The sequence below is a fragment of the Staurois parvus genome, unplaced genomic scaffold (genome assembly GCF_062004578.1).
Source record: "Staurois parvus isolate SC_StPar_1 unplaced genomic scaffold, SC_StPar_1.0 ptg000997l, whole genome shotgun sequence".
Classification (NCBI taxonomy): Eukaryota; Metazoa; Chordata; class Amphibia; order Anura; family Ranidae; genus Staurois; species Staurois parvus.
Window position 1 is genome coordinate 3,004,419 of NW_028318793.1, and position 72,089 is coordinate 3,076,507.

A 72,089-nucleotide genomic window follows, 5' to 3' on the forward strand; every position below is an offset into this window, starting at 1 on the left:
GATTACTTAGGGATGTGGTGCCCTGGTCACCCCCATACCATGAAATCAAACTTTATTTTCCTTCATTTTTATTGAATTTTTAGAATTAGAAAAGGTAACAACTTTGTCTCAGTTGACAAACCAAGATACGTATCATTTTCTCAGACTTTATCATTATAACATATTGGCATTTCAACAAATTGTGATTAGCAGTGTTATGCTCTCATAACAAGGTTAATATGGAAACAACCTTAGATTATCAACAAGAGAAAAAGGAACGTCCACAGGATATGGGACGACAGTAAGATTAGAAAATATACAAAGAATCTATAGCTAGAAATAGAAAGAAAACACAGAATGCAAAGTAGAAAGAAAATGCACCAACCATTATTATGGAATATGTATATTGTACCAAGATAACCAGGCTTCCCACTTCTACCTTTGTTTTAGATAAGAATTTCTATCAGGCGCTAGGAGGACGAAATCAAGATTTACAGGTGAATATATGTATGGTAACTTTACATTGGCCAAGCGTGAACTAATGTAAGTATGTGAGGTGGACCGCGTGGCACTCCACTTGAGTGCGTCCGTCAGAAAGACTAGGTGACACTAGCTTAGGTGCAAAACTGGAACTACTTTATTGAACAGAAATACAGGTTTTTATACACTTCAGAAATAGGGGCAGCCCCCACATGAACATTAAAACAAATATTACACATTGGGATAAACAACCCACACTGATGAGGTAAGAGCTTAATCACATTATCCTAAACTGTGGAAACAGTAAACAGTACAGCCAACAGCTGACAGTAAGCTATACAAGAGCTAAAAACTAATATGTAACAGTGATCTAATTGACAGTAAGCTAATCAACAGTCAAGCACCCAGACAAGCCAGGGAACCCACTGCAGGCCGCCGGCACCTCCAACCCTGAATACACCAAGTATATTACACATGCTGTCTTTCAGGTGTTTGCTTTCACTTGTATAATCTGTCCATCATAAGGCAAAACTCATACTAATACCTAAACTCCAGTTTTTACAGAGGTTGTACAATCAGTTTGTAAAATATATAATACAATTTCTTTACACATGGGGTTCTAGAATGGTCGTGAAGTGCAGAAGACTAAAGCTGGCCATACACTTGTAGACTTTCATTTGAAATTTTCATTTTTGGAATGTTATTTTGATTTACATAGTTAGCCTGGCTGAAAAAAGACAAAAGTCCATCTAGTTCAACCCACAGTTGATCCAGAGGAAGGCAAAAAAAACCCCAGCAAAGCAGGATTGAATTTGCTCCTGCAGGGGAAAAAATTCCTTCCTGATCCCCCAGAGTTAATCGGATATTCCCTGGGTCAAATGTATCCATAAATGTTAGTATCCAGTTATATTCTGTGTATCCAATAAAGAATCCAGGTCTATTTTAAAGCAATTCACTGAGCTGGCCAGAACCAACTCTTGAGGGAGTCTATTACACATTTTCACAGCTCTCACTGTGAAGAACCCTTTACTTATTTGGAGATTAAAACTCTTTTCCTCCAAACATAAAGAGTGCCCCCTTGTCCTCTGTGATGACTCTAAAAAGAGTTCACTATATGAACGACTGATGTATTTATACATGGAGATCATATCCCCCCTTAATCTCCTCTTCTCAAGAGAGAATAAATTCAGTTCCTCTAAACTTTCCTCATAGCTGAGCTCCTCCATGCCTCTGATCAGTTTGAAAAAAGAGAGAGAGGCCTCCTGCGCTGCCAAGAAAAGGGAAACCTCCTGGTGGCCCTTCTCTGCACTTTCTCCAATTCCCCAATATTCTTTTTGTGAATTGGTGCCCAAAACTGAACTGCATATTCCAGATGAGGTCTTACTAATGATTTGTACCGGGGGAAATGATATCTCTCTCTCTGGAGTCTATACTTCTTTTAATACAAGAGAGGATTTTGCTCGCTTTAGAAACCTCAGCTTGGCATTGCATGCCATTATTAGGCTTGTGATCTACCAGATCTCCCAGATCCTTCTCCACCATTGATTCCCCCATTTGTACCCCCTCTAGTATGTATGATGCATGCATATTCTTAGCCCCCAAGTGCAGAACCTTACATTTATCAACATTAAACCTCATTTGCCACATAATTGCCCAATTACACAGAGCATTGAGGTCGGCTTGTAAATTGGAGACATCCTGTAAGGACGTTATTCCACGGCACACCTTGGTGTCATCTGCAAAGACTGAAATGGGATTTATAATCCCAGACCCTATAATGTTTATAAATATATTAAAAAGTTAGGGCTGAACCTGGGGTACACCAATATCAACCCTAGACCAGGGGTGGGCAACTGTGGCCCTCCAACTGTTGTAGAACTACAAGTCCCATGAGGCATTGCAAAACTGACAGTTACAAGCATGACTCCCAAAGGCAGAGGCATGATGGGACTTGTAGTTCACCAACAGCTGGAGGGCCATAGTTGCCCACCCCTGCCCTAGACCATTCAGAGTATGAATCATTAACCACTACTCTTTGATTACGATCTTTTAGCCAGTTTTCTATCCACTTACATTGTAATTTTTCCAAGCCTGTAGACTTTAGCCATGTGTGGGGAACTGTGTCAAACCCCAATGATTAGTGCGGTCAAATCAACGTCTAATTTTGACAGCAGGGATGAGAATACTTGAAGGAGCAGAATGGAAGACAGTTTATGACATTCGTCAAGTCTCTGATGGCATTATTGAAATACTAATGAGATTTTTTTGTATGAAAGTGTGGGTAGGTGCAGGTGATGTGGCAGCCAGAAACCATATGGAGTCCAAGTGCAGTAACAGGAATATATTTTAACGGAAGTCCTGTAACACGCAACAGGCCCAGCATGAAGGCAACCTGACAAGAAACACTCAAAGGTTATGGCAGCTGTGCAACAGTAGTCTGACAACACAGTGGTGTCAACAGGTTCTGTCTTGGGGGGACAGAATGTGGCCTAGCTGGTCTGTACCCACATGAGGAGTCTTCCAGGAAGGATGGCATGTCCCTGCACTTTCCCTACTCCTCTGGAACCTATCCCTGATGCTAACCACTGTCCCTGACAGATGGTTATACTGTTCCTACACTGACATTTGCAAAAATAGACTCTGCCTAACCCAAGATGGCCACCAAAAGTGACCTGGGATGCCAGCATCCAATTGGATGGCTATCTCCCTATGACCGAGGAAACCATAGAGGAACCAGATTCCTCTCAACTTTCTCCTCAACCTGCACTGGAGCCCCACCTGCAGTGGAGAAGACTGCATCTGCCTACAAACGTTTTTTCAAAAATCTACTAGTGTGTGGTCAACCAAGGATTGTTCAGTAACAGGATAAATGAGGACTATTGGCTGGGCTGAAATGATCACTTCCACCCCTCCCTTTATTTTAAACCAGCTTTACACGTATACATTGCTCAATCCTGACCTTCAAATACACAGCACCCTAAGAAACGGACATATCAATAAAATCCCCTGCTTACCAATCATGTATGACCTAACATAGAGCAAAATTGTGTTTTACATAGGCAGATGATAAATACCAAACACTATGGATAATGTCCTTTAATTTAGCAGGATAAAACTCAAGAACAATAAAAAAGACTTTTTCTACATAAAAATATATGATGCCATTAGCTTGCCTGCATCCCAACTACTCTGTGTAGATTTTGCTATTGTTTAAATCAAACTTCCATTATTTGCCTTGCTTCTTTTTTGGTATCATAAAGCATTAAAATTCGTGAGGTTAATCAAACTGGCTGTACATCAAGTCATAAAACCGCCAGTGGCTTAATAGCTGGTATCACAAAGCCAGTCACAATGTATCTCTAACAGTCACCAGGATCCCTGCAGCATTTTTTGAGAAGAATCGTGTTTCTTGATAGGACTCACAAAGGTCATGAAATTTTTCATTTACAATTGCAGCAAACTTTACAGGGAGCTGCTAGTTCAGCTGCGTTGACGCCTGTGGAGAAAGCCCCCGAAGGAATATAAATTGTATTATTTTTTGTAAAAAAGTTCATAAAATAGATTGGCGATAAAATGTCATCATTAGAGTGACTTTATCAATTAATATTAACCGCTTCCCTACCGTACTACAGCAGAATTACTGCTAAAGGGCAGCTGGGCTGCGCAAAATCACGTATATATATGTGACTTTATATTTCTGGGAAGGGGGCGCACGCGTGCCGCCCTACCCACGCCGCCATTGGAGGCTACAGATGTCCCAGCCAGAGATTTCCCGCAAGCACCTGGCAATGGCCGAGGTGAGAGACCTGTGTGTAAACAATACAGGTCTATCTCCTGCCAGCATGGACATGCTGCTGTGTATTTCTCTGTACAGAGAAATACACAGCAGCATGTTTCCCTAGTAAAACACACACAGTAAAACAGCACACAGTTAGCCCTTTGATCGCCCCAGATGTTAACCCCTTCCTGCGCAGTGTCATTAGCACAGTGTCAGTGCTTTTTATTAGCACTGATCACTGTATTAGTGTCACTGGGGTGTCAGTGGCAGTTAGTCAGTTCCCCCCCAGTGTCAGAATGCCCACCGCAGTCCCTCAGTCTCACTATAAGTCGCTGATCGCCCCCATTACTAGTATAAAAAATGTTTTTCAAATTACAGTATATACCGCCATTTGTAGATGCTTTAAGTTTCACGTAAACCAAATAATTTACACATATTGGGATTTGTTTTAGACATGTAGCAGAATACATTTTGATTTTTAAAATGTTTTTACTGAACATGTTTAATAGCGAAAAGTCAAAAATATTGGGTTTTTCTTCAAAATTGTCAGTCTTTTTTTTGTTTATAGCGCAAAAAATAAAAGACACACAGGTGATCAAATACCACTAAAATAAAGCTCTATTTGTGGGAAAAAAATGGACATAAATTTAATTTTTGTATAGCATTGCATGACCATGCAATTGCAAAAGTAACGCTGAGCCATGTCACAAAAAATGGCCTGGTCAGGAAGGGGGGTAAATCCTCTGGATTAATTAAAGTAATTAAAAAAATTAAAGTAATTAAAGGGTCCATTTATAACACATTTGTTGTGCAAATGTCAGAAGCATTTATGCAAGTTGAAGGAAATGTCTTGCATTTTATCTAGGAGATTAAAGTGGTTCTAAAGACTGTAAGTGTGTCTAGCTTAATGCAGAGAATGCAAATACCTTCTGCATGCACCTGCCCCCCTTATACTTACCTGAACCCAATCTCAAGTCTGCAATATGCAGTGGCTCTCTCCCTCCTCATTGGTTCAGAGACAGCAGTTGGAGCCATTGGCAGCTGCTGAGTACCTGAACAGTGCTTGCATTTGATTGGATGCAAGCACTGTTTGGCCTAAAATTAAAAATCAACTTTTGTTGAGCTGGGGGGAGGAAGAGGGTCAGTCAAGGGTGCCAAGAATGCCATCCACAGTTCAATTATGGAGCAGTATATGACCAGCTTTACATTATCTCAGCACCGAGTTCCCACCCCAGCATCTTAAATGCACTATAGTCAGTGCACCAATTAAAAACATTTGGAAGCATGTAAGTAAAAGAGTTCTTGATATTTATAAATCCCATTGTGTTCAAAAGTCTTTTGTTTTACTTCTGCTTTAAATGCTAAATTATTAAAGAATATGTTAGCTGGACTAAATAGTTACAACAAACCTAAATTGTAATTTAAAAAACAGGAAAAATGTCTCTGGACTTTCAGCACCAGAGATAGATCATATTTTAAAAGTATACAGCTGAACTCCAAGATAAGCAAATATTGTCTTAACAAAATAGTCAGTATTCTTCCTTGCATCTTGGTGTTCTTTGTGTATTTCTTCTATATGTGTGCAGTAATCCACAGTGAAACTTTTCCTCTGTGCAGGATCTTCCTGTAATAAAGACCGGTCACTGCTGCTCCCTCTCCATGTGAAGGGTGACTGGTCATGTCTCCACCCCCTCCTATAATTTCCTGCAGGCAGCCTGTAATGGGTGGAGCTGTTGGGTCCCTCCCACAGCTCTGCTTTCTGTACAGGCTACGTACAGCACAGTGGTGATGTCACTGCTACATTTACTATGTAATATTTTGGTTTGCAAAGGCATTTGGTGCATAAAAGCGCATTCATATCTGTCATGGCTATTGAGGAATATATTTAAATTACATTTTTGTGATCAAAGTTCAGTGAGAACTGACAATAAAATATAATGAAATGGAATCAAATAGAGCTATTTTTTCATTTTAGCTTCTTGTTAATATGTCCTTTTTCATTCATTTATTTTCAAAGTAATGTATACACATAACAGCATTGCCTAATAATTAGTGTAAAGGATGTTAAAGTAGAAAATGAACAAATAGAAAATATTTTTTTCAAAACAGTTGGTTTTCCAACCAGGGATGGAGAAAGAAATGGGAATGGGGGGGGGGGGGGGGCTCAGCAGGACAGGCTTAAATGCTTTCTATTTTGCATTCATGTAAGCCTGCAGTCATGTGTTTTTGTATTGTGCACAGTATTATACAATGTAAAGAAGAAACCAATTAAAACTTAAAGTGTTACTAAACCCACAACAGTAAAATCAGTCTGTATATGTAGCAAAGCATGCTTGTTATGCTCACTGTGGAACCTAAGGGATTATTCCTCTGCATTGTGTAAAAAGGCTGTTTGATCCTGTCTTCTCTGCCCCTCCTCTTGTTCAAATATCCAAGCTGATAAGACAGACTGAACCTGTAGCCACATGCACATGCTCACCTTGCTGTGTATTGCTAGAGAGTTTTTTTTGTTTCTTGGGAGAGTGCATATGATCAGCACAGGGCCAATCAGCACTGTCAAGACAGAAGTCAGGGGTTCTGCATCCTTCTGGAGCAGAAAAACTCCTCCTACAAGTTTTAACCAGTGCTCAGCTGAAGTCACAAGACTGCTATATACCGTTGATGAGATGAGATATTTAGCAGTTTATATTTACTAAAATAATTGCACTTTCATGTTCTGTGTACTGTGGGAGACCAGATATAGTGAATACAGGGTCCTGGGTTTAGTAACACTTTAAGGGCTAAGGTGGGGGAATAGGTAAAGCCAGGGGCGGACTGAAAACTCATGGGGCCACCGGGCAATAGGGGATCATGAGGCCCCTGTGTCCTTGCCCAAACTCAAAAAAGCCTATGAAAAAGGTACCAGGGACATCTCATGGGGCCCCTTACTGACCCCCAGGCCCTTGGGCAGTGCCCGAGTTTCCAAATGGTCAGTCCGCCCCTGGGTAAAGCCTAACTCTTTGCTCCTCCCTCCCCAACAGTATATTTTATGTTCCTCTTTGTTGCTCAATTTACACCACAATCTATTCCACTGTTCTCTCCTGATGGACACTTTTCCATTAAAATTTCCCTCGCTTACCAAAATTCCAATTTTTTTTTTTTTTCAAATATTTTTATAAAATTTTCAGAAAAATACATATTCCAACAAAACAATCAGGGCACAAGGCCCTAACAGAAAAAAACAATAAAGTACAAGCTCGGAGCAACAGAAGAGGTCAGCCTTAGAGATATCGGCTGGAGGTAGTCATAAGACGACTAACAACAGCTAAATATGACCAAGCCCGAAAAAAAATGTTCAATGTCACACTTATGTCAGTAACCCCATCCAGTTCAATAAGCCAGTAGCAATGGAAATGCGGATGACAAGAAAAACTCATAACTCTTGAGACTGCTATTGCCTAGGTGACCATGTCAAATAGGCAACAGTACATAAGTACTGCTGTCTGCTGCATATCCTGAGTGCAAAAAAAAACAAACTAAGAAGCACTCAAGGAGGGTAAGTCCGGGCTAAAGAAGAGAAATGGTGGGTCAGGTCCAGGCACAAAATTAGAAGAGGGAAGCTTGAGTTTGTCCAGTGAGTTAGTAAGAATGGCTTTTGCCCACCATTCAGTGAATTGAAAAGAAGACATCAGTTGAGCTGTTTCCGATGCAGAGAAGGAATACTCTATAAAGGATCTCCATCGTGTAAAGAAGCGTTTAAAATTCCAATTTAAGCTGACTACTTTTGTGCTCCTGGCAGCCAACCAGACCATTACTAGACCTTGAAGAAACAATTTGTATATTTCATAGAAGTCAGGCAGCTCATACAGTACATTTGCTCTACATCCACAAGAAACTCATGGGTATACTTCCTGATACTCATAAAAAAATTCCTTAAAGGTGTGGAACCCATGGCTTCAATATGCCAATGTGGCGGTCTGGCTTGAAAGTCTAACCACTCTCTCTTTTCCACTTATTTTTTACCACCTTCTTTCCCATTTTCCTCAACTGCATCTCTGCTTTTTCTTTTTCACCTACTGGTCCATTCCTGATCCCCAAGTTTTAGACCAGTCATACCTGTCCATGCTATAGGTATATACTAGGGATATACCAATACCATTTTTTTTATCGGCGAGTATGAGTACCCATATTTTCGGTCTCGCCAATGGGACGGTGATGACCAATTGGATGATGTCTAGTCTGAACTATCATTGCGGCAAGGACAGGAAAGAAAGCGACAAGGATTTCAAATCCCAACTGCTTTCTCTGCTCTCTTGCCACTGACACTCATCATGGAATGCCTGCAGGGAGGTTTCCCACATCACTCCTGTGTGAACTTGGGCTATGACAAGCCTGGGTTCACACAGGAGCAGTGGGGAAACTTCATGCGATTTGGACAGGAATCTCATTCCTTGGGAAATAGGTTTAGAAAGTGTAAACAAGGAATGATTTTTGTATTTTTTTCTTATGTGATAATGATGGAAATATGTATTTAATTGAAAAATCAATAAATATTTAAATTTAAAAAAATAAAAATAAGGCCACCTTATTTTGTTGGTTTTGGTAGAGAATGGTCCATTCCCATGTCGGGTTTTATTGATGTTTGTGTCCGACTGGAGCAATTAACTCTATGGGTCTCTAAGTGACCACTGTCATGGGAACTGAAAATCCCAAATTGTCACCAAAACAGGAAAAAATATGTAAATCTTCCAATGGGGACATTTGTTCCAGTTACAATTGTCTATGACGGGATTTCTGTCACATTGTAGAGATTTCCTCTCATGTTGTGTTATCAGGACAGGAAATGGGAGAAAATCTCCCTAATCGGACACAAATGCCGAAAAAACTGACAGGGGTTTTATCCATTCCCTAATCAGCAGGTTTGCTGGTGCTGACTTTCTAAGCAAATCAAATGAAATGCCTTCCATTTGCTTATGTCTGTTTATAGGCTATTACACTCTTTGATGAGGGCTTGGAGGATGGAGAAGTGCTGTGAGTATAAGGTACACCCAAGATCTTCAGATTATGTTTTTATTGGGTACATCTGGGTATAAAAAATTTTAGCAAATGAAAAAGTTCTTATATTGTTTCTATCTCTTGCTGACTTGACTATACTAAGCAGCTGTGTGATCTGCAAGGAGCTGTCACATGATTGCAGACCACCGGTACAGTCAGCTACAGCCAGAGAATTGCCCACCCTGCAGTCACATGTTACATATGGCTAGGGTTGCTGGTGACATGATTGACCTAATATGGCCACATGGCCATATTTCAACAATTTCATTGACCAAATATGGCCATGTGGCCATATTAGGCCGATGATGTCACCAGTAGCCCCAGCCTTTGTTATGTGCATCTGCGGGGCAGGAAGTTCCTTCATTTCAACACACATTACACAGGCATGGTCCACTGTTGTTCCCACTAGGAAACCCACCTTAAAGCAGAGTTCCACCCAAAAGTGGAAGCTCCACTTATCTGCTTCCTCCCCTCTCCACTGCCACATTTGGCACCTTTTTGGGGGGAGTGGGTACCTGGTTATACAGGCTAAGATTGCTGTGGCGAACTGAGCCAGTTGTTCAGCTCCCCCCTGCAGCCCTCTGGGACACTTCACAGGTCCCAGAGGATTGCGGGCCATTCACAAAGTGCAGCGCTTTGAAGCCACCGCAGGCAGTGAAGCCACCGCAGGTCAAGATAGTGGCATCAGCACCCAGCTGCCAATTGAAGAATCGGCTCGGGGTGAGGACATTGCTGGATTCCTGGACAGGTAAGTGCCCAAATATTAAAAGTCAGCAGCTACAGTATTTGTAGTATTTTAATTTTTTTTTTTGGTGGGGGTGGGGTCCGGAACTCTGCTTTAAGCCAGTATTAAACCCAAAAGCAAATACTGATTATATTGCAGCTTACCAATTCTTAGATATGATGGCTGCATTTGTTTTCTTTGTTTATTCTTTCTTTCTTATATTGTTATCTGGTGATCCAGCTAGTAAGTCTGTTCATGTAAGACCTTTACCCTAAAAGGATTATTAAGTGAGAGTTGAGCTTGAATTTGTTAGTGTAGTTAAATCTGCTAGTCCAATTAACACTCGCCAACTCCTAGACTGACAATACTGCTGTCTAAAGATGCTCCCTGTGCTCCTTCATTCAGAATGGGGGAACTCTAATACAGGAGGTGTGTTAGTGACCAGATCACCAGGTGAACACAGAGGGGGAAAAGCTTAAAAAAAGAAAACTAATGCAAACACCACATCTAATGAACGGTAAGCTGCAATATGTGACATTGCTGGTTTTGGGTTTAATACCGCTTTAAGAAATGCCATGCAGCCATCACTGGAGTGTATATAGACAGGAAGTGTCTGAAAAAAAGCTGCAGGAGAAAAAAAAAGGTGAAACGCGTTTTTTCATATAAAAACAAAAAATGGCAATTGTTTATTAAATGTAGTGTTTTTGTAGACTGAATGTCATTCATTTAGGGTTTACATCCTTTTTTATAGTTTGCATCTCAGCACCTTCAGCCTACATAGTAATAAAAAGAATTACATCGTCAGCGTTCAAGGGAATATAAAAAACATACTTCACAGTGTAAACACATCATTACTTAGATTTTATGTTCTGAATAGCTCTATATAAAACTTCCAATTAAGAAAGCATCGTCAGGACAAAACCACAGACAAAACAATGATAACCAGTTAACAAGCTATGAGCACACTGGTGGAAATATCCTTTGTAAACAAGTAGAGAGCTGCAGTAATGTACGTCAATTATTTAGTGGAACACTCACTTGGAAGTAAGCTGTGATTAAATCTCCAGCACAAACCCTTTCATTTAAATATATTCCACAATAGCCATAAAGGTCAGAATTGTTTGCACCAAATACATTATATTGCCAAAAGTATTGGTCCAGCCCTCCAAATCATTGGATTCAGGTGTTCCAATCAACTCCATGGCCACAGGTGTATAAAATGATCACCTAGGCATGCAGACTGCTTCTACAGACATTTGTGAAAGAATGGGTCGTTCTCAGGAGCTCAGTGAATTCAAGTGTGATACCGTGATAGATTGCCACCTGTGCAATAAGTCCATCCGTGACATTTCCTGGCTACTAAATATTCCACGGTCAACTGTTAGTGGTATTATAACAAAGTGGAAGCAACTGGGAATAACAGCAACTCAGCCACCAAGTGGTAGGCCACGTAAAATGATAGAGCGCAGAAGTTGCAAACTGTCTACAGAGTCATTAGCTAAAGACCTCTAAACTTCATGTGGCCTTCAGATCAGCACAACAACAGTGTGTAGAGAGCTTCATGAAATGGGTTTCCATGGCTGAGCAGTTGCATCCAAGCCTTACATCACCAAGTGCAATGCAAAGCGTCAGATGCAGTGGCGTAAAGCACGCCGCCACTGGACTCTAGAGCAGTGGAGATGTGTTCTCTGGAGTGGTGAACAACACTTCTCTGGCAATATGATGGACATGTCTGGCTTTGGGGGTTGCCAGGAGAACAGTACTTGCCTGACTGCATTGTGCCAAGTGTAAAATAGAGAGGGGATTATGGTGTGCGGTTATTTTTCAGGGGGTGGGCTTGGCCCCTTAGTTCCAGTGAAGGGAACTCTTAAGGCATCAGCATACCAAGACATTGTGGACAATTTCATGCTCCAACTTTGTGGGAAGAGTTTGGGGATGGCCCCTTCCTGTTCCAACATGACTGCGCACCAGTGCACGAAGCAAGGTCCATAAAGACATGGAGGAACGAGTTTGGGGTGGAGGAACTTGACTGGCCTGCAAAGGGTCCTGACCTCAACCCTATAGAACACCTTTGGGATGAATTAGAACGGAGACTGCGAGCCAGGCCTTCTCGTCCGACATCAGTGCCTGACCTCACAAATGTGCTTCTGGAAGAATGGTCAAACCTTCCCATAGACACCCTCCTACACCTTGTGGACGGCCTTCCCAGAAGAGTTGAAGCTGTTATAGCTGCAAAGGGCGGGGCCAACTCTATACTGAACCCTACAGACTAAGACTGGGATGGTATTAAAGTTCATGTGCGTGTAAAGGCAGGCCGACCAATATTTTTAGCAATATAGTATATCTTTGCAAACAGGAATACCACCTTGTAAAATTAGCGGTGACATCATCATTGTGCTGTACATAGTCCTGTATAGAAAGCAGAACTGTGGGAGGGTTCCAGCAGCCCCACACACTACAGACTGACTGTGGAAAACTACAGGAGGAGGCGGAGACAAGACCAGTCACCCTGCGCAAGGACAGAGAGCAGCAGTGACCGATCTATATTATAGAAAAGTTTCACATTGGATTACTGCACAGATCTAGAAGAAATACACAAAACACACCAAGATTCAAGATAAAAAAATATATATGACTTTTATATTTAGACAATATTTGTTTGTCTTGGATTTCAGCTTTCTGTAGCATTTTATATACAAGAAGGATATTGGCTGGAGTGCACATTCTAAACTAAGGTGATGCAGATCCATTTGTGCCAGTGAGTGTCTTGCACTGTGCATGCTATTTAAAAAAAAAGGTCAGCTCAACCCAAAACAAGTATTTCAAATTTAAGTGGGCAAGGTTAGTTTGAATCACTTTTTCACTACTTGTCTTGGAGATTAAAAATGGAGGGGAATCCTCACAGTGTTTTCTGCCCCTCTCCACCACACTGTTCCCCAATGAGGTATTTCCCTGTAGATGTCAAACTTCTTAATTGTTCATTTTAAGCCCCAGCTCTAGGCTAAAATTTCTCTCTCCCAAATGTGAAGAAAAAAAATATCCTTATTCTCCAAAAATAGTTCATATACATCCACTACCGAATGGTCCTGTATTCTATTTTCCATTAAATAACTACGTATAAAATGTTAAACATCTGCACAATCAAAATGAAAATTGCCGTATTTTCTCTAATATGTATAGTTCCTATATTGTCAGCACCACCTAGTGGCCATAACGATTTTTTTCCAGAAATCGGGGTAAAAAATATTGGGGCAGCTAGATGGCACTGATGATTAACAAACTATATATATATTAGAGGAAGCGCCCCAATTTTTTTGCTCTGTGCAGATGTTTGTCCTGGATTGAAGATAAACATTGCAGCAAAAGCTTGTTACATTATTTTTTCTTTTATTGGGCTATTCATTTTTATCATGTTATTTTTGGCTTGAGTTCTGCTTTATTTATACTTTGCTGCATTTTATATTCGGTAAACCTTACATATGCCTTATTTACATATTACAAAGGTGACAAAACCATATAATAAGTCTGTCTGTCTGTCCGTCCGTCCGTCCGTGTCTCTCTCTCTCTCTCTATCTATCTATCCATCTATCCATCCATCAATCTCTCCATCCATCCATCTATCTATCTATTATCTATCTATCTATCTATCTATCTATCTATCTATCTATCTATCTATCTATCTATCCATCCATCTAGGACCGGGGTTTGCCCCTTTAGGTTGTGGGAAGTATGGGACTTGATTTCTAAATAAAATGGAAACAGGATTCTCTGCATTATTTACCTAAAATCAATATGAAGAACTTGGCTTCCTCTATCAGGATCTAGGTTAAAAAGTCCCTCTCCCAAAAGTGAAGAACAAAAAAATGATAATCTTATTCTCCAAAAATAATTCATACACATCCATTACCTAATGGTCCTGTATTCTATTCTCCATGAAATAACTCTACGTAATGTTAAACATCTGCAAAATCAAGACGAATATTTCCATATTTTCTCTAATGTGTATAGTTCCTATATTGTCAGCACTGCCTAGTGGCCATAATGGGTTTTTTTTTCCAGAAATCAGGGTAAAAAAATATTGGGGTAGCTAGATGGCGCTGATGATATATGAACTACACATATTAGAGGAAGCAATTTTTTGTCCTGACTGTGCTGATGTTTGTCCTGGATTGAAGGTAAACATTGCAGCAAAAGCTTGTTATATTATTTTTTATTTTATTGGGCTATTCATTTTTTATTATGCCTTATTTACATATTAAATAGGTAACAAAACCACATAATAAAAACGCCCATCCCTCTCTCTCTCTCTCTCTCTCTCTCTCTCTCTCTCTCTCTCTCTCTCTCTCTCTCTCTCTCGTTTGCCGCCTTGGGGTATGGGAACCAAATAATGGGGTATTGATCTCTGAATAAAATTGAAACAGAATTCTCTGAATTATTTACCTAAAATCAATATGAAGAACTTTGCTTCCATTATCAGCTGAGATGAGAGTAACTGTACCTCTGTTCCATATTTTGATTGCCCTAGCTGTAACTAGTTAGCCCTCTTGTGATTGCAATAAAGTTAAATGAAAAAAAACCTGTAAAAAGTTTTTTTTATGTACTAAAATACATAAAAATTTGTTTAAAAAATGTAAAAGTACCCACCACCCGCATACACACAAATGCAAACACACACATAAGTCCAGCACACATATGTAAACAGTGACTGCACCACACATATGAGATATCGCTGCAAGAGTCAGAGTAAGAGTAATAATTCTAGGGCCATCATTCATGATTAACCCTAAACTGATTATATATAAATGCTTTTTAAGAGTCAACCAATGAAAAAGTTTATGTTTCATACTTTGACACCATTTCTCAGGGGTACACAGTTTTGAGTCTTGGCATGTTTGGTATCTATTTACTCGATGCAACATCATCTTTTATATTTTAACTGAAAATTGGGTATTATATTGTGCTTATGTGTCCTAAAAAATCATTTTAATGTATATTTTCAAATGGTTGCACAGATATCATGTGATATATAAAATTGCAACAGCCACCATTTTATTCTCCAGGGCCTCTGCTTTCAGAAAATGTATACTGTTTGGGAGTTCTAAGTAATTTTTTAGCAAAAAGTGCTGATTTTAACATGTGCCTAGACAGTAAGTGGTCAAATATGATACATTTTGTATGACTAGTAGTAACCTATGATTAGTTGTGACATATTGGGCAATCTATTGGGGATCTGTAATAGTAAAAAAGGTTAAGAAAGCCTGATCTTGGAATGAGCACTGTTTTGAACCCCTCTTCATATATTATTATAATTATGGAGGCGCTTAGAATATGAGATTGTGAGAAATGCTGGCAGAGGAGGTAGTGTAAGTAATGAATGGGGAAAGTAGGGAGGAATTTGGGTGGTAGCTAGTCTCGGAGATTGCACTTGAATATCACCCAGCAGTGTCAATAGTTGCCTCCTCAGGCATAATGGCCTCTTTTATCATAGGTTTTAGGTAGAACATCCTGAATACAGTATACATTCCATGTATTCAAAAGGAATTAAACAATAACTGTAAAAAATACACAGACTGCTATTGCTCAACATTATTTTGAATTCACTTGAAAAAGCATTCCACACGGCTTTGGCAGGCAAGCGTGCTAGCAGAATACAAATCTTAATAAAATATATTTTAATGTTTTTCATTCTTTTTCTTTACATCTCAGTGCTGGCAATCTGTCCTTATGCATGGCATTTCTCTGGGCGGGTTTTCTGGAGGGGACAACAGTGAGGATATTTGTGCAATGTGTGTTTTGAAACAGCCATTTGTAGTCTCTAGTGGAAGTCCATGTGGCAGGGTGACAACAATGAAGCACAATTGGGAGAGAGGGATAGAGTGTTGTACCCTTATAAAAGGAAGTGCTCAATCAAGGACATTCATGAGATATTATTACAGTAGAAGTTGCAGATTTAACAGGATTGAAAATATTTAAAAAAAAATAAAATAATGTGTCAACGTGTATATGATATTTTGGGGTCTACATCTACCTAATTGCTTAGGACTAATAGATTAACTATATAATACTATTCCTCCCACTGGTACGAATGACATTGCCCTTTCCTTCCAATGATACCAATGATGGAGCATTATTCCTCCCACTGATACTAATGATGGAGCACTATTCCTCCTACTGATACTAATGATGAGGCACAATTCCTCCCAATGATACCAATAATGGAGCACTATTCCTCCCATTGATATCAATGATAGGGCACTATTCCTCCCACTGATACCAATGATGGGGCATTATTCCTCCCACTGATACCAATGATGGGGCATTATTCCTCCCACTGATACCAATGATGGGGCATTATTCCTCCCACTGATACCAATGATAGGGCACTATTCCTCCCACTGATACCAATGATGCGACACTATTCCTCCCATTGACATTAATGATGCGCCACTATTCCTCCCACTGACACTAGTGATGGGGCACTATTCCTCCCAGTGATACCAATGATGAAGCACTATTCCTCCCACTTATACCAATGATGGGGCACTATTCCTCCCACTTATACCAATGATGGGGCACTATTCCTCCCACTTATACCAATGATGGGGCACTATTCCTCACACCGATAGCAATGATGGGACGCTATTCCTCCAATTTACATTAATGATGGGGCACTATTAATACCACTGGTACCAATGATGGGGCACTATTCCTCCCACTGATAGCAATGATGGGACACTAGTCCTCCCATTGACATTAATGATGGGGCACTGTTCCTCCCACTGATATAAATGATGGGGCACTATTAATCCCACTGGCATCAATCATGAAGCACTATTCCTCCCAGTGATATTAATGATGGCACACTATTCCTACCACTAATAGCAATGATGAGGCACTATTCATACCACTAATACCAATGATGGGGCATTTTTCCTCCCATTGAAACTGGTGATGGGGCACTATTCCTCCTACTGGTACCAATGGTGGGGCACTATTCCTCTCACTAATACAAATAATGGGGCACAATTCCTCCCACTGATACCAGTGAGGGACACTATTCATCACACCGATACCAATGGCACTATTACTACCTCTAATAGCAATGATGGGGCACTATTCCTACCACTAAAAGCAATGATGGGGCACTATTCCTACCACTAAAAGCAATGATGGGGAGCTATTCCTACCACTAAAAGCAATGATGGGGAGCTATTCCTACCACTGATACCAATAATGAGGCACTATTCCTACCACTAATAGCAATGATGGAGCACTATTTCTCCCAGTGATACCAATAATGGGACACTCTTCCTACTACTAATAGCAACAATGGGGCATTATTCGTCCCACTGATACCGATGATGGGGCACTATTTATTCCACTAATACTAATGATGGGGCACTATTCCTCCCACCGATACCAATGATGGAGCACTATTCCTACCACTAATAGCAATGATGGAGCACTATTCCTACCACTAATAGCAATGATGGGGCACTATTTCTCCCAGTGATACCAATAATGGGACACTCTTCATACCACTAATAGCAACGATGGGGCATTATTCGTCCCACTGATACCGATGATGGGGCACTATTCCTCCCACTGATATCAATGATGGGGCACTATTTGTCCCTCTGGTGTCAATGAGATGGGGCACTAATATCATGAATGAGGCACTATTCCTCCCACTGGTACCGATTAGGGGGCACTGTTCCTCCCACTGGTACCAATGATGGGGCACTATTCCTCCCATTAATACCAATGATGGGATACTATTCCATCCACTGATACCAATGACTGGGAACTACTCCTCCTCCTACTGACCACATGTCCTATGTAATTTTTTTACTCACATTGACCACCAAGCCTGAGACATTACATACTCCCAGTGATGATGGGACATTTTCTACTCCCACTGGTTATAATACAGTCCCCATAAAGTCTGAAGGACAGTAAACTAGCCCTTTATATAGAAGTATGGAGACCCCTGTTCTAGCCTATTGCAATGACTACCAGTGAGTGCTTACATTTTTCAGTAAAGATTAAAATTGCACATGTATGCTATCCCTTTGCATGTTACTGACAAGAGCCCTGGTTATTGAGGGGTTAAACCATGGATTTACTTCTGGAGAAGTGCAGAGCGTGAAGCGGAATGACCTGTATTACTGGAGAAGGCTGTGCAGTGAATCATACTGCACAAGATGCATGACATCACATACAACATGAATTCAGCATGCTTATCTATGGCCCATTCAAGATAAATGAAATTATGTGTGGGCATTGTGCATGGCAATGAGTGGCGTGAGGACACCGTGTCTGAATAAACATGTCAGGTGAATTGAGAGGCAGTCATTCCATACACAAGTTATTCTGCATTTCTTACCCTTGGACCATCAGTTAGAGTTGACAGATCTGGAGGTTTAATAATAAAAATGAATACATTTGTATAAAATCTTTATACAGGTCCGAATGCCCCAGAATTTACCAAGTGATGCTAAAAAAAGAATAGAAATGAATGCAGTTCTGTAATCATAAATAAGTCATTATTTTTTAACATGTAGCACCCTCCTAGGATAGGTTGCTAGAGAATGGTCAGGTACATTTAGTACTTTAGCTCCTCTGTCATTATTATAGAGGTGTGTGATTATTTGTGGCTGTTCCGGGTCTCCCCGCCTTCTAGTAGACTCTAAAATGTAGTGGGTTGGAAAAGGAAGACACTGGGACTGAATATTTATGTGGTCTCAGCCTATTTTTGTGAGTGGGGGGGATGCTATTGCTGCTGGGGAGGCCTACTGTTTCTAGTGGGGTATCTGTTGTTGCTGGGGGGGTCAGCAGTTGCTGGGAGGGATCTATTGTTGAAGGAGGGGTCTATTGATGCTGGCTGCAGTGAGATCTGTTACTGGGGGGGTCCTTTATTGGTTGGGGAATCCACTGTTGCTGGGGGGTCTATTGATGTGGGTGGATCTATTGTTGCGATGGGGGGTGTCTATTTGACTGCTTTCCTTGTTATCATTAACAAATTACAAACAAATTACTTATATTCTCTGAAAGAGGTGGTACTGAGAGGTGGGTAGGGGATGGAACCCAGGAACGGTGTTCAGAGGTGGGTAGGGAGAGGAGAGACTATTCTCTGAGAAAAAAGCTCTTATCGGGACCTTTCCTTTGCTTGAAGTCCCAGAGTTGCTTGTTCTCCTATTGTCTATCAAGAAGAGAGTTGTCCAGAAGGGTGTAGACAAGGCAAAGAGTGCCCTGTGGTTTATCTGTGCACTGAATTTGGAGTATCCCAAAACCCTGTACCCCATCCAAGTTCAACAAACTTTAACTTCTAAAAAAGACATTTCCTGCATGGTCCTTGAGTTGTGTGCCTGGTTGCTTGTACACCCTCTTGAGATGAGAACCTGGGACAAATCAGCGGGACCTGTCATGGGTCTGTGCTACAAATCTGAGCAGTATGTGTCTGAATTTGCCCTGTGTGGGAGGAAGAAGCAGTATAATTAGCCAGTCCGTTATTTTGCTGACAAGGAGCATGCTGACAGGAAGAGAGAACAAAGTGACAGAGAAATTAGATAATCACTGTACTGCTTCTCCTTTCTCTAGCCAGATACAAGCTGGTGTAGTTCAAGGATGATCTGGGCTCAGAAGAAGTGGGTTGAATCATGCTGGCCATCAGACTGAGGACACCTAGAGGCAGGAAAAGCACTGTAGGTGAAATCCCTGTGTTGAAAATTAATATTGCAACAAAAGCTGGTTTTGGTATTATACATAGATGCAGATTTAAAAGATTGAACATTACTGGCTGATACCAAGTCAAATTTAAATACTTTCATTGCTTGCATTTAAAAAATACATTTAAAGTGTTACTAAACCTAGGACCCTTCATTCACTATATCCGGTCTCCCCGGACCCTGCATTCACTATATCTGGTCTCCCAGGACCCTTCATTCACTATATCCGGTCTCCCCGGACCCTGCATTCACTATATCTGGTCTCCCTGGACCCTGCATTCACTATATCTGGTCTCCCAGGACCCCGCATTCACTATATCTGGTCTCCCAGGACCCTGCATTCACTATATCTGGTCTCCCCAGACCCCGCATTCACTATATCTGGTCTCCCCAGACCCTACATTCACTATCTGGTCTCCCCGGACCCCACAATCATTATATCTGGTCTCCCCGGACCCCGCATTCACTATATCTGGTCTCCCCGGGCCCCGCATTCACTATAGCTGATCTCCCCGGACCCTGCATTCACTATATCTGGTCTCCCCGGACCCTGCAGTCTGTATATCTGGTCTCCCCGGACCCTGCATTCACTATATCTGGTCTCCCAGGACCCTGCATTCACTATATCTGGTCTCCCCGGACCCTGCATTCACTATATCTGGTCTCCCCGGACCCTGCATTCACTATATCTGGTCTCCCCAGACCCTGCATTCACTATAACTGGTCTCCCAGGACCCTGCATTCACTATATCTAGTCTCCCCGGACCCCGCATTCACTATATCTGGTCTCCCAGGACCCTGCATTCACTATATCTAATCTCCCCAGACCCTGCATTCACTATATCTAATCTCCCCAGACCCTGCATTCACTATAACTGGTCTCCCAGGACCCTGCATTCACTATATCTAGTCTCCCTGGACCCTGCATTCACTATATCTAGTCTCCAAGGACCCCACATTCACTATATCTGGTCTCCCCAGACCCCGCATTCACTATATCTGGTCTCCCCAGACCCTGCATTCACTATATCTGGTCTCCCACAGTACACACAACATGGAAATGCAATTATTTTAGTAAATATAAACTGCTTAATACTTTTTCTCATCAGCAGTTAGAGCAGTCTTGTGACTTCAGCAGTAGTAATTTTAGGCTCATTATTCATGGTTAGGTTTAAACTGGTGACCTATAGGGACTTTTAAAGCTTCACTATGGAAAAATTAAGATATCAAAGTATGTTGAAATTTCACAGGCGCATTTCATTTTAATGTGGTTGAAAAGGCACAAGGTTTTTTAACTTCATGCATTCTATGCATAAAGGTAAAAAACCTTTTTTTGTGCCCCAACCCTCCTAACACTCACCTAAGCCCCCTCTTGATCCAGTGATGTGATGTGCCCGGATTCCCTCTCATTGGCTGAGACAGAAGCGGGAGCCATCGGCTCCCACTACTGTCAATCACTGCCAGTGAGCCAATGAGAAGAGGGAGAAGGTGGGGTCACACAGAGCCGCAGGTGCCCCCATAGCAAGCTGCTTGCTGTGGGGGCCCTGTCAGGAGGGAGGGGCCAAGCGCACCAGCGGGGGACCCGAGAAGGATCTAGGCTACTGTGTGCAAAACCACTACACACAGCAGGTAAGTATAGACATGTTTGTTATTTTCCTCTTGTACCAAATTGTATTGTAACTATAATGTCTACCTTCCTTGTGTAAAGCGCTGCGCAAACTGTTGGCGCTATATAAATCCTGTATTATAATAATAATTTTAAAAAAGCCCTTTAGAATCACTTGACATGCTGGGTATCCTTTTACTCACTCCAACCTTGTCTTAGGTAGTATATGGCAGTACAGTGGCAAAATGGTTAGCCCTTCCACCTGGCAGTACTAGGGTCATTGGTTTGAATCCCACACAACCAGGGGCGGACTGACAACTCATAGGGCCCCTGGGCAATAGGGGATCATGGGGCCCCTGTGTCCTTGCCCAAACTAAAAAAAGCCTATGAAAAAGGTACCAGGGGCATCTCATAGGGCCCCCTATTGACCCTGGGCCCTCGGACAGTGCCTGAGTTTCCAAATGGTCAGTCCGCCCCTGCACACAACACACCACCTCCCTGGAGTTTGCATGTTCTGCCTGTGTGGGTTTCCTCAGGGTACTCTGGTTTCCTCCCACACTCCAAAGACAAGCTGGTAGGTTATTTGGATCCTATCTAAATTGGCCCTAGTATGTGTATGTATGAATGTGAGTTAGAAACCTTAGATTGTACACCCCTTGAGGGTTAGGGACTGATGTGAATGTACAATATATACATGTAAAGTGCTGTGTAAATTGACAGCGCTATATAAGTACCTGTAATAAATAAGTTATGTTTGTGTGGCCTTAACTTTTAGTATGTTTTTAACTGACATTTTGAGCTTGATAAAACATTGCGCTAATATTATGTGATGAAAAAAATTTGATTTACTGCTATTTTATTCTCCAAGGTCTCTGCTTTCAGAAAATAAATAATGTTTTAAGAGTTTTTAGAAAAAAAAAAAAAAAAGCAAAAACGGCTCTGACAGTGAAAGCTTTAAAAGCATAGAAACATTAAATAAATTGTTCCCAAATCATAATAGTTTCAGATGACACGTCCTTCATTCCCCTATATACAGCAGCAAGGCTAAAATCCGAGTCTGGCCGTAAGTGGATCAGGCTTTTATCAGACCTCGTGTCCGGTGATTAGGCAGAAGATAACCTAGTATTTTATTTAGTAAATACTTCTGTTACAGTCTAATTCCTTACAAAGCCTCCATTGCGTTCTAACGCCATTACCAATGTGCTTCAGATCAAATTACTTACCACGTGTAATTATTCCATAAACCATCTACCAATCTGCATTTTTCCATCACGTCCCAATCTTTTTTTTTCAGGAGACGCTCAACTCTGAGAATTAAATTAAACAACAGCTAAAGCACACATTACATTTCAGACTGTGAAAGTCATTAGCTTCGCAAAATGTCATTACCTCGGGATGCTGAAATTGGAAACTTTAAGTACCTGGACAGGGCTGCGAGGGAGCCAGGGAGTGACGCAACAGCAAAATGAACCTCAGCTTAAATTATAGAAGAGCGCCACTTCCTGGGTGAACGCCTGCAAACTGCAGTTTGGTAAAATTACCATTTTGAGTAAATAATTCTCCAGAATTTTTTTTTTTTTTTGAGAAACCTAGAGCAGACCTAAACTTGCCTGTGTCATTAAAGTGGTGTCCAACCTAAACATGAAAATGTAGCAATTTATCAGTTAACAAATTTTTAAATGTGGGGGCTGCATTACTTTTTGAGTTTTCTTCACCTAGTGATCCTTCTAGTAACACACTTTCAGTCCTATGGTGTCTCTACTTTATGGAAGAGTAATGGAGACAACTTTTGAACAGCGTAGTATTAAATGTGCTGGAATAGCGATCTCCAAACTTTCTAAACAAAGGACCAGTTTATTGTTCTAAGTGGCCCCATAGCAAAAGGCTTGCTTTGGGGCCACTTAGCAGGGGGAGGAGCCAGTAGCACTGGCAGGGGACTCAAGAACAGGATGAGCATGGCTTCTCTGGGAAAAACCATTGCACAGAGCATGCAAGTATAACATGTTTGTTATTTTAAAAAAAGTTAGGTTTAGTCCCCTTGTTGCCCTTGCAATTGCCAGTCTTTAAATATAGTGGCTGCATTAATTTTCCTTTTTTTTCACCTGGTGATCCTTCCAGTAACACACTTCCAGTCGCATGGTGTCTCTACTTTATGGAAAAGCAATGGAGACACCTTTGGACAGTGTAGTTTAACCCCTTGAAGCCGACGTCACACAAATATGCGGCCTCATGGAACTGGGCTTTTTTCCATGGGGTCGCATATTTGCATACTTGTCTTTGTGCTGGGAGCGCTCCGCTCGGCACGCTCCCAGCACAAAGACCGTGGTGTCACTGAGAGTCCCTGGTCCCGTTCTAACGATCGGGACCCGGGACTCCTGATTCCAGGTCACGTGATCGCTGCGAAGGCCTCTAATTGGCTATCACAGTGATCAGTCACTGTACAGCCTGGCCCCCTTGCTTTTTCCTCTCTCTGTGAATGGAGAAGAGAGATAAATTGTATCTCTCTAACTCCTGGCATAGAGAGAAAAAAAAATGTTTGTTAAAAAAAAAAAATAAGATAAATAAATAAATATTAAAAAATAAAAGAAAAAATAAAGAAAAATACCTAGATCAAGGTTTGATGTAGTTCAGTGCCAGGATTAGTGTTTGGGTCAAGGTCAGGGTCAAAGGCCAGGGTCAAAGGTCAGGATTTTAAAAAAATGGTATAAGTGTCAGTTAGTGTCAATGTCAGTGTCAGTGTGTTTTAGGTATAAAAAAAAAAAGACAAAAACAAAATGCGCACTATTGTTTCTGGACTGTACTACGGGTACAAAGAACAAATAACATGCACATATATAGTATCGCTGCAATCGTCAAGAGCTGGAGATTTTATTTTGGGTTGTTCTTTGGTGGTAGGTTATGGTAGTAACAAGAAACACACAACTAAATAAAAAAAATATTTTTTTTTACTATTTTGGGCCAGTTTTTCTTTGATAATAAAAAAAAAAATCAGGAGATTTCCATTACCATTTACCACCAAATGAAAGCCCAATTTCTCCTGAAAAAAATCAAGGTATAATCCTCCTGGATGTACAAAGTGGTTGTGATGATATGTACGGTTTTACTAACACATGTCAACATTGCAGAATTTTGCTTAGGCATTTAGATTTGTTTTACTCTTAGGCGTGAAGGGGTTAAAATGCGCTAGCACAGGGGTCTCCAAATTTTCTAAACAAAATGTCCAGTTTATTGTCCTTCAGACAATGGTCGCACAGAGCTGGCTCAAGAGCGAGCATGCACAAGTGCCCCCATAGCATGTGGCTTTCTATGGGGCATTCAGCAGGGGAAGGAGCCAGTAGCACTGGCAGGATACCCAAGCACAGGAGGATTGGGGCTCCTCTGGGAAACCTATTGCACAGAGCATGTAAGTATAACATGTTTGTTATTTTTTTTAAATGTTTAAAATCACTTTAGTCCCCTTGTCGTCCTTGCAGCCAATCACATTCTTCCCCTTCTTTGTCCATCACCTGCAGGGAACAGATTGGCCAGGCCAGTCTGATGATGCCTGTCCTGTATGGCTCCCCCCACCTTAAAGGAGCTGCCAACTAGGGCTAAATAAATACAGTTGCAGTTAAAAGTTTGCATCTCTGGCAGAAACTGTGAAATTTTGTCATTCATATTGAAAATATGACTGATCATGCCAAAAAACTGTTTAAGGATAGTAATCTTATGATGCCATTTATTATCACATAGTTGTTTGGCTCCTTTTTAAATGATAATGGTAACAGAAATCACCCAAATGACCCTGACTAAAAGTTTACATACCCTGGAATGTTTGGCCTTGGTACAGACACACAGGTTAAAATGGCAATTAAACGTTAATTTCCCCTATCTGTGGCTTTTTAAATTGCAATGAGTGCCTGTGTATATACAGTCAGGTCCATAAATATTGGGACATCGACACAATTCTAACATTTTTGGCTCTATACACCACCACAATGGATTTGAAATGAAACGAACAAGATGATATTTAACTGCAGACTGTCAGCTTTAATTTGAGGGTATTTACATCCAAATTAGGTGAACGGTGTAGAAATTACAACAGTTTGAAAATTCCCCCCCCCCCATTTGTTAAGAGACCAAAAGTAATGGGACAATTGGCTTCTCAGCTGTTCCATGGCCAGGTGTGTGTTATTCCCTCATTATCCCAATTACAATGAGCAGATAAAAGGTGCAGAGTTCATTTCAAGTGTGCTATTTGCATTTGGAATCTGTTGCTGTCAACTCTCAAGATGAGATCCAAAGAGCTGTCACTATCAGTGAAGCAAGCCATCATTAGGCTGAAAAAACAAAACAAACCCATCAGAGAGATAGCAAAAATATTAAGCGTGGCTAAAACAACTGTTTGGAACATTCTTAAAAAGAAGGAACGCACCGGTGAGCTCAGCAACACCAAAAGACCCGGAGGACCACGGAAAGCAACTGTGGTGGATGACCGAAGAATTCTTTCCCTGGTGAAGAAAACACCCTTCACAACAGTTGGCCAGATCAAGAACACTCTCCAGGAGGTAGGTGTATGTGTGTCAAAGTCAACAATCAAGAGAAGACTTCACCAGAGTGTAAACCATTGGTGAGCCTCAAAAACAGGAAGGCCAGATTAGAGCTTGCAAAACGACATCTAAAAAAGCCTTCACAGTTCTGGAACAACATCCTATGGACAGATGAGACCAAGATCAACTTGTACCAGAGTGATGGGAAGAGAAGAGTATGGAGAAGGAAAGGAACTGCTCATGATCCTAAGCATACCACCTCATCAGTGAAGCATGGTGGTGGTAGTGTCATGGCGTGGGCATGTATGGCTGCCAATGGAACTGGTTCTCTTGTATTTATTGATGATGTGACTGCTGACAAAAGCAGCAGGATGAATTCTGAAGTGTTTCGGGCAATATTATCTGATCATATTCAGCAGAATGCTTCAGAACTCATTGGACGCCGCTTCACAGTGCAGATGGACAATGACCCAAAGCATACTGCAAAAGCAACCAAAGAGTGTTTTAAGGGAAAGAAGTGGAATGTTATGCAATGGCCAAGTGAAAGAAAGAAAGAAAGAAAGAAAGAAAGAAAGAAAGAAAGAAAGAAAGAAAAAGGGAAAGATAGAAAGAGAACTGCAGCAACCACATCTAAAAACTGGTAAACTGCAATATAATGAATGTTCGCTTTTGGCATTTAATAAATACATACCTACTTAGATATGTACATAAATGGCTGGTAAGGCTGTGTAAATCTCAGGACTGGATAAACATAAAGTAGCTGCTGTAGCTGACAAAGGGTTTATATTTCTATGTATTTCATCTCTGTATTCAGCTATTTGCCTGCCCTTCACCTTTAAGTGTGTATGCTAGAGGTAGCTGCATTGTCATTCCACCACCACTTTCCTATGTTTATGGACCCACATGTTTGCTTTCAGAAGGATGATGGCTGACTGGTTCATTGAAATGACTTAAAAGGGAAGAGTGTCTGTAGTAACGTCTGGCTTGCTTTGTTCCCTGTTCAGCTGAAGTGATGTGAGGGGTTAACAATGTACAAGTTGCACTGTAAACTATGTTGCCATGACGGTTCCACATTGCAGTGGATTCAGTTCAGAATGTCACATTGGTAGAGAGAACGCTTGTTCTTGTAGATCTCACCGTTCCAGTACTGCAGAACAAACCCCTCAGGTGCCGGTGACCTTGAACTTCATTTCACTCCGCTGCCTGCATCCAGTGGAGGTAATAGCTAGTTTGCTGAAGGGGACTAGAATTATTATGAGATGGCAGTGCTCCGCCACTAGACAACCTGTCTCCGTACTTGTCCAGGCTTGATACAAGATTAGCACTCACTGATCAAATCTGGAAACGAAAACAGCGTTGTTTTTTTCCCCGTTTTTTTTTTCTGTGAGGCACTGGCTGGCAAGATTGTAGACAGTGTATATGTGTCATTTGGATTCTCACATGCACATGTTTTATGAGTTTATGACTCATGTAGAGAAGACAAACTTATTTTGTTTTCTCGCTATCTTTATAAGCTTTGCAGGGGGTCCTGGAGCCCAGGGGCTTTGTAGAGCTTAGGGTGGAATAAAGCCTCCGTTCCAAGGTCCACATCTTACCTGCTAGCTAGACCCAATTGTTAGTTTCAGCTATCCATAGGCCTTTATATATCTGGAATGACTGATGCTCTGGGGTTTTCTCTCACTCACTATGCTCTAGGAGCCTGCTGCTGGGTGAAAAGGTTGATTGCGGACACAACACTAAAAAGGTACTAAAAAGAACTACCTGTCTGAGTTGTGGAACCCATTAGGGGGGCACCTTGTTAGTCAGGAACTGACATTAATTTAGTTAGAGGCTCGAATGAGCAGATGTTTCACTTGTGGTATGCTATGGACTAGTTTGTTTGCTGATGTCTTCATACTTGTCCAGGCTTGATACAGGATTAGCACTCACTGATCAAATCTGTGAGGCACTGTCTGGCAGGATTGTGGATGATGTATACGTGTCACCTACTTTTCTCACATATTTATCAGTTTATTGTGATCTATAGAAAAGATTTTTTTAGCTTTCTCAAAATCCTAAAAAAGGTTCTGTTGTGGGTCCTGGAGCCCAGAGACTTTGTAGAGCTTAGGGTGGAATAAAGCCTCCATTCCAAGGTCCACATCTTACCTGGTAGCTAGACCTCATTGTTAGTCTCAGCTATATACAGGGCTTTATATATCTGAGTTGACTGATGCTCAGGGCTTTGTCTTTCTTGCTCTCTTTGCTGTAGGAACCTGCTGCTGGGTGAAAAGGCTGACTGGGGACAGAACACTAAAAAGGCACAAGAACTGCCTGTCTGGGTTGTGGAACCCATTAGGGAGGCACCCTACTAGTCAGGAACTGACATGAAGTTAGTTAGTGGCTCGAATGAGATGTTTCACTTGTGGTATGCTATGGACTAGTTTGTTTGCTTCTGTCTTCATACTTGTCCAGGCTTGTTTCAGTTTTAGCACTCACAAATCAAATCTGGAAACAAAAACAGCGTTGCTTTTTTCTGAGGCACTGGCTGGCAGGATTGTGGATGGTTGATACATATCACCTAGTTTTCTCACATATTTATCAGTTTATTGTTGTCAGGGATCCTACAGCGGTAGCCTCTAGCACTCCACAGACCGGATTCCCCCAAGGCGCGGAATCTAAGTCCCTACCTGCTTGTTCACCAGGGCCCCTGATGGTGGGGATGGACTTGGAGCAGGCCGAGACCAGGTCGCGGCCCTTGAGTTCACCCAGCTGTGGTAGAAGCACCGTTGGAGGCGTATAGCAGGTGAGAGTCTGATGTGAGGAGGTCACAAGAGCAGCGTCAGGCAGGCTGGGTTGGTAACAGTGGTGGCAGCGTGGTACAAAATCAGCAGGCAGAGGAATAAACAGGTCACAAGCCGGGTTCGTTAACAGGAGATCAGAACGTGCAGGGTTAAGCAGGAGAATGGTCAGACAAGCCAGGGATCAGAGCAGGAGAAGACAGCAGTATCAGGAACAGGCTGGGTCGGCAACAAGGTATTCAGGAACACTGGATCAAACAGGAACACAGGTAACAGGTAAGACCATACGGCACTTGAGCATTGCAAGAGCTGGGTTTAAATAGGCCGCCCAACTCCTGACAGGCGCTCCTGGGTCCTAGTGCCTGCCCGGCGCCGTCATTGGTGACAGGCGCGCCTGGGTCCTAGTGCCTGCCTGCCTGTATGTCTTGTCAGGATTCTACGCATGTGCAGATTCGATCGCCGAGGCGATCTTCCCATTCCCTGACAATTGTGATCTATAGAAAATAATTTTTGAGCTGGGCTTGGGCACCCTTACATGCTGAAAATCACACATGACCCCTTTATGCAATGCAAAACATAGCAGCTCACTGCCATGCATAGTCTTAGTGCATTGGGGTGCCATTTAAAATGAATGGAACCACAACTCAGTAACACTTTTTCCAAGCATTGAGGTAATGCTCACATTAAGACAACGCCGTGAATAATGTGTGAATCCGGTCTCAATGTCATCAACATCCAGTGTCATTGTCATCAATGTCTGGCCTCAATGTCATCCAGCTAGGGTTTACACCTCCTTCAATACTGCACTCTTTTCTACACCATTCTTTCTCATTTTTGTATTCTCAACCCTTGAAAAGTGATTTCAGCTGGCGTTGGTGGAGTTAAAGCCTGGTCTCCTTTCTCTGTTTACATACATTACTAGTAGACTCTCCAGGTCACTGGAGACCCCTTGGCAAAAGCAGGCACCATATGATGTTACAGTATTTCACTGTGCATTGAGCACAGCAGAGATGCCGCCGCCATTAATACGCTCTTCCCCAGGCCCCGTATGATGGATCACACTGCTTCCAAATCTCTCTTACCAAGATCAGCACAACGTGAAGCTTATTACTGGGCTGCTTGGCTGGCTGGAGGTGGCGGATACCTGGGACGAAGCTCAGGTCTAGGATACCAGTGACACCAGACATTAATCAGAGAAGTAAGGAAAGTAGCAAACGAGAGGGAGAGATAATTGGGACACTCATTTGTGGTCGATTGAGGCTAGGGGCTTCAAGTAAGAAGATAAAATATCAGAAGTAAACTTATCAACTCAGCGGAAAGGATAATGTTTTTTGGTCAAGTTTATTTTTCTTTTTTATGTTTTATTTGTATAAAATTTTGTCATGAGTGGCACAGCCTCTGTAAGTGCCGATTCTCACTTTGCCGTTCTAGTACATTGCAATATCACAAGTTGCGCCACATGATAATGTGCGCTGCAAAAGGACAGATCTTCATATAAATGAGCTGCCAGTCTACTAGAACATATGGACATGCAGCACAGCACAAGGAACAGCAGTGCGCTACCATGCATTCTGGTGCTCTGCAACACATGTGCTTGCAATGTGCATTGCTTTGGCACATTGGGTGCATTCAAAGAGAATGCTAATGCATGAAATGTGCAATCAAATGCTTTGTGGTAACAAGAGCAGCAGTGCAATGTGCCAGAACAGAGAAATGTAAATGGGCCCTTAACTTCATTGGTAATAAAGATTTTGTATAAATAAACAATTTTAAAGTTATTTTTCTAAAGCTGTAAAATTATTGCTCAAATGTGTGAATGAATTACAGCAACTCTTCAAGCATCTCTGCCCTATATTGAGATATACTGTATACATTTATTGTGCAGCATTCAACCCCGAAAGGGCCCGCCGAATGGTCCCAAGGTCCTTTCCCCAATTAGCACACTAGCAGCCAGGCGCACACTCTCAGTCACTCTGCTGGCTCAATGATCAGTCTAGGCTTATCCTTTTTTTGATGCTTTATTCAGAAACTTTACCTTGGATGGGTGCAGGGTAACTGTTGGATAGTCCAGCAATGTTAAGTAATAACTTGAGGACACCTGTCTTCCTCTCAAGGTTTCCTAGCATGGTCCTTGCAAATGTTGGACTGAACTACACAGGAACACTAGCAGCACACGTTCACTGGGATCTCACACACCGGTCTGTACTCACAAATGTCCTTTGATATTTAGATGCCTCTTTCCAACATCAGCCAGATATGACTCCTGTGAAGTCTTCAGACCAGATCCCAAAGAGAGAAATCCCTTGATCAGTTCCAGTAGAATTCCCCCCCTCCCCCCAGATAGCACAGCTGGGACTTCGATGAGCAAAATGAAGAAGCACAGCTGGACTGCCCAGAAGGGCAGCAGTCCTTCAGGCTGGGACCTCCTCCTCCTCCTGGACAAGAAGCCCTCTACTCCAGGCCTCAAATTATTTATGCTCCCTCCCAGCCATCAACTGTTCATCCTCCCCCAGGGATTAGCTTGGACCACATGTATATTCAGACTGTATCACTGATTCTCCCAGCCCACTACTTTCCAGAACCATTCAGAATGTAGGGCAGGGTGAAGCAGTCAGAATAGAACAATCATAAGCAGTTCTACTGATCACAGAGGAACTAATTTGCTAAATTCACCTAACCTAGCACCTATCTAGAAGGGTGCTACAGATATATATATATATATATATATATATATACACACATATATATATATATACACAGTATTTATACACTCTTCAGCCACTTTGCTAGGTACACTTTTCTAGTACCCCCTTTTACCTTCAGAACTGCCTTAATTCTTCATGGCATAGATTCAACAAGGTGTTGGAAACATTCCTCAGAGCTTTTGCTCCATATTGACATGAGTTACTGTTGCCTTTCTATCATTTCAAACCAGTCTGCCCATTCTGACATCAATAAGGCATTTTTGTCCACAGAACTGCCGCTCACTGGATATTCCTCTTTTTCGGACCATTCTCTGTAAACCCTAGAGATGGTTGTACATTAAAATCCTAGTAGATCGACTTAAATATTTAGATCAGCCCGTCTGGCACTAACAACCATGCCGTTTAAAAGATACTTAAATCCCCTTTCTTCCCCATTCTGATGCTCAGTGTGAACTTCAGCAAGCCGTCCTCACCACGTCTAGATGCCTAAATGCATTGAGTTGCTGCCATGTGATTGGCTGATTAGCAATTTGTGTTACCAAGCAATTGAACAGGTGTACCTAATAAAGTGGCTGGTTAGTGTATATTGTGACATTGTGAGGCCCTGCCACACAAGAGTTTTGGGCCAGAGGAAATCTCTAAACCAGTGTCCAGGTCTAGCAGAAGACCAGTTCAGGTGAGTGCAGGTGCACACAGCCCATATAATGAAGGACTTGGGCTAGTTTAGTGCTCCCGACAGAAAACAGGTGTGTGCTCCACTCAAGAGACAACATTCCAAACTGGAGGAGAGACTGAAACAGCCGGTGGGGCAAGGTGAGTCCGGGGAACTGAGAGGTCTCGGAGAAGAGAGAAAGCCTGGGTTGTGAGAAGAACCCCTATGGAGAGATGAGGGAGTGGGCCTGTGCAGCAGGGTGCTGCAACAAAAAACTGAACTGTCTGAGCTGGTCTGGGGACGAAGCAAAAGCCAAGGTTAAGGCCTATGCAGCGGTGCTGCTAACAAGAGAGCAAGTTGGCATGACATTTTACCAATACCTGTTTTTGATGGTGAGAATCACCTGTGTGGGCAGCCTTGTGTGGGGCACCCTGTAATGTCTTTAGACCAGAAAATAATAGCTAATCTCCTCAACATTAGAAAGACGTGAAAACTCTGGTAGGGGTTTGAAACCTTCCCCAGTCTGTTAAAAACTAGAAAAATAACGTTTTTGTCTAGAGATACACAGAAATTGTAGAAAACACAATTGGTTGCAATGTCATTTCTCATTATATTAAAGATAATAATAGAATCCAGGCTTCATGAACATGATTACAATAAATATACTCAATGTGATTTCCAAAACCATTGCAAAAAAAGAAAATAAACTATATAAAAGAGAAAAGAGAAAATCGTGTATTAGTTCAATTTATGAAATTTGATTAAATATTGATCTGAGCTCACAATAAGGCAAAGATGTGCTTTAATGTTCGAGAACCCCAGATCTAAACATTGCTGAATAAAAAAAACATAAATGTGAAGAATAATAAAGAACAGCGTGATACAAATAGAAACGAGTAATTTTTTGTTTGACGAGTAATATAGCTTTAAAGCCCCAATCCACCTGCCCAAAGCGCATCGACGCAAGCCCTGAGATTGATAAGATTGTCCACTAAGAGAGGGCAGGAGTATGGTCTTCCTCTGAGTCATTCAGCAGTCTAAGTAATCTGACCTTTCCTATTCAAATCCAGAATCTATTGTGAAATTGCGTATGGCATAGTGTTAAACTAAGATCACACCAAATAGGGCACTGCACACAAAATGTCCAGAAGAGGCACAGTAAGAGCGATAATTGGCAATGAATAGATCTTGCAGCTTCAAATAGTCCATGGGTCAGGGATAAACTAGGAGAACAAAAACAAAGAAAAAGGGAAAAGCAGACACTAGTGCAGTCAGTCACTTTATTAATAATAAGTAGAGATGAGCAAATTATTCAAAAATTCGATTCGGCTGATTCGCCGAATTTGAGGAAAAAATTTGATTCGATGCGAATTTATTCGCTACGAATTCAACTTATAAAAAGGCTTTCTAGGCTTCAGAGAGCCTTTAAATTAGTGCAGAACACTGTACCTTTAATTTAAATGCCCTTGGAGATGAGGAAGGAGAAGGAGAAGGAGAAGGATGAGAAGAAGGAGAAGGAGAAGGATGAGAAGAAGGAGAAGGATGAGAAGAAGGAGAAGGATGAGAAGAAAGAGAAGGAGAAGGATGAGAAGAAGGAGAAGGATGAGAAGAAAGAGAAGGAGAAGGATGAGAAGAAGGAGAAGGATGAGAAGAAGGAGAAGGAGAAGGATGAGAAGAAGGAGAAGGAGAAGGATGAGAAGAAGGAGAAGGATGAGAAGAAGGAGAAAGATGAGAAGAAGGAGAAGGATGAGAAGAAGGAGAAGGATGAGAAGAAGGAGAAGGATGAGAAGAAGGATGAGAAGAAGGAGAAGGATGAGAAGAAGGAGAAGGATGAGAAGAAGAAGGATGAGAAGAAGAAGAAGGATGAGAAGAAGGAGAAGGATGAGAAGAAGAAGAAGGATGAGAAGAAGAAGAAGGATGAGAAGAAGAAGAAGGATGAGAAGAAGAAAAAGGATGAGAAGAAGAAGGATGAGAAGAAGAAGAAGGATGAGAAGAAGGAGAAGGATGAGAAGAAGAAGAAGGATGAGAAGAAGAAGAAGGATGAGAAGAAGGAGAAGGATGAGAAGAAGAAGAAGGATGAGAAGAAGGAGAAGGATGAGAAGAAGAAGAAGGATGAGAAGAAGAAGAAGGATGAGAAGAAGGAGAAGGATGAGAAGAAGAAGAAGGATGAGAAGAAGGAGAATTCCAAGCCGGCAAAAAGTGTATCTGCAGAGCTCCGCTATTTCTTAGCGGAGCTCTGCAGATACACTTAGCGGAGCTCTGCAGATACACTTAGCGGAGCTCTGCAGATACACTTTTTGCCGGCTTGGAATTCTTCTTATTTTCATCCTACTTCTTCTTCTTCATCCTCATCCTCAGAAGAAGAAGAAGAGGATGAGGATGAAGAAGAAGAAGAAGAAGAAGTAGGATGAAAATAAGAAGAATTCCAAGCCAGCAAAAAGTGTATCTGCAGAGCTCCTCTATTCTGCAGATACACTTAGAGGAGCTCTGCAGATACACTTTTTGCCGGCTTGGAATTCTTCTTATTTTTATCCTACTTCTTCTTCTTCTTCTTCATCCTCATCCTCAGAAGAAGAAGAAGAGGATGAGGATGAGGATGAAGAAGAAGAAGAAGAAGAAGAAGAAGAAGTAGGATGAAAATAAGAAGAATTCCAAGCCGGCAAAAAGTGTATCTGCAGAGCTCCGCTAAGTGTATCTGCAGAGCTCCGCTAAGTGTATCTGCAGAGCTCAGCGGTTGAAACATTGTATCTATTTGTTTCCATTTATGGAAACAAATAGATACAATGTTTCAACCGCTGTATGGAGTGAATGTCAGAGAACTGTCAGAAATAGGCTATTTCGCACAGTTCTCTGACATTCAATACTCCATACAGCGGTTGAGGAGTGAATGTCAGAGAACTGTCAGAAATAGCCTATTTCTGACAGTTCTCTGACATTCACTCCATACAGCGGTTGAAACATTGTATCTATTTGTTTCCATAAATGGAAACAAATAGATACAATGTTTCAACCGCTGAGCTCTGCAGATACACTTAGCGGAGCTCTGCAGATACACTTAGCGGAGCTCTGCAGATACACTTTTTGCCGGCTTGGAATTCTTCTTATTTTCATCCTACTTCTTCTTCTTCTTCTTCATCCTCATCCTCAGAAGAAGAAGAAGAGGATGAGGATGAAGAGGAAGAAGAAGAAGTAGGATGAAAATAAGAAGAATTCCAAGCCGGCAAAAAGTGTATCTGCAGAGCTCCTCTATTTCTGACAGTTCTATGTCAGAGAACTGTCAGAAATAGAGGAGCTCTGCAGATACACTTTTTGCCGGCTTGGAATTCTTCTTATTTTCATCCTACTTCTTCTTCTTCTTCATCCTCATCCTCTTCTTCTTCTTCCGAGGATGAGGATGAGGATGAAGAAGAATAAGAAGAAGAAGAAGAAGAAGAAGTAGGATGAAAATAAGAAGAATTCCAAACCGGCAAAATGTGTATCTGCAGAGCTCCTCTAAGTGTATCTGCAGAATAGAGGAGCTCTGCAGATACACTTTTTGCCGGCTTGGAATTCTTCTTATTTTCATCCTACTTCTTCTTCTTCTTCTTCTTCATCCTCATCCTCAGAAGAAGAAGAAGTAGGATGAAAAGAAGAATGAAAAGAAGAAGAATGAAAAGAAGAAGAAGAAGAATGAAAAGAAGAATGAGAAGAATGAAAAGATTCTTCTTCTTTTCATTCTTCTTTTCATTCTTCTTCTTCTTTTCATTCTTCTTCTTTTCATTCTTCTTTTCATTCTTCTTTTCATTCTTCTCATTCTTCTTTTCATTCTTCTCATTCTTCTTCTCATTCTTCTTTTCATTCTTCTTCTCATTCTTCTTTTCATTCTTCTTCTTCTTTTCATTCTTCTTTTCATTCTTCTCATTCTTCTTTTCATTCTTCTTCTCATTCTTCTTTTCATTCATTCTTCTTCTTCTTTTCATTCTTCTTCTTCTTCTTTTCATTCTTCTTTTCATTCTTCTCATTCTTCTTTTCATTCTTCTCATTCTTCTTCTCATTCTTCTTTTCATTCTTCTTCTTCTTTTCATTCTTCTCATTCTTCTTTTCATTCTTCTTTTCATTCTTTCTCTCATTCTTCTTCTTCTTTTCATTCTTCTTTTCATTCTTCTTCTCATTCTTCTTTTCATGAAGAAGAAAAGAAGAATGAGAAGAATGAAAAGAAGAATGAAAAGAAGAAGAAGAAGAATGAAAAGAAGAATGAGAAGAAGAATGAAAAGAAGAATGAAAAGAAGAATGAGAAGAATGAAAAGAAGAATGAAAAGAAGAAGAAGAAGAATGAAAAGAAGAAGAAGAATGAAAAGAAGAAGAAGAAGAAGAATGAAAAGAAGAATGAAAAGAAGAAGAAGAATGAAAAGAAGAAGAAGAAGAATGAAAAGAAGAATGAAAAGAAGAAGAATGAAAAGAAGAAGAAGAAGAATGAAAAGAAGAATGAAAAGAAGAATGAGAAGAATGAAAAGATTCTTCTTCTTCTTTTCATTCTTCTTTTCATTCTTCTTCTTCTTTTCATTCTTCTTCTTCTTCTTTTCATTCTTCTTTTCATTCTTCTCATTCTTCTTTTCATTCTTCTTTTCATTCTTCTTCTTCTTTTCATTCTTCTTTTCATTCTTCTCATTCTTCTTTTCATTCTTCTTTTCATTCTTCTTCTCATTCTTCTTTTCATTCTTCTTCTTCTTTTCATTCTTCTTCTCATTCTTCTTTTCATGAAGAAGAAAAGAAGAATGAAAAGAATGAAAAGAAGAAGAATGAAAAGAAGAATGAGAAGAAGAATGAAAAGAAGAATGAAAAGAAGAATGAAAAGAAGAATGAGAAGAATGAAAAGAAGAATGAGAAGAATGAAAAGAAGAATGAAAAGAAGAAGAAGAAGAATGAAAAGAAGAAGAAGAATGAAAAGAAGAATGAAAAGAAGAAGAAGAAGAATGAAAAGAAGAAGAAGAATGAAAAGAAGAAGAAGAAGAATGAAAAGAAGAGTGAGAAGAATGAAAAGAAGAAGAAGAAGAAGAATGAAAAGAAGAATGAAAAGAAGAAGAAGAATGAAAAGAAGAAGAAGAAGAATGAAAAGAAGAATGAAAAGAAGAAGAAGAATGTAAAGAAGAAGAAGAAGAATGAAAAGAAGAATGAAAAGAAGAATGAGAAGAATGAAAAGATTCTTCTTCTTCTTCTTTTCATTCTTCTTCTCATTCTTCTTCTTCTTTTCATTCTTCTTTTCATTCTTCTCATTCTTCTTTTCATTCTTCTCATTCTTCTTTTCATTCTTCTTTTCATTCTTCTTCTCATTCTTCTTTTCATTCTTCTTTTCATTCTTCTCATTCTTCTTTTCATTCTTCTTTTCATGAAGAAGAAAAGAAGAATGAGAAGAATGAAAAGGAGAATGAAAAGAAGAAGAAGAATGAAAAGAAGAATGAGAAGAAGAATGAAAAGAAGAATGAGAAGAATGAAAAGAAGAATGAAAAGAAGAAGTATTCCAGTACAGCAAAAAGTGTATCTGCAGAGAGCTCCGCTATTTCTGACAGTTCTCTGACAGTTCCAGCGGTTGACAGCGGTTGAAACATTGTATCTATTTATTTCCGAATAAAAACATCTGTATCCTAAATGGAAACAAATAGATACAATGTTTCAACCGCTGTACATGTGAAGGAACTGTCAGAGAACTGTCAGAAATAGCGGAGCTCTCTGCAGGGACACTTTTGCCGGCTGATCGGGAAAAATCCGATTCGCGCACCCGAATTATGCAAATATTCGGATTCGACGCGAATTGAATTTTTCCTGAAATTCGAAACGAATTCCACTTCGCCTGGTTCGATTCGCTCATCTCTAATAATAAGGAAAGAATAAAATATCATCAAACTCACATTTAATGGTGATCAAACAGGCATATTAGCAAAAGACAAAATCCAATAGGATGGGGTCACCCTCTAGGCATGGATCCACCAAGGCTGCCAGACATTTGATGAGAGAATAAAAACCATAGCACAAGAGAAGCGAGCAGATCGCAAAGCCAGAGCTGCAAATGCTGCAACAGTGGTGCCCCCATATGTCTGCCCGAAATGTGGCAAAACATTTCATGCCTTACCAGCCACCTATGGACACACCGTAGACAGCCCATTACCTGTTAGATGTCAAGGTCCTCTTCGAACACAATGGACGAACATCATGACCTCGGCTGCAGCTAAGCAGAAGATCTGCAGTATGCTGAGCACAAGTCAGTACAACTTGGCTGTGAGGAAGAATCAGCCGTACTCGCGGCTATATGAAGACACAAGTGGCTATCTGGAGAAGAAAAAGAGCTGCAGACTGCTACAGAGGTTAGCCTAATGTCATCCTGTTTCTTTAACAACATGTTGCAGGAGCCTGTCCCCCTTTTCCAAGTCATGGGCAATCCATGGAGGGACCCATATGTATCAAATTGGCAAATAAACCCTTAAGGGTATGTATTGTGGCTACAACACTATTAAATGGCTAATACTTTTCAAAGAGATCAATATAATAAATAATGTAACTGGACTTTAACGTAGATTAAACAATAAATTAATCAACATTTTAAAAGGTTGTCTCATTTAAAATGAATAAATGAAAAACTCCATACATTATTGTCAAACCGCTTAAAAATAAAAAAATATTAAATAGTAATAGTAATATATATATAAAATCAATTAACAATAACAGTATTTTTAACACATACAGTAGACAGATGTCAGCATATTATACAAATGTAAATGTTGTGTGCTGGTAGTAAGTGATAAAATTAATTATTGGTAAAGGTTGGATCTAATAACACATATGTCTCCAGGCCCACGCTATGGTCCATGTAAGCATCACTAAGCATCACTAAAATAACCAATGCTGTATCAGACATGTAAGGGACCATAGGAAAAGAATGCAACCTAGAATAATAGAAAAACCACCAACTTAAACTGGGATGAACCTAAATGCCGCTGTTCTCTTCTAGCTACTCACGGAGGACTCCTGGAGACAAGTTGTTCAGCATGAAAATCCAAAAGGTTTCCCTCTGGCAAAGCTTAGAAAACCTTATAATTTCAGGTATATTCTTTGGGGTAGCCTCAATTCCAAATAATGATAGGCCTTGGGTGTCCTTATTGTGGTGAACAGAGAAGTGGTAGGGAATACTGTGTTTCACACTACCCTGTTCTATGAATCTCAGGTGTTCACTGAATCTACTGAACATTGTGAGGATAGTACAACCCACATAAAAATGACCACAAGGGAACCTAAGGCCATACACTACAAACTGTGTGCTGCAATTGATGAACTCTTTGGACTGAAATGGGGGTTCACCTAATGTAGTAAAGTTTTTTTTTTGCTCATAATGTATACATTTGCACACATTGCATACATACTGTAGTATGATATGTACCCTGAATGCTGAGGAAAGTTGGCAGGTCTCCAAGGCCTGAAATTACTGATAATGTTAATTGATTTTAATAATATATATATTTGTCAATCTTGTGATTTTCTAGACATAAGAGTCCCTCTATGCAATGCCTATGACTTGAAAAAGGGGGACACACCCTTGAAACGCATTGTTATGGGAACAGGAAGACTCTAGGCCTTCTGCTACGGTGGTCAGCAGCTCTCAATTCTCCCGATAACTTCTTGTGTCTTCATATAGCCACAAATGCAGTTGGTTCTCCCTCACAGCCAGGTTGTACTGACTGGTGCTCATCACACTGCAGATCTTCTGCTTAGCTTCAGCCAAGGCCATACAGTGCACTCTGCATTCCAACAGGAAAGAGAAGCAACTGACAGATGCAGGAGTGCCAGTTTCTTTACATGCTGAGACTGCTAAGATGCATGTGGGAGGGTGTTCCATACCTTGAGGGTGACCCCATCCCATTGGACTTTGTCCTGTGCTGATAAGCCTGTTTGATTACCACTATATGTGAGTTTGATAATTTTTAATTTTTTAATTTATTATTAATAATGAGATTAACTGTGATGGGGTCTGTGCTTCCCTTTTTCTTTGTTTTATTGTGAAAGAGCCAAGACCACCTTCACTTCACTGGTAGGCCTTTCTAACTGACACAACACAAACTTTTGTTTTTTTCAACAAAAGTGGAATTGATCACCATTTCTGTCATTTGAAAAGGTTTGGGGTAACAATACAAATGCTATAATAAAGTGTAACAAAATTTATCTTTAAAGCTCCACTCCAGGAAAGCAAGTTGCATTTACCCTTCAACACAAGCCCAAAGCCCTTTGACGCAAGCCCAAGACTGATGGCATTGGCACCTCAGAGAGAGGGAAGGGTGTCCCTCCTCTGAGCCTTTCAGCTGTCTGAGTAATCTGATCTGTCCCACTATTCAAATCTATTTCCCAGAACTTATGTTGAAGGAGCCTGAAGACAACTGGTGCTCTGTGGGTATCAAGACCACCTTCACTTTTTTTCAGGTTTTTTCAACTGACTTGACAAGAACATTTGTTTTTCCAACATATGCATAATAGATCACCTCTTCTGTCATTTGAAGTGGCTAGGTATAACAATAAAGAAATGCTATAATATGTTAAAAACTGTAAAGGATAATTTCACCTTTGGAAATGTTACATGTTTCACCCATGCCCGCTGCCCTCTCTCCCTGTGACAGCAGTATGGGGAGAAGTTCTCTGTACTAACTTTTTGAAAACAGCATGGCTGTGTCATTCATTCACAGAGTTCTGTGAATGAATGAACTACAAGTACCAACATCCTTTGCAGATGTCACCTTGTAGTTCTTAATGAACTACCATGGCGTTGAGCATTGTATTAGTTCATCGATTCTTCAAGTCAATGTAAAACTGTCAGTTTGTACAATATAAGAACAGACAGCTTACACGCTCAGTCTGCCGAAGTCCTGCATGGCACCAACAATTTGATTCATAAGGGTAGGATGGAAAATTTTTCTAACAAACAAATTTCGAACAGTGTATGTGGTTTTTGTTTGGTTACATAGTTACATAGTCTGGCTGAAAAAAGACAAAAATCCATCCAGTTCAACCATTACAAAAAAAAACAGTTATAATCCTATACCAACAGTTGATCCAGAGGAAGACAAAAAAAACAAAAAAACAGCAAAGCATGAACCACTTTGCTCTTGCAGGGAAAAAAATTCCTTCCTGATCCCCCGAGGGGCAATTGGATATTCCCTGGATCAACTTTACCTATAAATATTAGTATCCAGTTATATTCTGTGTATCTAGGAAATAATTCAGACCTTTTTTTAAAGCAATCCACTGACCTGGCCAGAACCAACTCTTGAGGGAGTATATTCCACAATTTCACAGCTCTCACTGTGAAGAAACCTTTCCGTGTTTGGAGATTACATTTCTTTTTCTCCAGAGTAAAGAGTGCCCCCTTGTCCTCTGTGATGACCTCAGGGTGAATAGCTCTACACCGAGTTCACTATATGAAGCACTGATGTATTTATACATGTTGATCATATCCCCCCTTAATCTCCTCTTCTCAAGAGAGAATACATTCAGTTCCTCTAATCTATCTTCATAACTGATCTCCTCCATGCCTCTTATCAGTTTGGTTGCCCTTCTCTGTACTTTCCCCAGTTCCCCAATGTTCTTTTTGTGAATTGGTGCCCAAAACTGAACTGCATATTCCAGATGAGGTCTTACTAATGATTTGTACCGGGGTAATATGATATCTCTCTCTGGAGTCTATACCTCTTTTAATGCAAGAGAGGATTTTGCTCGCTTTAGAAACCACAGCTTGGCATTGCATGCCATTATTAAGCTTGTGATCTACCAGAACTCCCAGATCCTTCTGCAGCATTGCACCAGTTAAGTGCATTCATTTCAAAATCACATGTTAAATGCAAACAAATTCTTTTGAACAACATTGAAAAGTTCTGAGACTTTTTGAAGGCCTTTTTGTAAGAATTTTTGTTCAAAATTCTATCCACCTATGGCCAGCTGTAGACTGACAGGACTGTCACCTAAGAAGAGAAGTGTGGCCCTCCTCTGAGTCATTCAGCAGTCTGATCTGTCTTGCTTTTCAAATCTATTTCCCAGAATGTGTGTTGTCAGAACCTGCTGCTCTTTTCTTGGAGCTTTCAACCTGCCAGATAAATGTGTAAAACATAAATAATGTATGCAAAATAGTTACCCGCCTATGCAGAAATAGAAATAGAAATATTTTTTAACACTGAACATAATAAAGTCATAAGGAAGCTAGAAACAAGATGCAATTCCTTTCAGAAAACTAGTATGTGTTGCTATGTTACCATATGAAGAAAAGCGATCATCATTACATGGAAAGACGGTTATCCTGCCATTTTCCACCCTCTTCATCTTGAATCCACAGGCTACTAACTGCCCACGCTTATTACGTTCTACCAGCCAGAAAGGCTGAGCGGCTTCTTTTGTTCTTATGACAGCAGCCCGGCTCTGTGCTTGCGCGTATTGTAACTTATCATTTTCCAACAACAGAGCAAACAAGAAGGAACAGAAGAAGGCAGGACAAGCTGCAAGTGAACTTTGTGGCATGTCGGATGCAGCAATACCGCCTCGGGAGCAAAGAATTTAGATATACATAGAGAACACCTTCACATCCTCACCATAAATAACAAAAAAACAAGGGGCCTCTGAGATGTGCAGAGAAAGATTCATTTTGTTCCTCTTCTTCCAATATGCATTATATCAAACATATTCCTGTCAGAAGTTGGTACTCGCCTGATCCAATAACTCACCAGATGGCATCCTCTTAACAAGCCCGCATTTCTGTGACACAATAGTGAAGACTGTAATAAATTGGTCTTTCCTGTGACTGAGCAGCAACTTCTATAAAGCACCACTTCGCAAAGGACTCATTAAAAGGGAAACTAAATTTTTATAGAAACCTTGTGTAACATTTGTTACTATACAAGCCATTTGGAATTTAAAGTGAAATTCTTGCTAGCTCAGTATGAGTATTAACTTAAAAAAAGCCATTTTGGTTGCAATACTCATCTGTAATCCAAAGCTGTCCCCCGCAGTAATGCCCTTCTGCCATTAGGTGTCCTCAGTCTTCCAGGTTGAATGATATCCAGCATCAGTCAATCCACTTTCCCTGAGCCCCCAAGTCTGTAGAGCAGGGGTCTCCAAAAAAAAGATCAGTTTACTGTTCGTTAGACCTTAGGGGGCCAGACTGTGGCCAATGGGAGTAGAAAATGCCCTAAATTCAGTGGGTGTCAACAATACCTCAGGCTTGGTGATCAGTGGGAGAAAAAAAATTACATAGTGCCCATGGTCAGTACAAGGAATAGTGCCCCATCATTGATATTGGCGGGAAGAATAGTGCCCCATTATTAGTGTCAATGGCAGAAATTATGCCCCACTGTTGGAGTTGGTGTCAGTTGGAAAACTAGTACCCTATTGTTGGTGTCAGTGGAAGGAATAGTGCCCCATTGTTGGTGTCAGTGGGAGGAAACTATCCTATTGATGGTGTCAGTGTGAGGTATTATGCCCCACTTTTAGTGTTAGTGTAAGCACTGGTGCCTCACTATTGGTGTCAGTGGGAGGAACAGTGCCACAAGAGCTGGATAAAGGCAATCAAAGGGCTGCATCTGGCCAACAGCAGGCTGCAGTTTGGAGACCACTGCTGTAGAGCATTAGAAGGATGAGAGTTTCACAAAACGTGCCTTTTTGGGATATGTTAGTTGACAGAGAGCTGCCTTTAGTTAGATTTCTAAGCCCAAGGTTGTCAAGGCATAAACCCCTAGGACAGGGGTCTCCAAATTATGAACCGTAGGCCAAATCTGGCCCAATGCTAGTCTTTAACAAGCCATCTGATGTAAGAGGGGACTCTGATGTAAGGGGAGACTATGAGGGAGACCTTGTGTAAGGAGGGACTCTGATATGGACTCTGATGTAAAGAGGACTTTGATGAGAAATCTGATGTAAGGGGCTCTGATGGGGACCCTGATGTAAAGGGGGACTCCGATGGAGAGCTAGATATAAGGATGGACAGTGTTGGAAACCCTGATGTTAGGGGAGACTATGATGGGTTTAGGTTTGTGTAGTAAAAAAATGCCTCCAAAAATCTATTTTTTTTGGCTTGCAACTTTTCCAGAAGTCTATTCAGAAACCTATTATTTTTTAAAACAATACTCTCCAAGTGAACTATTCACAATGAAAGATTTTTAGCAATGTATAGATTTTTAGGTACATGCCTAAAGAAAATAATTTTTTTTTCCAGTTTTGGATAGCATGGGGAATGGTTAGGTTTTGGCTGCTGTCCCCCAGTCCCTATTTTCCCTCACCAAGGTTAAAAGTAAAGAGACAATCCAAAATTTTGGATTGTCACCAAAATAAGAATGAAGGGGAGACAAAGGTGGGAATCTTCCGATGACCTGTTTAGGTGACAACTGTCTAAAAACAGCTTTGGCTCATTCGCCAACCCCGAGTGCCAGTCTGATGGGGTCCAATCTTCCAATGAAAAAAGTTGCAACTCACTTAGAGGCTTCTATGACTAAGTCCCATTTCGGCAGAAGAAAAGGAGCACAATCTGTTGGAGAGCTATGAGATTTTTTTTTTTTTTGCTGCGTAAGCATTTGATTGGCAATAAAGTTTTTTTGAAGTTTTGAGAAAACTGTGAATGAGGTTTGATTTTCTTCATTTTAATGTTATGGGTCCAAAAATGTTAAATCCTAATTGGGTGCCACAAGTTACATTGTGCATTTTGTTCCTTGCAATAGTTATTGGGTAATGTAAATAGCATTCCCAAGGGGATCATCCAAGCTGAAGGTAATGGTGGTAAATGGGATTTCTGAAAAGGAAATTGAACTTAATCTTAAATTGGCCATACACCAGTAGAATTTTATTCATTTTTGAAACATTGACTCTATTGTCTAATGGTTAGAGGGGTCAAATCATTGTTTGTTTTGACATAGTGAAACTCAAAAGAGTAGGATGGAAAGTTTTTCTCAAAGAAAAGAAATTGTAAATGTGGTTTCTGTTCTGGAAAAATCGTACTTGTTGTAATGTACAGGTATACATAGAGACCAGCACTCATCCTTGGGCTTGCTGAATCTTCTTTATTTAATAGAGGGGTAAAAACCACAGATACAACAGTGCTGACACGTTTCAGCCAGGATTGGCTTTAATCATGTTGCTATAAAGAAGATTGTACAAGGATGAGTGCCGGTCTCTATGTATACCTGACTGGTCGGGCTTATGGGAGCCTTCACCATAGCACCGCCAACAGGACACAGATATCAGATCTATCCGGACAGAGCACAAGGAGTTTTGTTTGGGGTTATTGTAATATACATGTTCAAAAAAAAACAATCTAGGATTCCATTCAAGTAGCAGGTCCAGATTTTTAGGGCTTTTGAACATAATTAGTTACTCAGTTATGGCAAGATTGAATGCTGTGACAAATGAATTTTCAGAATTTCTTATTAACATTCACAAAAAATTCTATTGGTGTACGACCAGCTTTAGCTGCATAAGACTTGACCTTTATGACCCATAACTCTAATGATAATTTCATGGATAACTAACTGAAGGCATATCATTATTATTCTGCTTCGTTTCCTTCCCTTTCACCTCCCTCTGTAGATTCTACCTAGTAGATAAATATTACATTCTATGCTGAAAATTTCAACAATTACATGAATTAAAAATAAAAACACATACAAAAACATTGACATTATCTTGCAGTAGGTTTACATCTGAAAAGAAACATAAAGAGACAGAACAAAACAAGGATTGAAGAACAAATATTAAATGGATGGGTTTCTATGGCAAAAATTGATGTTTTTTCCAATGTATTTATGCTTTAAAGAGCAACAATGCCTGTTGTATACTTCTGTAAAATGTATATTCTCAGGCTCTCGCGTAGGATGGAAGCAGATAAAAGCATGTAAAACCAAATACTAAAATCTTTATAAGCTTTAACATGTTAATGTCATTTCAAAAGTCATTTTCAATTATTTTAAATCTGCAGCTTTTATTAAAATAATACCTGGTGATCCTGCCATAAGGTCCTTGTTCAGGAACTTCCTGCTATAGGGTGACAACACTGTCCTTGTCCCCTAACATAATCTAACAAAAATGGAAACTGAAGCTCCACACCACTGCTAAGGGGTCCAGATACAACTTCTTCCAATAAAAGCGAGGGAGACAATCCAAAGAGCAGTCAACACATTTTGGTGATCCAAAAACGCTCTTCATTAAGGCTTGATTGAAAACAACGTGAATGGACTAGAAGTAAACTGAATCTTTAATGTCATTTCTTCCAGTGTGGTTACAGACACAGGTCTTGTCAGCATAGAGTTTACCTTCATTGTCAAATGGGCCTTTGATAGAGAGTACAAATGGCCATTTTGGATTGTATCACTTAGGAATGGTCCACTGTTTTCCCATTTATGCCAGGATAAATTATTATTACAGGTACTTATATAGCACTGTCAATTTAAGTAGCACTTTACATATATATTGTACATTCACATCAGTCCCTTACCCTCAAGGAGCTCACAATCTAAGGTCCCTAACTCACATTCATATACAGTGGGGCAAAAAAGTATTTAGTCAGCCACCAATTGTGCAAGTTCTCCCACTTAAAAAGAAGAGAGAGGCCTGTAATTGGCATCATATGTAGACCTCAACTATGAGAGACAAAATGAGAAAAAAAATCCAGACAATCACATTGGCTGATTTGGAAAGAATTTATTTGCAAATTATGGTGGAAAATAAGTATTCGGTCAATATCAAAAGTTCATCTCAATACTTTGTTATATATCCTTTGTTGGCAATGACAGAGGTCAAACGTTTCCTGTAAGTCTTCACAAGGTTGGCACACACTGTTGCTGGTATGTTGGCCCATTCCTCCATGCAGATCTCCTCTAGAGCAGTGATGTTTTGGGGCTGTCGCTGGGCAACACGGACTTTCAACTCCCTCCAAAGGTTTTCTATGGGGTTGAGATCTGGAGACTGGCTAGGCTACTCCAGGACCTTGAAATGCTTCTTACGAAGCCACTACTTCATTGCCCGGGCGGTATGTTTGGGATCACTGTCATGTTGGAAGACCCAGCCACGTTTCATCTTCAATGCCCTTGCTGATGGAAGGAGGTTTGCACTCAAAATCTCAGGATACATGGCCCCATTCATTCTGTCCTGTACATGGATCAGTCGTCCTGGTCCCTTTGCGGAGAAACAGCCCCAAAGCATGATGTTGCCACCCCCATGCTTCACAGTAGGTATGGTGTTCTTTGGATGCAACTCAGCATTCTCTCTCCTCCAAACACGACGAGTTGTGTTTCTACCAAACAGTTCTATTTTGGTTTCATCTGACCATATGACATTCTCCCAATCCTCTTCTGGATCATCCAAATGCTCTCTAGCAAGCTTCAGACGGGCCCGGACATGTGCTGGCTTAAGCAGGGGGACACGTCTGGCACTGCAGGATCTGAGTCCCTGGAGGCGTAGTGTGTTACTGATGGTAGCCTTTGTTACGTTGGTCCCAGCTCTCTGCAGGTCATTCACTAGGTCCCCCCGTGTGGTTCTGGGATTTTTGCTCACCGTTCTTGTGATCATCTCTTCTTTTAAGTGGGAGAACTTGCACAATTGGTGGCTGACTAAATACTTTTTTGCCCCACTGTATACACATACTAGGGCCAATTAACCTACCAGTATGTCTTTGGGAGGAAACCCATGCAGGCAAAGAGGGAACATGCAATCTCCAGCCAGATAGTGCTATAACTGGGATTTGAACCAATGACCTTAGTGCTGCCAGGCAGACGTGCTAACCATTTAGCCACTGTGCTGCCCATAACAGACTTTTTTTTAATGAAAGCTACAAACGTAAAAATATTAAAAATTATTTTCAGCATATATTAGATTTTACATATACTGTACTTCAAAGCTGATCTCCAAGAATTAGACAAAGTCTACCCTTGCAGTGTGGCCCTCCAATACTGGCAAGGTTAAATGCATACAAATAAAAATAAAGATAGGCACTACCCCCTTAAATTGATATAATGACAACAAACTAATTCCAAGTACATCCAATTATTTTCATGAGATGAACAGTGACAATAATTAACCAAAATGTAAATAAAACAAATTGAATGAGCGCAACTGAATTAGTTAGGTAGAAAAAGTGAAAATAAAATGACAAGCTGCTAGCATAAAAGGTATACCTCAGCACCTCAGTAACAGATTTAAAACATTGAATATGCAGCGCTAGATGTTGTATGAAACCATGATTAATTTTATAATAAAACGAGATTGATATAGTCCCAAATAAAGAGTCCTCAAAGACAAAATTAGTATATGTCAGAAATGCTCCATACAGTGATCAAAAAGTCCACCAGGTGGCCAAACTGGTCAGGTGGGAAAATAGCAAATTCCTTGTAGTAATGGTTTTATAATGTGCTTACCAGAACTACATACAAAATGCGCGTTGTATGTATATACTCTGTAGAAGACATCAGGGTCTGGTCACCGGTATGATGTCATCAGAACGCCTTAGCAGACTCTCAGAGATGATATTTAGTCACGCTCCCGGTCCACCTCAGGACTCACCAATGGGTCCACCGTCGCTCAGACACTAGATGTCGATCCACCTTACTACCATGGTACAACGAAATTAAGGCACTCTCAGTGTAGTAGTGGATCTGCATCTTCCCAGTATTGTGGGCATCAATATAGTCATCAGCTGGTGGCTGAGCAGCTCCTCTGGTAACCGGAACGACCTGTCGGAGCGTTCCGCCGCTACTGCGCACGCTCAATGGATACCTCTCACAACTACGGAAGAGAAGGGAGGAGGATGTGGTTGCTATGACAATGCGTTTTGGAGGCGCAAGAAGATGCAGATCCACTACTACACTGAGAGTGCCTTAATTTCATTATATCATGGTAGTAAGGTGGATCGACATCTAGTGTCTGAGCGACAGTGGACCCATTGGTGAGTCCTGAGGTGGACCGGGAGCGTGACTAAATATCATCTCTGAGAGTCTGCTAAGGCGTTCTGATGACATCATACCGGTGACCAGACCCTGATGTCTTCTACAGAGTATATACATACAACGCGCATTTTGTATGTAGTTCTGGTAAGTACATTATAAAACCATTACTACAAGGAATTTGCTATTTTCTCACCTGACCAGTTTGGCCACCTGGTGGACTTTTTGATCGCTATATGGAGCATTTCTGACATATATTAATTTTGTCTTTGAGGACTCTTTATTTGGGACTATATCAATCTCGTTTTATTATAAAATTAATCATGGTTTCATACAACATCTAGCGCTGCATATTCAATGTTTTAAATAATTAACCAAAGTTTATATCAAATAATCACAAAACTTTAAGTTTCCATAAAATATGCTGATGCTTCCAATCACTGTGTTCAAAAAAGGATAATAGTGTGATAAATTTGTCTTTAAACCAGTGATCCACCGCGTGTATGTGAAATTCTCACTCAACAGACCCTTGTGGCTACATAGCAGCTTGCAAGCATTAGAGAAGGAGAGCTGGATCTCCAGCCTCTCCTGGTGTACCATCCCAGACACCAGATAAATCCACTTCTTTACCCAGCTGTCTGGAGGAATCCTGGGCAAGGGGATCCAGTGTCTGCCACTTTAAGTTGAACAGTCCAAGGTAAGGAGCTAGTCAGGTTTCCCATCAGAATGCTCTTTCCCCTCAAAAGGCCCAGGGGGTGTAGGATTATTCACTCATTCCTCTGCCTGTGAGCTGGTTGGGTTGTAGGCTGCCTTCAGGCTTTCTGCTAGGCTGGCTCCTTCCTTGGTGGTCAGGTGGTCCTCTCTTCGGGGACCGCGATGAGGCTGAGTGATCCTCCTTTCCAGGTCCCAACCTGTAGGTAGATCCCTTCCCACTGGGCCCCCTCCCAGGCTCCTGCATCTCAGCCTTCCTTGCATTTTCCACCCGAACTCTCCTGCTGCTGAGCAGGCTCAATCACAGTTAAAGGCTGCCCTGGCCCCCTCCCAGGCTCCTGCATCTCAGCCTTCTCCTGCTGCTGAGCAGGCTCAATCACAGTTAAAGGCTGCCCTGGCCCCATGCCAAGCCTCCTTCTTGGGGGATTGCCTAGAGCAGGGGTAGGCAACCTGCGGCTCTCTAGCTGTTGTGGAACTACATTTCCCATGAGGCATTGCAACATTACAAAACTGACAGTTACAGCTATGACTTGCAGAGGCATGATGGAACTTGTAGTCCTGCAACAGCTGGAGAGCCACAGGTTGCCTACCCCTGGCCTAGAGTCTTCTAAGTGTGCAAGCCATCTCCTCCACACCCCCACCCACTGCTTCTAGAATCTTCTCCAAGACTCTAGAGCAGGAGGAAGTATCAAAGAACTGACCTGCAGAGCCTCTCAGCCCTGACCCAAATTTGACCCTGCTGACTATTTCCCCAAGCTGCTACTCAGCCTCTATAACAAAAAGGTAACTAGCCCCCCTGCCTATCTAGAGTGGTGCTACATAACCAACCCTTATACCACAAGACACAGATTGAATAAAAATCATTTGATAATTAAAATCATTTTGCCCTGTCCCCAGAATACATTCCCTTTTGAGGACTTCAAGATCATGATTGACCTGTCTAATAATTATATGCTGTTTTGCATTTGATTTGTAGTCATGTTTTATTTAGAGATTAGTTATCTGGTCTCTTATGCCACCTACTGGCTAAACATCAGTATATGTAGAGCTGTGTTATTTAGCTACAGACAGGATGTGATGTAAAGGTCATCACTTCTTCCACAATACAGGGAGTAAACCACTTCATATAAAACCATGATTCTGTACATGAGAGAAGCAGCCAAACTCTACCTCTTTCCATCTGGCGGCATCGGAGGTGATTACTGTCCCTTTTTCGCTGCTATAAGTAGCTAGGATTGTATAGAAGAGGAGCATGGCTATAGTGAGTGTTATTTTAGCTATGTTATGTTTATCATATAGTTATTGCATATTAATCTTTCTTGTTATTGTTTTACCATCTATCTGCAACGTGCCAATAAAGTACAGACAAGTTTAAAACCGTCTATTATTGTGTGCGCAGAGAAGGTTATCTGCTTGAATAGCCTCCCATAGACTCCGGGAGTATGGGGAGAGAGTTCAAGACACATTTCCCTCCAACAAATTCTGTGATTTAGGCAATGCCCATGTATGCTTTGATATTTTTCATACAGAAAGAGTTCTTTACAGTAAGAGCTGTGAAAATTAATAGCCTTCTGCTAGTTCTAGCCAGTTCTGTATGCTGTTTAATCCTCCAAAAAAGTCAGCACTCAACAAGATCTTAAAGTGGAGTTCCACTCAACCTATCAAAAAATAAAAGTCAGCAGCTACAAAAACTGTAGCTGCTGACTTTTAAAAAACAGCCACTTACCTGTCCCTTGGTTCCGTGGTGTGTCCCCCGCCACTTGTTTCACCAGCCGTCCTGTATTCCAGGATGCCGGCATCTTCAGTGTGGGACCCAGCTGTGATAGCTTGTGGCTTCACAGCCGGTTACCCACTTCGCATGAGCGATTAGCACTGTGCTTCATGAATGGTCCTGTAGTCTTCTGGGACCTGTCACGTGTCCCAAAAGACTACAGGGAGGGAGGACACCTTCCACTTCCGATCTCCTAGGCGATCGGACCGGAAGTGGGAGCAAGTACCTATCAAATTTGGATACCCACTCCCCCCCCCCCAAAGGTGCCAATCCTCAATGGGGAGCGGGGGAGCAGTCCTTAAAGCAGAACTTCCCCTTTTGGGTGGAGCGCCGCTTTAAATATAGCTATCACAGCTATGATTAAGGTCATTTAGTCCGAAACATGTAAGTGGGGCTATGTTCATGTTTTTGTACCCTATGCATTATTAAAGCTTCATACATTGTTTAAGATCCAGATGAGTGCTGACCTCTATGAAGGATTGGACGTTTCTTGGTTAACAGGAGCCTAAAAACCTTGTGACATACCTTCTGCTTATGTGTAAAAAATATCCCTTCAACATTAATTCCTTTCAGCTGCTTGCCCAAAACATATACAATATGTTATATTGTAAAAACACTTACAAGTTGAAAATTAATAAATAAATATGGCAGCATTTTAAAATCAGTCAATAAGTAAAATAATGTGATGCAATTCATCAATATACAATATGCAATACTTCATGCAACGTTCATCATGTACTGTATACTGTGCAGAATTCACAATACCTATAAATTCAATAAATCTATAAATTATGTGACCTTTGTGTAATTCATCAATTTTCAATGTGCAAAAAAAGTTCAATGTGCAAAGTTCACCAAAGTTCACCAAAATAAAGTGCATACATAAGCCTCTATGATTCTTCAATAAACACTCTCCGTGTGTCACATTGTGCTCCGCCCATATGATATCTAAATGCTCTTAGTGCTCTCCCCAGTGCTTCAACACCCTCGCCAGAGGTAACTGACCTTTTTATTTAGAAAAAATCTGACAGCGCTTTTGTATATGAAGCACATGCCAGTAGGGGAATCATTCACATTATTACTGCTATCCACAGTTCCTTCTCTCCACAGTCATGTTCACATAAATCACACAGGAGGGGATCCCTTAGCGTAAAACCGTTATAAATTTTATTTGAAAAAACAGCATAAAACAACACTCATTTATTTTGGTGCCACTCTCTCTAAGCACTACAATATTCGCTTATTTACTTAAGAACTCTGCCACCCTGCTCTGTTTATCCCCAGAGCTGGTGTGCATTCCACTGCCCGGAAAGCTCTAAACCAGAAGTGACATGCAGTAACCATGTTCCTACGCGTTTCGTCCAAAGAGGTCTTTACAGTAAGAGCTGAGAAAATGAGGAATAGGCTTCCACATGAGTTATTTCTAGTTAACTGTATATGTTGTTTAATCCTCCAAAGTATTAAGCAGTCAACAAGATCTTAATTATAGCTATTACAGCTATGATTAAGGCCATTTAGTCTTAAACGTGTAAGCAGGGCTATGTTTATCTTTTTTTTTACCCTATGCACTAATATAGCTTCATACTTTGTTCTGCACTTTGTACAGTTGAGTGACTTTCACACCTAGGCCTTCAGAGATGTACTACCTGAATTAATCCAGAAATTTTTGGCTGTAACCTTAAAGATTCAGCTTGGAAAAAACAGGGACATTGAAATAGCAGGGCCTGGATTAGAAAGGGTTGACTGTATGAAACATTGTAGATAAAATGCATTTGAATAACCAAAACTGCTGATTATCTGTACACAAAATCCATCTCTTTTTCCTCAAGGAGAATACAAATGAAAATGCTGATGTGGTTGTACACCTGCTAGATAGCCCTGATGTTGCCAGCTCAAAATCTGATTAGTTAAAGTAGGGGTCTCCAAACTTTTCAAACAAAGGACCAGCTTACTGTCCTTTACAATTTAGGGGGGGTCGGATTGTGGCCAATGAGGGTATAAAATGTCCTGGGATCAGCATCAATGAGAATAAACCTTGCAACAGGGTTTGTAGCCAGTTACATAGCACCTGTGGTCAATAGGTGGAGGAATATGGGTCCATCGTTTGTATTACTGGGAAGAACAGTACCCCAACATTGGTGTCAGTGGGAGGAATAGTGCCCTATCATTGGTGTCATTTTGAGGAATAGTGCCCCATCATTGATATTAGTGGAAGGAATAGTGCCTCATCATTAGTGGCAATGGCAGAAATGATGCCCCACTGTTGGAGTCAGTGGAAGGAATTATGCCTCATAGCAGTGGAAGTTATAGTGCCCCAATGGCCAGATAAAAGCTAGCAAAGGGCCGCAGTTTGGAGATCACTGGGTTAAAGCAACAGTTTCATTGTCAACTACTGTAAGCTTCAGGCATCTGCACTGTTGATTCTGAAGGCCTCAAGACAGATTTCTTAGACCCTGGCAACACATGATAGCTATTATGGCTGATTTATGATGAATAAAAGCTCTAATATACACTACTGGAAGCAGCGCAACCAAGAGAAAAGCTATGAAATGAAGAGAATAGACTATTGGGAATAACACATTCATGAGAAAAATATATAATAAAATGTAAGTCAGTGATTCTGATAGTTTAGGCAGTGTTTTGGGCCAGCAGAGAAGGCCTTGATGGCCCACCACTGCCCTTTTGAAGCAAATTGAACCATGTGTAAAAGGGTTTTTAAATAAAATAAACTAGTATGCTGTCTCTTTAAAATTCATACAAACATCTAGTTAATACTAAAATCCACAAAAAAATTGTGCAAAAAAAAAGTATGCAAAGTGAGCGAATTAATGTGTATATAAAACATTACCCAATAATAGGCAATATTGTACAGTGATATATGATCATAAAACGTTCCTACTAAGCAATTATCAACTATAAAATGAAAGTGCAAATTGCTCAATCAATAAACATAATCTAACTATATCATATGGAGTCCATCCAGGTGTTCTTGAGAAAGTGCCAAGTGCACAAATGCCAAAAAGTGCTTCAGTGCTTGTGCATTAATCACGCAAAGAGATGAGCTTCTTACCAGACCAAATTGAGGTCCAAACAAACAGAGATCAATAGCGCTTTGGGATGGCTGACGAAGCCAGGTGTTCACATCACCGGCACTTCTGGTCCTCCAGTATCTCCATCGCAGCTGTATCCCCCTCACAAGGCTATATGCTCTACTCAGTTTTGCTCTGGGCACGCATCCAAAATGGTATATAATATATGCAGAGAACCCATTTGGAAGAAAAATATATTTGAAATATATTTTAAAAAATATTCTTCCCAAATATATTGCCATATATTTGAAATGCTACAATTTTGGCCATATTCAATATATTTCAGTAAATAAATATTTGTACATATATATATATATTTATTTATTGCATGTTGAAATGCGTTTTTATAACAAAATTATATGAAAATATCTATTATTATATGAGAATATTTTTGGAAATACAAATCTACATTTTTGGAATGCATTTACAAATACAGTTGCAAGAAAAAGTATGTGAACCCCTTGGGATTACGTGGAGTTTTGCATGAATTGGGCATAAAATGTGCTCTGAACGTCATCTAAGTCACAACAATAGAAGAACACAGTGTGCTGAACATAATACTACACAAACATTAGATGTTGCCATGGTTTAATTGCACATAACATGTAAACATTCACAGTGCAGGGAGGAAAAAGTATGTGAGGCCCTAGCTTAATGACTTCTTCCAGAGCTAATTGGAGCGAGAAGTGAGCCAACCTTGATTCCAATCAGTGTGATAATATTGGATGTGTTGCTGACAGCTGTCCTGCCCTTAAAAAACACACACCTGTTTTGGGTTTACTGGTTTCAAGAAGCACTGTCTGATGTGAACCATGCCTCGCAGAAAAGAGCTCTCAGAAGACCTGCGATCAAGAATTGTTGACTTGCATGAAGCTGGAAAGGGTTACAAAAGTATCTCCAAAAGCCTTGATGTTCATGTGTCCACGGTAAGACAGACTGTCTACAAATGGAGAAAGTTTAGCACTGTTGCTACTCTCCCTAGGCATGGTCGTCCTGTAAAAATGACTGCAAGAGCACAGCGCAGAATGCTGCATGAGGTAAAGAAGAATCCCAGAGTGTCAGCTAAAGACCTACAGAACTCTCTGGCACATGCTAACATTTTTTTGACACATCTACAATAAGGAAAACATTAAACAAGAATGGAGTACATGGGAGGACACCACGGAGGAAGCCATTGCTGTCCAAAAAGAATATTGCAGCACGTTTGAAGTTTGCAAAAGAGCACCTGGATGTTCCACATTACTACTGGCAAAATATACTGTGGACAGATGGAACCAAGATTGAGTTGTTTGGGAAGAACACACAACACTATGTGTAGAGAAAAAAAGGCACAGCACACCAACATCAAAACCTCATCCCCACTGTAAAACATGGCAGAGGGAGCATCATGTTTGGGGCTGCTTTGCTGCCTCAGGGCCTGGATGGATTGTTGTCATTGATGGGAAAATGAACTCCAGAGTTTATCAAGACATTTTGCAGGAAACGTACGACGATCTGTCCGCCAACTGAAGCTCCGCAGAGGATGGGTGATGCAACAGGACAATGACCCAAAGCATACAAGTAATTCAACAAAACAATGGCTGTAACAGCACAGAATACACCTTCTTGAGTGGCCCAGTCAGAGTCCTGACCTCAACCCGATTGAAATGCTGTGGCATGACCTTAAGAGAGCGATTCACACCAGACATCCCAAGAATATTGCTACACTGAAACAGTTTTGTGAAGAGGAGTGGTCCAAAGTTACTCCAGATCGTTGTGCAGGTCTGATCTGCAACTACAGGAAATGTTTGGTTGAGGTTATTGCTGCCAAAAGGAGGGTCAACCAGTTATTAATTCCAAAGGTTCACATACTTTTTCCTCCCTGCACTGTGAATGTTTACATGTTATGTGCAATTAAACCATGGCAACATCTAATGTTTGTGTAGTGTTATGTTCAGCAGACTGTGTTCTTCTATTGTTGTGACTTAGATGACGTTCAGAGCACATTTTATGCCCAATTCATGCAAAACTCCACGTAATCCCAAGGGGTTCACATACTTTTTCTTGCAACTGTATATGTTAAAATTACTGAAGAATATATTTAAAAAATATATGGTTTTTAAAAATATATATATTTATTGAAATCTATTTTTAAATATATTGAATATGGCCAAAATTGTAGCATTTCAAATATATGGCAATATATTTGGGAAGAATATTTTAAAAATATACTTCAAATATATTTTTCTTCCATGTGGGAAGAAGAGAAGTCATAGCACAACATGTACCAACTAAAATATTTACTGATATAAAATTGCACTTACAAACAATGAAACAGTCAAGCTGTATTTACAAGCAAACATCAGGACTCTCCAGCTCAGTAGTACGTGCTGACGTCACTGCCTCAATTACGCCCAACGCGTTTCCCCATAACGGGCATCCTCTGGGATACTTAATAAAGGTTTTAAGCCTGCCTTTAGATCAGCTCTGGGTTCAGGGTTCCAAAAATGCAGTTACTTTTTAAATATATTGCAACTATGATCTTGGAATATCCAAGCCTTCCAATTATCGAACAGCTGGACTTAAACATGTGGATGTCTTAATGCTCTGTGCTGGCAAAAAAAAAAAATGACAGTTCTCAGATTGTCTTTTCCCTGCACTTATCTCTGTATGACAAGGCCCACCGCACATGCAAGCGCAATCACCCACGCAGGTGCGCTCTCTACAGAAACCTAAAGAAAGCTATATGAATCGGTAAGGTTGTCACTCTGATAACTGTCCCTGTTCTACAAGAAAAGAATCAAAGCTAAAAAATGATAATCTCCCTATAAGCTATTCACCAGCCAATTTATTATAAGTGGTTGCCTTAGTGCTACAGACAGTAGGAAATTCTCTGAATATGCTATGGTGTGGTGTCAAGATGTACTGAAATTTATTCCTCTGGAAGTATGAATGTTAATTAATTCATAGAAAAAAAATGCAGAAAATCCTTTATGGTCTAGAAGGCAAACAAGTATCATTTTAAATAGATCTGTTACACAAGAGCTTTGAACAAAATAATAAGAGTGTTGAAGCAAATGTACAGCAGTTTTGTAGTTATTTTCTTCTTTTATTTGTTATGGTCAGGACTTAAAAAGTAAAGTATTCTTTGGCAGGCAATTATATAATATTGCATATGCATTTTATGAAATCCTTTATCCAGCAGGAAGGTGGGGCTATCAGCTCCCTTTAACACCTTCTTCTTTCTCTTTACCATACAATGTAAAAAGCATATTGTTTATAGATCTCAAGCTGAATTTATTTATTACAGGTACTTATATAGAACGATCAATTTACGCATTGCTTTACATCCTGTATAATAATATATACAGTATTATACAATCACATCAGTCCTTAACCCTCAAGGGGTGTACAATCTAAGGTCCTTAACTTACAATCATACATACACATACTAGGGACAATTTAGACAGGAACCAATTAACCTACCAGCATGTCTTTGGAGTGTGGGAGGAAAGCAGAGTAAAATAAACCTCCTGCAGACAGCAACAATAGACTCCCCCCCCCCGCAACAACAGACTCTTCAGCAATAGATCCCCCCACAACAATAGACCTTCATAGCATCAATGGACCTCCTACAACAAAACACCACCGCAGCCAAAATAGATCCATCCCAGCAAAAATAGATCCCCGGTAGCACAACAGATCTCCCAGCAGCTAAAATCACTAGACCCTTCAGTAGCCAACATCAATAGAGATCTCCCTCAACAGTAGATCCCTACTAGCAACGATTGACCCCCCCAGAAACAATAGACCTCCCCAGAAACAATAAATCCCACACAAAAATAGATTTCCCCTCCAGCTACAGTAGATTCCCCATCATCCAGCATAAATAGACCCTCCAGTACACTCCAGCAACCCTTGCCATTACATACATTCAGTGCTAGAGGTTCCGGAACTGCCTTGCACCATGTTCCCACTGAAAAAAAGCCCTGCAAGTGCATGATTCGGAGGAGCAAGTCCATCTACACCTCTGACCAAGGTTTCTGTAAGTGCCTTAAAGCGGAGTTCCATCCAAAAGGGGAAGTTCCGCTTTCATGCTTTGTCCTCTGCTTCCCATTAAGGATTGGCACCTTTGGGGAGCAGGTACCTGAATTTGACAGGTACCCGCACCCACTTCCGCTGTGATCGTCTAGGAGATCAGAAGCGGAAGTTGTCCTCCCTCCCTCCCCGTAGTCTTCTGGGACACGTGACAAGTCCCAGAAGACTACAGGGCCATTCACAAAGCGCAGCACTTCTCGCGCTGTCACAGCTGGGTGCACACATTAAAGATGCCGGCGCCAGAGAGAGAAAATGGCTGGTGAAATCAGCAGTGGTGAGGACACCACTGGACCGAGGGATAGGTAAGTGGCTGTATTTTAAAAGTCAACAACTACAGTTTTTGAAGCTGCTGACTTTTTTTTATTTCAGCTAGAACTCCACTCTAAGGGTGCTTCTTTTGCTGTTTTGTCTCTTTAGCTAACCCATGTTTCAATGGGAATCCTTTGTCTTAATTGTGTTATTTGTGTGAGGGTGTTTGGGATCATTCTAGCACCAGGGTAAAATATCCCAAGCCTCTGCTAAGTGGGAGTTACAACTACTTTCCTACATCTTTAATCTTGAAAACCTCCACCCAAAGGGATCTTCCAGTTGAGATACTCTCCCTTAGGACTACCTTGTCCCCAGTTGATTCACACTACGTTGTCTTGGAGAAGGAATGTCCAGAGTTGGAGATGCAGTTTAGAGCTTTAATTAGAACTTGAGGTAAGAAGGTAGGATGAAAGGAGTTGGAACCCGGACTCCCAAGCAGCTCCTGCAACTTCTCAGCTAGAAGTTGCTGGGTAAGGGTCAACATCCAGCAGCATAATATAGTATCAACTGGAGAGCAGGTGCCATACAACAGGAGGTTCTTCTGTAACTCTGGTCCAACTCTTTTTCTCCAGCAACAATCTACAGATCGACATGAGATCCAGACACACATAGGGGCAATACCATCTAGGCCAGCCTTTCTCTACCTTTTTAACATCGAGGGACCCTTAAAATAACTTTCAAGTCTCAGGGAATCCCTGCCAAAAATGACTATATCTATAGGTCAGCTTACATTAGTGTGAATATTATGTTGCAATTAGGGATGAACTGGGTTTGAATCGGAGCTCAGTCTGAACCCAGATCACGTGAACCCGCGGAAAGTGTCACATGACACAATGAGCTGCGGGTGGGAGCTGCGTGTAACAAGGGGGCGTGGTTTCCTTGTGACATTATTCACCCACTATGGCCACATGGCCAATTTAGGATAATGTCAATATTAATTATTCAGTAATAATAATAAAATAAAACTAATAATAATAATAACTCCATACATATGTAGTGTTCATTCACATTGGTGGTGAGTGGAAAAATGCCTGCCTATTATGATGGTCAATAATAAATTGCCCCTTAAATTTTTTGTCTGTGAAGTGGCTCCTCATTTTATATGTAGCGCTACCCCTGCATGTACTACTTGATAATGTTTGTCCCCAGTGGTTGCCCTGACCTCACAAGCTTCCCAACACCTCTGACACTCTGGGTTCAGACATATTTCAATGGTATGAAATAATATTGCAAGAGACATGATTCTTTAGTAACACCTCTATATTAGGCTTGTTCAAAAGAGTAGACCACAGAATGAAAGTTTATGAGGTACATCCCCAGTTAACGGATAAAAGCCAAACACTGATCAAATGGAAATAACCAATTAGCAATGGTTAACAGATTATACAGTCACAAATGGTACGTTGTAACTATGTAACTGTAACACCAGCAGCAGGAGGGGGAAGAAAAGGCTTGTTGACTTAGAATCAGCTCCCTGTGGGCCATCTTTGGCATAAATGGGTATAGACACCCCAATTTGAATAATAATGACTTAGAACTATAAATAGCCATTTGAGTCCTGATATGTTTAAAGTTCATCTTTAAACATTGTCTTCTGCTAGCAATGGTGGGGCCCATATACAGTAGTGAGTAATGGTAATTCAATGAAGATAGCAGGCTGTGGTAAATGCTCAAAGCAAAGATCTCTTGGTGCTGAGGTGTAGAGGTGCCTGCATGCAGTGTCTCTAGAATGTTGTCAGAAAGAGTTTGGGTATCCGACCGCTCACCAATCCCATGGATAGCACAGCCTCCTATGAACAGGGTTCTTACACAGGCTCTTGGCTGTTCGTAGAGAAGTGCACAGTTACCACCTGGCAGCCTTGCAGCATGGAAAGCAGAGATGACTGGCTGCAGACTGGATAGTAACAGTCCTGATGCAGAGAAGCTGATGCAATCCCGATGTGGTGATCAGCGTCACCGTTGTGCTGAACTGGTATGCAGAGTCCTGCAGTAGTAGCCAGCAATCTGTCTCTGGAGGATAATGGCAGTCCCCCTGGATTCAGCTCTGAATCCCACACCAAGAGAGCGAGCCAGATCCTTGTGGTAGAATGTAACTGCTTTCCCAGCAACCTTCTGGTTCTCCAGCTCTTTGGTATTTGAAGTTCAATCAGGATGTATTGGCTATAGGACTACAAGTCCCAGGATCCTCTACTGTCAAAAGAACAGCAGGAAGTGCTGTAGCAGTCCCAGTACTGAGCACTAATAGGAAAAGGGATTAACCATAGTCTCATCTGTAAATGTCCCTGAATGGCATAATGATACAGCCAGCACCTGGCTATAGCTATACCTCTGAAAGTAGAGGCCCTGTGAAAGTAAAATAATGATAGTTGCAAAATGTTTATGTCACACCACATTTATACTACTTTATATCAACCCAATCCAAAGATTTGGAGGGGTGTCCCAATACTTTAGTGTATGTATATATATATATATATATATATATATATATATATGTAGAACTACCCCCTTTGCAGTTGCAAAGTATTTAAGTCCCCTATAGCCCTGCATAGCCAGGCAACATTTCCACACAAACGTGTTCAGGAGTCAGTAACCAATCTATGAGCTTGTTTTGAAGTTTTATTAGGGGGGGGTTCAACTTGGATAGGGTATCGGGTGCACGGGATGCCCAATGGGACTGGGAAACCAAGGACAAACTTCTTGAAATATATGAAGTGGTTCCAGCAAACAGTCTGTTTTGGAGAGCTAGACAGCATCTCCTGTAGTACCATCCCGATAAATCCTCTTCTTTACCCACTTGTTTGGAGTAAATCCCTGAGCAGGAGATCCAGTGCCTGCCATGTTAGAATAAGACAGTACCAGGTAGTTGCTAATCTGGTTTCCCACCAGAGTGCTCCTTCCCCTATCTGACCCAGGGGGTGCAGGTCTACACACTCAGTCCTTCTCCTGTGTTGCTGGTGGGTCGGTGGCTGCTACTAGGCCTTCTACCTGCTGCTCAGGTAGCCCTCGCTCTGGGGGCCAGTAAATCCTCCTTTTCCTCCTTCTGAGCTCCCCTCCCAGGCTCCTACTTTCCAGCCTTACATCCTCATTCTACACCCAAACTCTCTTCCAGCTCTCCTGCTGCTGAGCAGGCTCCATTACTCTAAAAGGCTGTCCTGGCCCCTTACCAAGCCTCCTGTTGGGGATCGGCCAGGATCCTCTAAGAGTACAGACCAGCCACTCATATCCACCCATTGCTTCTAGACCTTTTTCCAAAGTTCTAGAGCAGGGGAAAATTCCAGAGGACTGGTCTGCAGAGCCTCTCAGCTCTGACCACAATTTGACCCCTGCTAGCTAACACACCCATGCTGCTACTCAGCCTTCCTAGCTAACAATTGGAGTCTACTGTAGCACCCCCTAGCTGACTAGGAGGGTGCTGTATCTATAGATAGATAGATAGATAGATAGATAGATAGATAGATAGATAGATAGATAGATAGATAGATACAGTAGATAGATAGATAGAATATATAAAACTTCAGCTTAAAACGTTAAATTTAAAAAAATGAATTACATTTCAACCCAGAAAAAAATGTTTTTAGTTTTTCTGTGAAGAGTATCTGTCTCTTACACACATCACTCAGCCAAGCTCTTGAATCACTGACAAACCTGAGCTATACAGACTCTTTAGATACGTTCGGTGCATTACCTGGATTTAATCAACCACAGCACATATGTTATTCATGAGCAGTGCGTCCTGTAGTAACCTCCATTTCTCAGACAGATGAAGGGAGGGCTGCAGCCAGCCACTGACAGCTGTCAAAGTCAACATAGAAAGGAAAGTATGAAGATTTTAGATCTTCATTCCTTGCTAATAGCACCCTTAATTTTGGGCTTTAGTAACATCATGTCAAGTTCCCAGTGAAACAAAGCTCCTTAAATGTAGACTGATCAGTTCTCTGAGGCTTTATTTTTTTCTGATGAGTTGACATGTGTTAAAGGTTAAGTCTGCCTTTTACAAAAAAAAAAACCAATAAATGCACATATATTTGCAGGGGAAAAAAATGCATTTATTGTATTTTTGTATAGCAGCCTGCAAAGCATTGCACCCACGATCCGTGGATCAAATACTAAAACTTAATTTAAGCTTTAACAAATTAATGTCATTTCAGAATTCATACTTTTTTAATGTGCAGGTTTTTATAACATAATGCCTAGTGATCCTGCCATGAAGGTCCTTGTTCAGGCACTTCCAGTAACAGTGTGACATCGTTCTGTTCTTGTCCCAGAATTGTGCTCTTGTATTGTCAAACTCTTGCACTCTACAAGTAGTCTTGCTAGGACAGATTGAACAGGGAGAGAAATGTTCTGCAGTCATCGATGGAGGGTACGTAGACAGGAAGTGGCTGTAAATAGGCAACATATGCTCAGCAACATTGAGTGACAAGAAAGAATGAAGAAAGGGTAAAAACAGTATTGTATTAACCAGTTCCTGACGGCTCTATAGCCAAAAGATGGCTACAGCATGGTAGGCAAGTTCATGGACGCCCTCCCAGAACCACACCCCTCAAGCGCCCCCACATGTCCAGGTAAAGGGCCAATCAAAGCCGCCTTTTACCATGTGATCAGCTGTGTCCAATCATGGCTGATCCGAGTGCAAATAGGAAATGCCAGGTATCAGCAGTCCTCTCCTCACGCTGAAAGCGCATGAGGAGAGAAGAGTCGGTTAGCAGCATTTCTTAGAGTGGAAATCTACACTGATCATCAGGGCACTGATCATCAGTGCCCTGATGATCAGTATAGCCCCATCAACACCCATCAGTGCTGGCTATCAGTGCCTCCTCAGTGCCCATCAGTGCTGGCTATCAGTGCCTCCTCAGTGCTGGCTGTCAGTGCCCATCAGTTTACATCAGTGCTAGCTATCAGTGCCTCCTCAGTTATGGCTATCAGTGCCCATCAGTGCTGGCTATTAGTGCCCATCAGTGCCGCCTCAGTGCTGCTTGTCAGTGCCCGGCAGTGCTGCTTGTCAGTGCCCGGCAGTGTCACCTGTCAGTGCCCGGCAGTGCCGCTTGTCAGTGCCGTATATCAATGCAGCTTCATCAGTGCCCATCAGTGCAGCCTCATCAGCACACATCAGTGAAGGAGAAAAATCACTTATTTACTAAACATTATAACAGAAACTAAGAAACACTTTTTTTTTTCAAACTTTGTGGTATTTTTTTCATTTGCTTAGCAAAAAATAAAAACCCCAGCGGTGATGAATTACCACCAAAAGAAATCTCTAATTGACTCAAAAAAATGTTAAACATTTAGTTTGAACACAGTGTTGCATGACTGCGCAATTGCCATTCAAAGTGCAACAACACTGAAAGCTGAAAATTGGCCTGGGCAGGAAGGGGATAAATGTGCCCGGTAGGTAAGTGGTTAAAAAATGTCCGCAGTTTATAATATGCTGTATGTTTATAACATGTTTTAGCAAGCTAAATATATTTTAATTAGGATGTCCATCTACTTCCAAGATTCTTAACACATCATTGCAGTTTTCAAAAAGCAGCCCGCCAAAACACACATTGCAATTTTATCTGTGCTTTTCTTTAAACTGTATAGGTTTGCTTTTCAGAGGGGTGCTAAACCATCTCTTCTCAAGCAGTCCTTGATGATGCAAAAGGGAGCACTGATGTCAGCACTGCTCTCATAGTGACACTTCCTCAGGGGGTGTGTCCATGACGCCCTTCACTCACCAGATGTCCTTGGTCTTCTGGTTGATTGACGCTAAGCGGAAGACTGAGGACATCTAGTGGTGAAAAGGAATTACTGGGAAGGCAGCCCCAGTGGGATGAGTATCACATCAGACCAAAAAGAGTGGCAACTAAGGAGAAAAGAGGAACAGGAGACTTGAGTTTCCAAAATAGACAGTCCTTCCAAATGAGGGACAGTAGGGAACTGTGTCAAAAAATTGCAAAAACACCTTTAGAAATCCTTAGGTCTCCCACATCAAAATTATCAGAGATGGGTACATGAATCTGGGAAAGCACAGCACTAAGGCCCATACTGGGTACTCCATTCTCAGTGTGCCACTGCACCTACCCCATTGACAGGCACATGGCCTAGGAGGTTTGCAATTTGGTGGGCAGAACCTGATGGGAAAGCGAGACTAGTTTCCTATCAGATCCGCCCTACGATTGATTGACAATGCACAGTAGTGGGTGGATCTATAGCAGCTTTCAGCCCACTGCCATTAGCTGTCTTTCAAAACTAAGGCGGACCTAATGGGGAACTAGTCTCTTAGTTCCCTATTAGCATCTGTCCACCTGGTGACTCAAGTAATTTCCCAATATGGGCATGTTTCGGAAGCAATCACATTCATGACGGCTTCCCGGCACAGATATGCTCCATTATGAGCACTATCATCTCTCTATATGTCGGCTTGGAGTAGGTCTTAATTACCACGAGTTACCTAATCGGCAAACTAGTGGTAATTTCTTTAATGCCTAACTCCAACTTTACATCAGCAGTTTTATGGACCAATTTGGGGTGTAGGAAACATAACATACACAACCACAGCGGTTCGCATGAACGGGGTGCGATTGTGATGCGGTGCAGAATTCGCACCACATCAGTGTGAACCCAGGCTTATGCCCCGTACACGCGATAAGAAAATCGTATGAAAAATTTCACGGAACCACTGATCAAACAATTATCTCTTCGTTGATCAGCAGGATGTTTTATCCGATAACAATACTGTGAACGAAAAAACTTGGTTGAACAACAGTGAAAAATTTTGTAATTTCTCATACAAACGACTGATTTTCAATGCAGTAGTATGACGGTCGTACGAAAAAAATCTATCAAGCGCTATCACCCATGAACGGAAACAGAAGATGACCCGGATGTTTATGTCCAAGGAATCTTCGTAAACACGAACGAAAAATCCAAATGTTAAAAGTAGATTGGCCTAATGAGATAATGAAACTAGAATTCTGCATATTATATTTTTATGTATCACTATTTATGTATACAGGTAATGTAATAAACGATATTATACTCATTGCTGGTAATTGTTGTGTATATTGCTCATTCTGGCCGGAAGGGCGTGGCTACAAGGTCACACGCACACTGCATCACTTCCACTTGTTTGGAAGACGTCAACACTACATATTGCCCGATGAACGATCTTTTTAGATTATATACAAAAAATGATGCATTTCCGGCTTCGCTGTCCAGCATAATATGTCACTTCCGGTGAGTGGAGCACACGCCAGCATGCAGCGCTCTCAGGGGCCATCTTGCTTGAGGGTAGATTCTTACATACTGTCATCTATTGATGACTGGGAGATCTGTAACCCTGGTGATGGCTCCATATGAACAATAAATGCTGATTATATTCTTTTAAATTTGAGTGGTTTGTAATTTGCATTTCATCCTGTCTGAGTCTTGCAGTATTACACTTTATATATTTTTTCTCTGTACCAATCATCTCTTTATGGCGAGTGATCTTTGTTGATCCTGGAGGCTGGAGGCTGTTTTTTTACCACGGTTTGGAGGTCTGAGGCATATATCTATACCTGCATTGGGGGAGTTCCATCTAAACCTGGTGATTGGAGGCAGTATTGATTGGGTCTAGGATTCCAAAAACCCATAAATTAAGGCATTTTTTTCACCAATATATGGTGAGGGTGGTATGTGATCTGAGCTTTACCGGGTGTGAACACGGGTCAAGGGTCTTTTGGATAAGGACTTTTCAATTTTATTCTACTCACCATATTCATCTCAATAATTATTTTTGGAGTGGGACTATTCTATTTATTATATTCAATATACGTTTTTTGTATTATTTCTTTATTATGTATTATATTAATTTTTTTATGAATATTTATTTGCGCTGTTTGATGTTTTTTATTGTGATTTTTTTAGATTGTTTAATATGGGCCACGATTTTGACCAACGAACAACAACGTCTCTCAGACGTCGGATGACCGATCGGTCGATTTTCTAATCGTGTATTCCTACCTTAACCTCCCTTGCGGTATTCCCGAGTGTAGCTCGGGGTAAACTTTCAGTTCCAAAAGCGGTAACCCCAAGCTACACTAGGGCTTATCATGCGGCGTTGCCCAGGGATTCCCTGCAGCGCTTACCTTGTCCTTCGCTCGCGCGATGCGTCCCCTGCCGCGTCCCCAGCCATCTCCTCCGGCTGATGCCGGCATCCGGCTTCCGTGTTCCGGTCCCTGCAAACGTACGGGGGCCGGAACGGCGGCAAATTTAAAAGTTTTTTGGAACTGTCATTTTCTTAGAAATTCATTTGACATAGTAAAACATTACTGTATCAAACCATTTCACATACATTTTGTCCCGAGTGCTTTGTCCTGTGCCCTGCCTGCATTTTTACCGTTCTTTCTGCCTGGAAACTTAGAAACGTCCATGGCGTCCAAAAAGCATCCCTTTAGGTCAAAAGTGGTTTTAGACTGGCTAGAGAACAGCGATAGTAAATCAGAACCACTTGCAGAATTGAGTGATAATGATTTGTGGGAAAATTTGTCATCAGACACTGAAAACGATTTTGCGACTTTGCTCAGCGGTGTGTGAACTTGGTGCTATATTTCAAATTTCAGTGTTTTTGGTTTTATTATATTATTGAATTAAATTTATTATTATATTATTATTTGTTATGATTATTTATTAAATTATAATTTATGATTTTGTGTTTCAAGTTTTATCCTACCCGGGATGTTTACTAGACTCTTGTTCGGCCAGATTTCAGGGAGTTATTCCTAAAAATTACAGACCTACAATAAAACAAATACATATTTCCATGCAAAAAAATGTACCGCTTTGAGCACAGAAATATGGACATAATCAGACCGCTAGGGAGGTTAAGACTCTGCCATAGTGACAGGTTCTTAAAGTGGTTGTTGTAAGAACTACCCGGGTTTGATCCTGTGTCAGTAATGTTACTGAAATTGGCACAAGTGCATTAACCTCCCTGGCGGTGTTCCCGAGTGTAGCTCGGGGTAAAATTTCAGTACCAAGAGCGGTAACCCCGAGCTATACTCGGGCTTACCATGCGGCGTTGCTCAGGGAGTCCCTGCAGCGCTTACCTTGGCCTTCGCTCCCGTGATGTGTCCCCTGCAGCGTCCCCGGCCATCTCCTCCGGCTGATGCCGACATCCGGCTTCCGTGTTCCGGTCCCTGTGACGTCGGGACGTACGCCGGACGTAACCGGCAAATTTAAACATTTTAAAAAATGTCATTTTTTTGTAAACGAATATTACATAGTAAAACATTGCTGTTTCAAACCATTTCACATACATTTTGTCCCGAGTGCTTTGTCCTGTGCCCTGCCTGCATTTTCACTGTTCTTTCTGCCTGGAAACTTAGAAATGTCCATGGCGTCCAAAAAGCGTCCCTTTTGGTCAAAAGCAGTTTTAGACCAGCTAGAGAACAGCGATAGTAAATCAGAACCACTTGCAGAATTGAGTGATAATGATTCGTGGGGGAAATTCGTCATCAGACACTGAAAACGATTTTGCGACTTTGCTCAGCGATGTGCGAACTTGGCGCTATATTTCAAATTTCAGTGTTTTTGGTTTGATTATATTATTGAATTAAATTTATTATTATATTATTATTTTTATGATTATTTATTAAATAATAATTTATGATTTTGTGTTTCAAGTTTGGTGTTTACTAGACTCTTGTTTGGCCAGATTTCAGGGAGTTATTCCTAAAAATTACAGGCCTACAATAAAAAAATACATATTTCCATGCAAAAAAATGTACCGCTTTCGGCACAGAAATATGGACATAATCAGACCGCTAGGGAGGTTAAGACTCTGCCATAGTGACAGGTTCTTAAAGTGGGTGTTGTAAGAACTACCCAAGTTTGATCCTGTGTCAGTAATGTTACCGAAATTGGCACAAATGCATTAAACGCAGGGAGTTTTTAAAGGGAGCTACCACCAGGAAAGTGTCATTAAGGCTTTATTGAATTCCCTAAACTATAAATGTCTTTGTTATATAACATGATATTATTCCAACTTGTTCACCAGCGAATTGAACAGCCTCAGGATAAAACAGAAGATTGTGCTGAGCTCAGCAGTTTTCACAGGTCATGTTGTTCTTCTGCTTAATGATACAGGACGACAACAGACTTCATGTTCTAAGGTCTCTAATACATGCGTTAATATCTATGTTTGCTCAGATAGGGCCGAAACATATAGAGGTCACTAATAGTTATTGATGCTGCATGTTGATCACAGTTATAACCGCCATCAGCTGTGATTCTTACACAGAGAAAATCACATAGATCACATTCATTTTTGAATGTAATAAACTATTTCTTTGCTCCTGGTTGTGTTGTTTCCATCCCATTAGGCAAAGGCAAGGACGTACATAAAGCCTTTTTCTGTGTCTATTAACACTGTGCTGGTAAGGGGGCCATTAAAACATCATTTCCGGGAGCTTATTTGATTTATTCAGAAAGATGCTTCAGCCAAAATGATTATTTATGTTATGGGATCGTTGTGCCTTAATGCTTACGTTTGCTTTTTTTTTTTTTTTAATCAGCACACAAGATAAAATTTACATTCAATGAGACATGTCCCTTGTGCTTTTAGCTACTTAGTCCCCCCATCCCAGGGGCGGACTGACCATTTGAGCACTTGGGCACTGCCCGAGGGCCCGGGGTCAGTATGGGGCCCCATGAGATGCCCCTGGTACCTTTCATTGTCTTTTTCATAGGCTTTTTTGGGTGTGGGCAAGGACACAGGGGCCCCATGATCCCCTATTGCCCGGGGGCCCCATGAGTTGTCAGTCCACCCCTGCCCCATCCCCTGTAGCTGTAATCTTTCAGTGCTGCAGGGGTTAATACAATCGGCTGGCCCTGTCATAGGCACTCGTCAAGAGTGACAACTATGCCTGCCCTTTCCGGACTCCTCCTCTGTTCATAAAAACTGTACCAGAGCTTCCATCAAAGAAAAGTACTCCATGAATGGAGGACAGATAATGAATGAAATGTCTGCCTCCTCCATTCATAGAGTGTTTTTTGTTGCTGGAAGCTATAGTATAGCTTCTATGAATGGAAGAGGGGGACGGAAAGGGCAGGCAAAGTAGGCACTCTTAATATTTTTTTAATCTTATTTAAACTGATACTAAAAGGTGCAGATTTTATTAAATAGCAAACATGTTATACTTACCTGCTCCATGCAATGGTTTTGTATAGAGCAGCCCCGAGCCTCCTCTTGTTGGGTTCACCGCTGGTGCTCCTGGCTCCACCGCCCCCACTGAGTGCCCCAAGACCAAGCCGCTCACTCTGGGGACATTCGTTCATGCTTGCTCCTGAGCCACCTCTATGTGTCTTAGCCCTCATGCACACGGGACGTTTTGATAACGCTGGTAATGTTAGCTGTGTAAAGTCAGGTTAAAAACGTGAGTTTTTCAGCTTCTTTTAGTGTTTTTGCATTAGCGTTTAATACCTACTTTGCCTGCCCTTTCCTTCCCCCTTTTCCATTCATAGAAGCTATACTATAGCTTCCAGCAACGAAAAACAGTCTATGAATGGAGGAGGCAGATGTTTCATTCATTATCTGTCCTCCATTCACAGAGTACTTTTCTTTGATGGAAGCTCTGGTACAGTTTCTATGAACAGAGGAGGGGGCCGGAAAGGGCAAGCATAGTTGTCATTCTTGACGAGTCCCTATGACAGGGCCAGCCAATTTTATGAACCCCTGCAGCACTGAAAGATTACAGCTGCAGGGATATGGACGGGGGGACTAAGTAGCTAAAAACACAAGGGACATGTCTCATTGAATGTAAATTCTATCTTGTGTGCTGATTAAAAAAAAAAGCAAACGTAAGCATTAAGGCACAATGATCCCATGACATAAATAATGAACAGAGGAGGGGCCTGAAAAGGGCAGGCATAGTTGTCACTCGTGATCAGTCCCTATGACAGGGCCAGCCAATTGTATTAACCCCTGCAGCACTGAAAGATTACAGCTGTTGTAAAAATGCCCAATGTTCATGTGGACTAAGCCCTCATGTACACTTGACATTTTTACAGCAGATGTTTTTGGCTTTTGACGTTTTTTTCTACAGCTAGTAAACCCCCCCAGCATGTTATCCTATGTGCCCATGCACACATAGACTACAAGCAACGTTTTTTGGCTGGAAAAAAAAACAGAACTAGTGGGCTTCTAGAGGAGTTTTTTAGCTGTAAAAAAGCTCTAACACTGAAAAACGCAACAAAATGGCGCAAACCAGAGTTTTTGGACTTTTTTTTACAAAAAAAACATTTTTTGTAAAAAAAAAAAGGAAAAAAATGCAAACACGGAAAAACATGGGAAAATGCCGCTAAATGCTAATGAAAATATGCAAAAAAAGCTGAAAAACTCACATTTTTAACGTGATTTTACACAGCTAACGTTACCAGCGTTATCAAAACGTCCCGTGTGCATGACGGCTAACACTCTTATCCAGTGTGCTCTGTTTTTATTTGAATTTTTTTTTGTCTTTTTTGATACTCAGAGTTACCCAGAGCAGCTGTCACTCCAATAAAGTTTGGTACTTTTGCAGATCTTTATGTAACGCTGGTATGGACTTTGAGACACTGTGACATCAACATAATGAGATGCAAATGATCAGAACTGTACAGTAAATTATTAGGATGGTTCTGGTAAAAATGTGAAATTCAAAATATAGCTTTAATCCAGAATTTTTTCAAATAAATTAATTTGATCAATATTTCGAATCAATAAGAATAGGATGTTCTCTGGAATCAAATTTTCAATTAAATCTCTTCATCTACCTCTTTATTTTAGTGCATGCTAATGATTCTTCCTTTCCAGCTCTGGATTATTCTTAATTGGCTTTTTCACGGATAAATCCACGCGGTAATGTTTCAGAAGTCTGGCTATGGAAACTGTACACATCTCCAAAATAGAATCCTAATCATCGACAATATATAGATTGCTCAGCGTTGTCCTTTGATTATCTAAAACTTATAATTAGAACCATTGAAGAAGTTTTACAACTAAATGTTCACTAATTTCATCCAGGCTCATTAAGCTGATGAAGACCTAGCCATCTCCTTTTGAAGAACTTGGGGTTTTTTTCAGTGAAGTTAAAGTTGGTTAACTGCAGATGAATCGTCTCTTATTATGTTAATATAATGATGAGTCTCTTGCAATTTTTTTTTCAAAATTTCTAGAAGGAATTGTAAGATATCTCAAGAGGTTCTTGTATG